Genomic DNA, 72089 nt, shown 5'->3' with positions numbered 1-72089 from the left:
TGAAGCATTTGGGCTGAAGGTAGCTCACCCAAGCGAGCTGGTTACTTCATCATGAAGTTATCTAGGTGGCTAAGGGGCTGAAAAATGCCCCTAAAGTGACCCTTTTGCCCTCCTTTTGAGTAATTTGCACATTTCCTTCCGAAACATCGAAAAATCTTATGGAATGTGCGGCAATTGATGTTAAGCAGCTCAATTCCGCTGGTAAGAATCCAAATGTTTGCAAATGATTGTCCCGAGACGAAATTAGGGTATGGCAGACCCCTTATCCTTTATATGATGGTGTTGGATGAGTCGATGGGGTGTATGCTAGGGCAACATGACGTGTTCGGAAAGAGGGAATGAGTCGTCTATTACCTAAGCAAGAAGTTCACAACATGTGAAATGAACTATTCTTTGCTTGAAAGGACATGTTGTGCTTTGGTGTGGGCAACCCACCGTCTAATGCAATACATGCTGAGCTACACCACTTGGTTGGTGTCCAAAATGTGTTGGATCAGGTGGCCTCGGAATAATTAAGAAGGGGGGGTTGAATTAATTATTAATGTACCTTGACTAATTAAAAATTATTCTTCTTAATGTTACTAGATTCAATTAGGCTTTTACTACAAAGTTAAGAAAGTAAAAAACAGAAATAGAAACTTAACCAAAAGTAAAAGCGATAATTAAAGTGCACAGCGGAAATTAAAGAGTGTAGGGAAGAAGAAGACAAACACAAGAATTTATACTGGTTCGGTAACAACCCGTGCCTACATTCAGTCCCCAAGCAACCTACGGCTCTTGAGATTTCTTTCAACCTTGTAAAAACCTTTACAAGCAAAGATCCACAAGGGATGTACCCTCCCTTGTTCTCTTTGAACAACCAAATGGATGTACCCTCCACTTGAACTGATCCACAAGAAATGTACCCTCTCTTGTTCTCAGTTACAACAACCCAAGTAGATGTATCCTCTACTTGTACCAAAAAGGATATATCCTCCAATGTGTTAAGACAAAGAAGTCTCAGGCGGTTAGTCCTTTGAATCTTTGTAAGGGGAAACAAAAGATATCTCTGGCGGTTAGTCCTTTGAAATCTTTTGTTTATGGGAAAGGGAAGAATCAAAAGAATTCTCAAACTATGTCTTTTTGAATTCTTTGAAAAGGGAGAAGGGAGACACAAAAGAATTCAGGAGGTTAGTCCTTTGTTCTTTTGGAAAAGGGAGAAGAGAGACACAAAAAGAATCCAGGCGATTAGTCCTTATTGAATTCTTCTTAGCAAAGGGAGAAGAGAATGAAAAGATATAGCACACTTTTGTTTTCTGTGAAAGAACAAGGTTTGGAAACCAGAAAACTTAGAAAGCTTTTGGCAAAGGAAGAAGAAGAAGGATAAGTAACAAAGGTTTCAAGATTTCTCAAAAGTTGTTTTTGATAGATGTTCAAATACAAGTCAAGATCTTGCTTTTATAGACTCTTCATGTCTGGTCAAGAAAACCATTGGAAGAGTTATAACCTTTAGAAAAACTTGAAAACCATTGGAAGAGTTACATCTCTTGATATTTATTAAAAACTTGTCATTGGTAATTGATTACCAAAACCATGTAATCGATTACACAAAGCATTTTATGAAAAGATGTGACTCTTCACAATTGAATTTGAATTTCAACGTTCAGATACACTAGTAATCGATTACCAATATATTATAATCAATTACACCATTTAAAAATCAATTGGAACGTTGCAAATTCAGTTAAAAGCTTTTGAAATCAAACTTTGCCACTGGTAATCGATTATAGGAAACTGGTAATCGATTACCAGGGAGTAAAAACTCTGGTAACTTAGAAAATTTTGAGAAAAACTTTTCTTGTAAAACAAAATTGTGCTATGTTTGGTTTTTGAAAAATTCTTTTCAATACTTCCCTTGTGAAGTCATCTTCTCTTGAATCTTGATTCTTCTTGGTGTCATTTCTTGAAACTTGAAATTAATCTTGATTTAATCTTGATCTTGAACTTGTTGACTCAACCTTGAAATCCTTCTCTTGGGCTTTTTGTCATCATCTTTGTCATCATCAGAACTACTTGAATCAACTTGATTCATCATCATGAAGCTTGCTTCTACAAAATGGACCCAATCAAGTACATATTTGAAAAACCCGCTCTCACCGGATGGATCGCTCGGTGGTAGGTTCTACTATCAGAATTTGACATTGTTTATGTCACCCAAAAGGCGATAAAGGGAAACGCCTTGGCAGATTTCCTGGCTCAGCAACCCATCGACGATTATCAGCCTATACATCCAGAGTTCCGGGATGAGGACATCATGGCCTTGTTCAAGGAGGAGGTGGAGGATGAAGATAGGGACAAATGGATTGTGTATTTTGATGGCGTGTCCAACGCACTAGGCCACAGAGTAGGGGAAATTTTGGCTACCCCCGATGATCAATGCATACCCTTCATGGCTAGGTTGGGCTTTGCCTGCACAAATAACATGGCTGAGTACGAGGCGTGTGCCCTCAGGATCCAAGCAGCAATTGACTTCAAGGTCAAATTACTCAAAGTATATGGAGACTCGGCCTTGGTGATCCATCAATTGAGAGGAGAATGGGAGACTAGGGATCATAAGTTGATACCCTACCAAGCCTACATAAAGAAACTGACAGAGTTCTTTGATGACATATCCTTCCACCACATTCCCAGAGAGGAGAATCAAATGGTCGATGCGCTCGCCACTCTAGCATCCATGTTTCAGCTGACCCCGCATGGGGACTTGCCGTACATCGAATTTAGATGTTGCGGCAAGCCCATACATTGTTGCTTGATAGAAGACAACCTTGGTACTTCAACATCAAGCGATACATTGAAGACAAAGAGTACCTGTCATACCCTAATTTCGTCCGAAGACCATTGTTTGATGGCATGCAACCTTCGCTTGACCGCTTCGAGGAACTTGACACCCATCGTTAAGTTATCCATCAAGTTTCGTGACATGTCGGGAGTCGAAAGGAATCTTTATTGCCCAATCCGTAAAGTTCCGTAACATTCCAGAAGCCGAAGAGGGGATGGTTGCGTAATTCATAAAGTTTCATGACATTACGGAAAGAAAACAAGTATCGTTACGTAATTCGTGAGATTCCGTAACGTTACGGAAAAAGAATCAGCAAAAAAAGGGGGCAAAGGGGGTGTATTTAGTAAAATGGGGTGCAAATAGAAATTTTCAAATCTGGGCCCTTCTAGAGGTTTCTGGGCATTTTCTTGCTTAAGGTGGAAGCAACCTAGCTCGCCTGGGCGAGCTGGGTGGCAGCCACCTCCCCCCTTTTGTTAAAAAATAGCTTCCGGAGCTTCTGGGACTCCCGTAATGCTTCCGTAAAATTCCCATAATCCTAAATAAGCATATTTCACTTAATAGGGGTGAGAAGGAAGAGAAAAAAAGAAGAAAATCAAGTCCTATAGGCTTCCGTAAGACTTTCGTAACTTTTCCATAAATTACGAAAGAAGAGTGGTGAACTTATCAAAATGGGGAGTGCAAATAGCAATTTTGAAATTTGAATTGGGCCTTCCAGAGTATTTTTCGGAGCTGGGTTGCTTCCGGAGCCTGGGCGAGCTAGGCGGCAACCTCCTCCCCCTTTTTCCTATAAATAGGCAGAAGGGGGCTGTTCTAAGGGTCCCTGATTCCCCTGGCTATGCATTTCAGCTGTTTTTGGTGAAAAAATTGTTTCCGTGAAGAAAATCCAAGTCGAGGTGCTTCCATAACGCTTCTGAGAGGTTTCCGTAAGCAAAGCCGTGAGGGTTTTCCTTCGTTCTTCGTTCTTCAACGGGTAAGTTTCCAAATCTGAGACTTTTAATTCATTTCTTTTTTTTTTGGCTTTCATCTTTATTTCGTTCAATTTCATTTTCTTTTTCTTCCATTTTTAACGAGCTTTAAACCGATCGTTTAAGTCGTTTTCTCGCCTAATAAATGATGAAATGAATTTTAACTGATTATTTGTGTTGTAATCTCGTTTAATCACTGTTAAAACAAAATCTAACCGATCGTTCACGTTGTAACCTCGGTTAAACCAAAAAAGGGCAAAATAATAATAAAATAATCAAAATATCTTTAAATAAAATAATAAAAAAAATCAATCGGACGTTTTTTCTTTGGAAGTTTCCTTGAATGAATTGACTAATAACCAAAGTGAAACTAAGGCTAAAATCAACTCACAAATCAAGCTTTGTCCACAAAAATCACTGAAAACCGCTTTAGGGTCCAATGCCTTAAACGGTCCTCTTTGCTTTTATCGGTTAACATGGACCGTTCAAAAGCATAAAATCAACATGTAACTTTACCGCATTCGTGAGAACTACGTAGGTCTGATTTCCTCTTCGATGAAGGATACGTAGGAGCAAAAGCTCCACTTTTGTCGACCTCGTGAGATGGTTAGAGGTCCAACGCCTTAGCTTTCTCACCAAGTAAAATGGATCATTTTTAAGGTCCAACGCCTTAAATGACTCCCTTCCAAGTAAAAAGAATCACTTGATTCGCCCCCTTTTGAAAGAACTACGTAGGTCTGATTTCCTCTTCGATGGAGGATACGTAGGAGCAAAAGCCCCGCTTTTGTCGACCTCAAAAATAAAAAGACAAAAAATTTAGGATACATGATTTCACACAACTCTAAATCTAAGGCTGTTGTCCTTTGGGACAAACATGAGAGGTGCTAATACCTTCTCAAGCGTAAACATAACTCCCGAATCTGGAATATTCTTTATGGCCAGTTTCCTTTGGTTTTTCTAACGTTTTCCTTTCAATAAACGTTGGTGGCGACTCCGCGCATTTTCCTCCCATGGAAGACGCACACGTGAGCCTCGCCTCGCTCGCCCGCAAAAGGGTAGGTTGCGACAGCTGGCGACTCCACTGGGGACTTTTTTAAGTGAGTTAGGCCTATTTTTAGGAAAGAGTGGAATTATGAAACTTTGTGTGTGCATTTTTTTAGAACTGTGTAAAAATAATAAATGCTGTCTTTTTCACATTTTTTACACCGCATTTTAAGCACCCACGGGTTTGAGTAAAAAGGGGCCCTACACCCGGGTTCATGGAAATCTAAGGAGTGGAGGTGGATCTATGGTCATGATAGGTCTCCGACTTGGTTGATAATAGTGAAACCTCATCTAGAGCTTTCCCTCTTTATAATGTGTTGTCGCTGGTATTCCATACCGCCGCAATATTATTATCTTGAGTGATGATACCTCTAGAGAACAGCCATGGGATATATGGATCATTGGGAGTAGTTATTAGAGACCCCTAGATATTATCCTATAGGTCCCCAAATAGGGGCATAGAGCAAGCAGGCTTTGTACCATTTGTTTCCATTCATTCTTCTGTGAATATCACATAAATTATAGTTTTGCTATATATCTAGTGATATCTTGTCTCTTTAGAGTAGCACGTCACTTTTTAACGCATATGTTGGGGCGCCGCAATGCCTAAAACGTAGTATTAAAAAGGTGGATCTTTTTCGGACTCTCGTATATGTGAACTACCACTTGTTTTTCTTCTTTTCGTTTCATACATGTGCCTTCCATCATTCATATCGGAGCCTTGATTCACCCCTTTTTAGGTAAATGATGGGAACAAATCAAATCGGAAAAAGATTCTATCAAGTCAAGATTAAGGGCCTAGATGTCACCAGCCTTAAGGAGTTGGGGCGGTTGATGGGACCCCTCCAGATGCAAGCCTTCCGCAAAGCGTACGGAAAGATTTTAGATTTGACCATAGCGGAGGTATTCACGGAAGTTGTTGTATCTCTCACCCAATACTATGACCAGCCATTGAGATGCTTCACGTTTGGGAACTTCCAAATAGTACCGACTGTTGAAGAATTTGAGGGCATTCTAGGATGTCCTCTTGGGGGAAGAAGACCGTATCTTTTCTCCAGGTTTCTTCCCTCCTTGAGCAAGATTGCAGTTGTGGTCAGGGATTCGGCAAGAGAGTTGGATCGTGTAAAGAAAACTTGAAACGGCGTAGTGGGCCTACCGCAGAAGTACTTGGAAGGCAAGGCAAGAGATATGGTGAATCAAGAGGAGTGGGTCCCATTTGCGGGCGTATTAGCTTTGCTAATCTTTGGGGTTGTCCTCTTTCCAAACGAGGACGGTTTGGTGGACCTAGCCGCGATTGATGCTTTCCTTGCATATCACTATAGCAAAGAGAGCCCGGTGGTAGCTATCTTGGCGGACTTATTTGACACATTTGACCGAAGGTGCGAGAAGAGTAGCGCATGGATAGTCTGCTGCTCACCCGCTCTTTGTGTATGGTTGGTTTCGCACCTATTCCAACAAGACATAAGGCACCCATGTCCGCTCCAAAGTCATCGCTCGTGTGTCAAAAAGAGAAGAGTAGATTGGGACCAATACTTGGCTGGGATAGGAGGCAGAACAATCAACTAGTTTCCTCGATGGAAGGAAGGAAAGGAGGGAGTTATCTTCTCATGCTGGGACTACCCAAACATTCCGTTGATAGGGACGAGGGGTGGTATTAACTACAATCCCGCACTTGCTATAAGACAGTTAGGGTACCCCATGAGGGGAGCACCGACGGAAGAGAGCCTCTCTCCTTTCCTTGTGAGAGATTTCGGCGCACAAAGTTTCAAGATTTTACAAAGAGTCCACAAGGCGTGGGAAAGCCCGTTAAGAAAAGATAAAGAACTTAGGGGCATCCGTAATGGCATCATCGGTGGTTATCATGATGGTTGAAAGTTCGTACACGAGGGTTAGATTGGCTCTCCAAGTTGAAAATTATCAACGAGGAGAACTTCGAAGCTTTGGAAGAGGATGAAGAAGTCCGAGCTCTAAAAACAGAACTAGGAAAGGCAAGACTTGCTAAAGAAAAATTCAAGTTAGTCGCTACAGACGTCCGGAAAGAGTGTGCTGAGTTACGAGAAGAAAATGCAGCTACCGCAAGAGCCCTTGAACAAGAAACCAAGAGGGCTCGCAAGGAAGAACATGGCCGAGACAAATTCCGTGGAGCTTTGTGGGGCAGCAACAATGAGCTCAAGCTTCGAAGGGAATAGAGGGACCAATCACTAGTAGATAGCATGGTCTTAAAGGAAGAGTTAACAGCTTGCTCAAGATCCAAGAGGAGTTTGGCCCAACACTTAGAAGCCACGGAGCATAGCATGCTAGTTATAATAGGGCAGTACAAAGAAGAGCTAAACCAATCTTTGGCTCATGAGCAAAAGCTAGTAGAGGACTTCGCACAAGCATACGTCGAGAAGGAGGAAAGAGGGAGGGTGATTGATGCATTGCATCAAGAAGCGACGATGTGGATGGATAGGTTCGCCTTGACCTTAAATGGAAGTCAAGACCTTCCACGACTACTAGCCAAAGCAAGGGCCATGGCCGAAGTGTGTTCAGCCCCAGAGGAAATTCATGGGCTAATCAATTATTGTCAACACATGATAGATTTAATGGCCCATATAATTAGAAACCGCTAGGGTCTGTTGTAACACTTTTGTGAAATCTTGGCTAGATGAAAGCTTTTGTTCCATTTTTATAAAAAGAGAAGTTCTGAAACTCATCACGTTGTCTAAAAAGGGTCTTGAGGTAGATCTAAGTGCTCTGATCATTCATTAGCATAACATATTCATGATTTGGTGGCATGCTCACCACTGTTTGTTTCTTTAGGAAACTCACCATAACTAAAAAAGTGCAAAGGCACCCCTATAACACCCGATCCAAAAGTAAGATGGGTAACGAAGAGGGAGTGCAAGAATAGATGAAGGCCAACATGTCAGCTTTAAAAGATCAGATGGCTTCTATGACGGAAGCCATGCTAAAAATTCAAAAATCAATAGAAGACAATGCTACGGCGGCCACTACCAACACAACTAGGGAAGTGGAACCGGTGTTATAGCCCGCAATGAACTCGGGCCGGGACAGAAGCGCGACGGGTTTCAATCGGAGGTATAGTCCTCAAGCCTACCCTTATGGCTTGCCTCCAGACTTCACTCCCCGTACCGCTCCAGACAATTTGAGCCAAGCCCCTACCTTCGAGGGGAAACTCCCTCCTCATGCCGACTACCCTCTGGAGGAAGATGACGAGGGAGATGCCCATTTGGGCCCTCTACTTCCCCCAAGGGAATTGGCCCCCCATGAGTTTCCCCAGCCAAACATAATCTGCCATGCCACGTCTCAATCCGCACCCATTAGGGAACCCATTCCCCTTTCAAAAGACAAGGGAAAGATCGATCTGCTTGAAGAGAGGTTGAGAGCGGTGGAAGGCATCGGCAACTATCCTTTCTCGGATATAGCCGATCTATGTTTGGTACCCAACATCATCATTCCTCCCAAGTTTAAGGTACCAGATTTTGACAAATACAAAGGGACGACGTGTCCAAAGAGTCATCTTCAGATGTATTGCCGAAGGATGGGGGCATACTCCATGGATGAAAAGTTATTAATGCACTTCTTTCAAGATAACTTAGCCGGAGCGGCAGTGGTGTGGTACACAAATCTGGAAGCCTCTCAAGTCCGGTCGTGGAAAGACTTGGCAACTGCCTTCATTAGACAGTACCAATACAACGCAGATATGGCTCCCGATTGGAACCAACTTCAGAGCATGAGCAAACGGGAACATGAGTCCATCAAGGAATATGCTCAAAGGTGGAGAGACCTAGCAGCCCAAGTCATCCCACCCATGACTGAAAGGAAAATGATCACGATCATGGTAGATACGCTGCCTACGTTCTACTACGAGAAGCTGATAGGATATATGCCGGCCAACTTTGCAGACCTTGTCTTCGCCGGAGAAAGAATCGAGTCCGGGCTGAGGAAAGGCAAGTTTGAATATGCCTCCAACGCTAGCCCCAACAGCAATAGAAGAGCCCCAGTGGTGGGCACACAGAAAAAGGAAGGGGATACCCACGCGGTCACCATCGCCCCAACGTGGATGAAAATGCCCCAAAATGCTCAAAACTCATACCAACACAACCACCTGAACTTCTCGATCCGAGCCGAAAGTTCCCTCCCAACTCAAGTAGAAGGCCCTACCACGACGGAAAAAGTGCCTGCACAACACGCGGCTCGAGCCACACCCTAGCCAGCCAATAATGCGACTCCTGGCACGAGCTATGACAATTCGCGATGCCCCCCGAGAGACCAGTTCTCTCCTATTCCCCCGAGATATGGCCCTCATTATTGGAAAACCATTTGGTGGTGGCCATACCCGGAAATGTCTTCCAGCCACCATACCCCAAGTGGTACAACTCAAATGCCACGTGCGCATACCATAGTGGAGCCCCCGGACACAACATTGATTCTTGCCTGCCATTCAAGTATAAAGTACAACACCTAATAAATGCCGGCTGGCTATCATTTCAAGAAGAGGGCCCCAACGTTAAGACCAATCCGCTATCCAATCATGGAGGAGCTAGCGTAAACGCCATCGAAGAGGATGGGTTGTCAAGTTCAAAGTGATTAGAAGATGTGGCCGCATCCAGAAGATTCATCTACCAGTCGTTGCAAGCAGCATGCATGGTCTCTCGTGGCGGAGGCAAAAGCGACGAATGTCTGTTTCATCTCGGGGAGTTACACGACATGGAAACATGCCCCGCGGTGGAGGAGCTACTTCAACGGCTCATGGACTGGGGGCAGCTCGAAATGTCCAAGAAGGGTAGAGAAGAGCCGCAGATTTGCACGCAGTCGGCAGAAAGGAAAGCTCCCCCAACCCCCAAACCCCTAGTGATATGTTTCACTAGGAATATGACCAGTCCCAGGTCCGAGTACCCTCTAGCAGTGCCCAAGCCAACGCCCTTTTCCTATCAAAGCAATAAGGTCGTCCCATGGAAGTATACCCCTCCCGCTTTTGGAAAAAGGGCTGCAACCGAGGTTGACTCCTTGTCAGCCAAGGTGACCAACATTACCGGCCTTAGTGGCGTAACCCGCAGTGGCCGGGTGTTTGCTCCCCCTCACCCGACGGAATTGCCCTCCAAGGGGAAAGCACCCATAACCCAAGAGTCCGTAGGCGCGGCTACCCCCTCAAAAGAAGTGGATCCCCCGGTAGTAAAGGAAGCTGAAAAGAAGGAAGATCTCCAAGGAAGGGCAGTGACCTTGGAGGAGGCTCATGAGTTCCTTCGTCTCATCCAACAAAGTGAGTTTAACGTGGTTGAGCAATTGAATAAAACTCCAGCAAGGATCTCCTTGCTTGAACTGCTCATGAGCTTCGAGCCTCATCGTGCACTATTAGTAAAGGTCCTCAACGAAGCCCATGTAGCACACGACATCTCAGTCGAGGGCTTTGAAGGCATTGTTAATCACATAAATACCAATAACTAACTCACGTTCACGGAGGAGGAGATTCCAGTTGAGGGGAGAGGGCACAACAAAGCTCTACATGTGTCTGTTAGATGCATGGACCATGTCGTCGCTAAGGTACTCATCGATAATGGTTCAAGTTTAAATGTGATGCCAATGACCACCTTGGAGAAGCTTCTTTTTAATGCATCACATCTAAAACCGAGTTCGATGGTAGTGCGAGCTTTCAACGGTAGTCGGCGAGAGGTGATGGGGGAAATTGATATCCCCATTCAAATAGGCCCTCACACTTGCAATGTGGTTTTCTAAGTGATGGACATAAATCCCGCCTACAGCTGCCTTTTGGGGAGGCCATGGATCCACGCGTTAGGGGTAGTCCCCTCGACGCTTCACCAGAAACTGAAATTTGTAGTTGATGGAATCTTGGTGATAGTGTCGGGCGAAGAGGATATGTTGGTAAGCTGCCCCTCCTCGACACCGTATGTAGAGGCAGCGGACGAATCATTGGAAACAGCATTCCAATCCTTCGAGGTGGTAAGTTGTGCCTTCGTGGAAACAAGTCCATTGCTACCTTGTTTCTCTAATGCGGCCCTGATGGTGGCGCGGGTAATGCTCAGACACAGTTATGAGCCCGGAATGGGTTTGGGCAAGAACAGCCACGGGAATGCCAATGTGGTTGACATTAGGGGCAACCCACACAAATATGGGTTGGGGTATGAGCTCGGGAAACCTGGAAGAAGGAATGCACCGTCAAGACTCCGGGCAGATAGAGCATGGCCCAGCCATATTAGCCAGTGTTTCACAAGTGTCGGGATAATGTTCGAGGAAGAGGTGGCGGCAATAGGAGGAGAAGCTCCACAAGATCCGCCGAGTTTCATGTGATCGTGCCATCCCAATTTCCAACTGGGGAATTGGCACGTGACGAGCCAGTCGGAAGTCTATATCGCTGATTCAATGTAATTGGAGGCTATAGATTCCTTTCTCTTTTGTTTTGTTGAAACCTATCTTATTAATAACAAAGAGATCTTGTTTCATCTATTCTTGCGATTCCACCTTTTCTCATATCATTTTGCATGTTTTGTTTTTTTTTGTCTTGAATGGTATAGATGTGAGGATCGATCCTTTGAGGATTCTAACAACGAGGGCTTGATAATCGATTTTGAACGAGAAGTAAGTCAAACAATAAACGAAGAAGAGGAAGAGGATGTCCTTTCACCAGAGTTGGAGAGGTTGATCGCTCAGGAAGAACACGAAATGAAGCCTCACCAAGAGGAAACCGAACTGATAAACTTAGAGACCGGAGAGGGAAATAAAGAAGTGAAGGTAGGGACCGGTATGACCGCACTTATCCGCCAAGATTTGATAACCCTTCTTGAAGAATATCAAGACATCTTCGCTTGGTCGTACCAAGACATGTCAGGTCTAGACCTCGACATTGTGCAACATAGGTTGCCTTTGAACCCTGGGTGTTCCCCAGTTAAGCAAAAATTATGAAGGATGAGACCCGAAATGTCTTTGAAAATTAAAGAAGAAGTGAGAAAGTAGTTCGATGCGGGTTTCTTAGCTATGGCTCGATACCCTGAGTGGGTAGCCAACATTGTCCCCGTCCCGAAAAAGGATGGCAAATTTCGAATGTGCGTAGACTATCGGGATTTGAACCGAGCCAGTCCTAAAGACAATTTCCCCTTACCGCACATTGATATATTAGTAGATAATACAGCTAAGTTCGCCCTTTTCTCATTCATGTATGGTTTCTCAGGGTATAACCAGATAAAAATGGCACCCGAAGACGTGGAGAAGACCACTTTCGTCACCCTATGGGGAACATTCTGCTACAAAGTGATGTCCTTCGGGCTAAAAAATGTTGGGGCAACCTATCAACGTGCCATGGAAGCCTTATTCCACGACATGATGCATAAAGAGATAGAAGTCTACGTAGATGACATGATTGCCAAATCTCGGACCGAGGACGAACACCTCATCAATCTGCATAAACTGTTTGGAAGGTTGCGAAAATACCAACTGAAACTAAACCCCACTAAGTGCACCTTCGGGGTAAAGTTAGGGAAGTTGTTGGGTTTTATCGTGAGCCAGAAAGGGATAGAAATAGATCCCGAGAAAGTGAAGGCCATTCTTGAAATGCCAGAGCCATGCACGGAGAAGCAGGTTCGAGGTTTCCTAGGCAGGTTGAATTACATTGCGAGATTTATCTTGCAACTCACCCCTACTTGCGAGCCCATCTTCAAACTCTTGCATAAAAACCAGGCGGTCCTGTGGAATAATGACTGCCAAGAGGCCTTTGAAAAAATCAAACAGAGCCTCGCGAATCCCCCGGTGCTCATGCCACCTGTAACAGGAAGACCTCTTTTCCTATACATGACTGTTTTAGACGAGTCTATGGGGTGCGTGTTGGGTCAGCACGATGACTCTGGGAAGAAGGAACAAGCCATTTACTATTTAAGCAAGAAGTTTACTGCTTGTGAGATGAATTACTCAATGTTGGAAAAGACGTGTTGCGCCTTGGTATGGGCATCACATCGTCTTAGGCAGTATATGCTCAGTTATACCGCTTGTCTTATTTCCAAAATGGATCTCGTGAAATATATCTTTGAGAAACAGGCCCTCACGGGACGAATCGCTAGGTGGAAGGTACTACTATCTGAATTCGATATTGTGTATGTCACCCAAAAGGCGATAAAGGGAAGCGCCTTGGCAGATTATTTGGCCCAACAACCCCTCCAAGATTATCGGCCAATGCACCCTGAGTTCCCGGATGAAGACATCATGGCCCTATTCGAAGAGAAGCGGACACACGAGGATATAGACAAATGGATTGTTTGTTTCGATAGGGTATCTAATGCTTTGGGCCATGGAGTAGGGGCAGTCCTTGTATCCCCGGATGATCAATGTATCCCTTTCACGGCAAGGCTGGGTTTCGATTGTACCAACAATATGGCCGAATATGAAGCGTGCGCCCTTGGGATTCAAGCTGCCATTGATTTTGACGTGAAGCTACTCAAAGTGTATGGAGACTTGGCATTGGTAATACGTCAGTAGAAAGGGGGATGGGAAACTAGGGATCAGAAATTGATGCTCCATCAAACTTATATCTTGAAGTTAGCCGAATTCTTTGACAACATTTCTTTCCACCACATACCTCGAGAAGAGAATCAAATGGCCGATGCATTGGCCACCTTGGCATCCATGTTTCAACTTGCCCCACACGGGAATCTGCCATACATTGAATTCAGATGTCGGGGCAAGCCGGCACATTGTTGTGCGATAGAAGAAGAGTAAAATAGGAAACCATGGTATTTCAACATCAAACAGTATGTCGAGAACAAAGAATATCCACCAGGGATTTCTGACAATGACAAGAAAACGTTAAGGAGATTGACTACTGGTTTCTTCGTGAGTGGTACCGTCCTGTACAAACGAAACCATGACATGACTCTCCTGCGATGCGTGGATGCCAAATAGGCGAACCACATGATCGAGGAGGTCCACGAGGGTTCGTTTGGAACGCACGCCAATGGGCATGCTATGGCCAGGAAGATCCTTAGAGCAGGTTATTACTGGCTCACCTTGGAAAGCGATTGTTGCACCCATGTAAGGAAATGTCATAAATGTCAAGCATTCGCAGACAATGTCAATGTTCCGCCACATCCTTTGAATGTCATGTCAGCCCCTTGGCCTTTCTCCATGTGGGGGATAGATGTCATAGGGGCCATCGAACCCAAAGCTTCGAACGGTCATCGCTTCATTCTCATGACGATAGATTATTTCACCAAATGGGTCGAAGCGGCTTCCTACACCAATGTCACGAGGAGCGTGGTGGTCAGATTCATAAAGAAGGAGCTGATTTGTCGGTACGGAGTCCCTAGGAAGATCATTACTGACAATGGCACCAATCTGAATAACAAAATGATGCAGGAAATGTGCGAGGATTTCAAAATCCAGCGTCATAACTCCACCCCCTATCGGCCGAAGATGAATGGGGCTATGGAGGCTACAAACAAAAATATTAAGAAAATTATTCAGAAGATGACAGTGTCATACAAAGATTGGCATGAAATGTTTCCTTTTGCCCTGCATGGGTACCGAACCTCGGTACGAACTTCTACTGGGGCAACACTGTACTCCTTGGTTTATGGGATGGAAGCAGTGCTCCCATTTGAGGTAGAGGTCCCTTCCCAGAGGATACTAGCGGAATCGGGCCTAGAAGAATTAGAGTGGGCTCAAACACGCTACGACCAACCCAACCTTATTGAAGGTAAGCGTTTGATGGCCATGAGCCATGGGCGCCTGTATCAACAAAGGATAAAGAACGCGTTCGACAAGAAGGTGCGCCCGTGCAAGTTCAGTGAGGGGGACCTTGTGTTGAAAAAGGTGTCCCACGCTGTTAAAGACAACCAAGGGAAGTGGACCCCGAATTATGAAGGGCCTTTCGTTGTTAAGAAGGTTTTCTCCTGGGGTGGCCTTGACAACCTTATGGACAACGAGAAACTGCTTTCGCTAGTAAACTCGGATGTCGTCAAAAGATATTATGCCTAGAGCGGCACTAAAATAACCATTTCATTCGCATGTATAGGATGATAGCGCTTGACCAAGAAGGGCCTAATAAAATGAGTATCTGTTCTTTTCCACCACTGATAGCGTTAGTCTTTGTTTTCTTTAAAATGTTTATTTCTTGGATCATAGGGGTGCAACGAGCGTGAATTTAAGGAAATAACCAAAAGTAAGAACATGCGCATGCATTTGCATTTTTTATCTTGTAGGACCTACAGTAATGCTGCATGGAGCATGCAATCCAGGGCATGAAGAGAGGTAAGTATCCCTTTTTTAAAAAAAAAAAAAAAACTAGCTAAGAAAAAGGAGAGTTAGCTCGCCTGGGCGAGCACACCCTGCACGAATTAGATAAAAAGGGGGTTGGGGTGAGTTTTCTTCACCCAAAACTCCCCCCCCCCCCTCACTCAAGAACTTCATTGTTCACGGAAACATCAAGAGAGGTAGCCCCCCAAGCTTCCATTGCGGGGTTTTTGCTTCCCCTTTTGCATTTTGATTCGCTCCCTACAGGTAAGTGCACTTCCTCTTTATTCTTTGGCTCTCCATTGATGTATTTTAGTGGTTTAGTTGCTCAATTTTTGCCAATTTCATGAGACAATGCATGCTTGGATTCATGCTTGTTTGTTTGAATTGGAGGGTTGTGGGGGATGGCCTTAGGCCTAATGTGGGTTCTGAAATTGTTGGGCACATCACATTGCTCCCATTCTTGTTTTCCCTCATACTTAAGGTACGCCCACCAAGTGCTCGGTGAAATGCCTCAATGGAATTTGGGCATGGTTTTGTGAACTTTAGAGTGTAGGATTGACTTGTGGGTATATGGACAGCTTGTAGAGGTTAGAATAAGTGCCAAAATTAAGGACTTAGACCTAGGGTCCAAGCCTTTGGTTTTGAGTGCAAGAGAGCATGATATATGTATGTTGCATATAGATAGCAAAAAGCACCTCACCCAAATATATGTTTAGGTGGCAAGATACCTCGCCAAAAAACCTTGTTGAATTGAAATATAATTTAAGTAGCAAGATACTTGGATACGCATGAAATGTAATTTTTTGGGGTAGCAAAGATTTTGAAATATGTGTGTTTACAAGTTTAGCAAAGGCATGTGTATATGATCTTTGGGTAGCAAAGTACTTCAAGTATATGTGTGTATAAGTTTAGCAAAGAAATGCATGTATGTAATTTGGGTAGCAAGATGCTTTGAATGTGCATGAATATAGTTTTTAGGCAGCGAGGCATCTTGCGTGTATGTATGATCATAAAGTATGTATGTGAGCTTGCCCTAAATTTAAATTGATGTTTGTGTTGGAAGCAGTTGTATGCCATTTTTACTTGGTCAACCTTTAAAATGACACTTCCTTGTAAATTGACTTTCTGAACGTTTGTCTTCGCAGGAAATGGCTCCGAAAAAGCTTTCCATGAAGAGGTCTAGAAAGAAGGCTGCGGGGGAAGGCTCCAGTACAGCCTTGGAATTTGATAGTCACCGGTTTCGGAGCGTCGAGCACCAGCAGCGCTTCGAGGCCATCAAAGGATGGTCGTTCCATAGAGAGAGGCGCGTCCAGCTCAGGGAGGATGAGTATACGGACTTTCAGGAAGAGATAGCTCGTAGATGTTGGACGCCGCTGGTGACTCCCATGGCTAAGTTTGACCCTGAGATAGTCCTGGAGTTCTATGCCAATGCTTGGCCTACAGAGGAGGGAGTGCGAGATATGCGTTCATGGGTGAGGGGTTAGTGGATTCCCTTTGACGCAGATGCCCTCAGTCAGTTCCTGGGTGACCCGCTAGTTTTGGAGGAAGGCCAGCAGTGTGAGTTCAGCCAGAGGAGGAACAAGGCCGACGGGTTCGATGAGGAGGCCATTTCCTAGCTGTTATGCACACCGGGGCAAGATTTCACCCGGACCGCTGCTAGGAGGCGGGTGCGGATCATGCGCACCAGCATGACCACCTTGACCCAGACGTGGATGACACTGCTGCTCAGCAATGTCTTGCCTAGCGATCATAACTCCGATCTCCCTCTGCCTAAGTGCCAGTTGGTGTATGCCATCCTGACACGGATGAGCATCCACGTGGCCCAGGTGATTGCTGACGCCATCTATTTGTTTGCAGGTATGCCACCCACCAGGCACCCTCTAGACCCGGATAAGTCTAACAGGGCCCTGGGGTTTCCGGCGTTGATCACGGGACTCTGCCAGTCATTCGGGGTTCCCGTCACCCCCAGTAAGGTGATCCGACCGCCGATCACCCGGGCCTTCATCAAGAAGTACTGCACGCCTAGGCAGGCACAGGGTGATGCACATCAGGCCGCAAACGCACCGCCACCACCTCATCAGGCCGATCTCGCTGGATCACTAGGCATGGAGCGTTATCTACAGCACTTGGTTTGCCAGCTGGCGGCCAACCACCACGGACAGGTGCAGATACACGAGTGTCTCTACCGTTTCAGCCGCAGTCAGCAGGGGCAGAGTTCCACCCCTTTTGTATGCCCTACCCCGGAGCAGTTTGCGGCTGAGGTCACATGGCCGGGAGACTGGCCCGATGCCCAGGCAGGGGAGGAGCCTGCAGGGTCCCCCGGTAGGATGGATGAACCCCGCATGGACGAGGATATGACTGACCTGTTCGATTTCTTGGAAGGGAGCGGAGCCGCATGACTGTGGGATCACCAGATTCGTATTCTTTTCAGTTTTATGTTTCATCATTTATCTTTTGTATGTTATTTTATTTCTATGACTTGAGGGACTAACGTTTGTTTTTGTTGTTTCAATTGTCATTTGTTTTGTGCATACATTTTGTTTGGATTGTTGCGTTAGTGCTTATTTCGTTATTGTCGATAATATTTGTTGAAATTCCGAAACCGTGTAGAGTTTTCATTTAGGAACGTCATCCTATAATAAAACGAACAAACATCGTGATAACGCCAAGAATAGAAAAAGAAAGAGGCGTTGTGAACAAAATGTCATATTTCTATATAAAGAAAAGAAAAGAATTTTTTTTGTATATAAACAATGTGTGAAAAGATTTTTTTTGTGTATAAACAATGTGTGAAAAGAAATTCTTGTATATGAGCAATAAGTGTATATAAAGGAATTTTTTGTATAAACAACGAGTGTATATTGAAAAAGGAAAAACAAATCTTTGAAAAGGAATAGAGGTTTTATATAGACCATGTCGGTATAGAGAGAAAGAGTTTTTAAATGCGTGTGTATATAGAAAAAAAAAGTTTTTTCCGTGTATAGGAACGTAGGTGTACAGAGAAAAAAATAACTTTTCTCATAGATAACGATGGATGTATAGTTTTTTGCAAACATGCATAAGAAAAAATGAAACAAAAAGAAAAGAGAAAGAAAGACCTCGAAGCTCGGAATGTTATGGTCATAAGGAAGCATAAATCATTCGTAGAGAGCAAACATATCTTTTGGAAACAAGAAATTGACGCTAAGAGTTTATTTTCCAAAATAACCGAGATAAGAATGGATGGATTCGTTGAACCAATGAAAGAACATAATTTGGAAACGTTGGGTCTACTTGCGTAAATCCCAAGCCTTAGTATCATAATGCCATGAACTGGATGCTTGAGTACCCACCTAGCTGTAAGCATGACTAATTTTGCACGTTGTTTCCAAATCATCATTGTTGCGCGCGCCTCGTGGAAATAATATGTGAGTTTAACCCGAAACCGACACCCTGACACATGAATTTGTTTTTCCCCAAATATCAAAATCGGGCACGCGCGATTAAAAGACCATGTTGAGACACAACCTTAAGCTACCTTGAACCTTGGCCCATGAAGAGAATCCTCATCCTTCCCCCCGAAGAAGAGGACAGTCGAATCTCCTAAAGGGAGGGCGAATAACGAATGCTAAAACCCGAATTCCCCAATCAAAGATCGGAAGAAAAAAAGGAAAATGAAGAAATGAAAGAAAATGAAAAGAAGGATCCCAATCAAAGATCAGAAGAAAGTAAAAAGAAAAAAAGATCGGAGGAAAACAGAATAATTCCCGATCAATAAAGGAAACCAAGAAAGAGAACAGAAGGTCTTCGGACCAGATAAATTTTCGGCGAGGTAAATGACCGCCGGCAAAGGGAAAACCCATTTTTGAAGTGATTCTTGCTTTGGGATTGCCATTCAAGGTCGCTCCCAACTGGCGATATCCCACCCCACATAAACAAAGAGGAAAAGACCGAAACACCCATCTTCCTCTCCAAAAAAAACACTACCCTCGAGAAAATCCTATTGATCCATGATCGCGCGTGTAATCTTTTGGTTTGATAGGAAATCATGTGCAAAATAAATTCATGGTGCAGTTATGGTTTGGAATTAGGGTAAAGCACTTACCTGTGTGAGTTTTTATACACTATGAGTGATTTTATTCCCAGTTTCAGTTTGACCCGACGTTTCCCTTGAGTGTTTATTTAAAAGCTAAACGTTGACATCCTACCCTTCATTTTCGGTTACAAGGAAAACTATTTTGGCATAAGCATATTGTTTCTCTAAAATATGGTGCTCTCGTGAATGATTTATTTTTTCTTGCTAAAGCATGTTCGCCTTTTAGGTGAAAGAACCCGGTGGACCATTCGGTCCTAAAATCAAAATCTTATTCAGAGCCTCATGAATTGATTGCCTAGCACTGTTCGTGCATCCTCCACCATCAAATCTTATTTGGAGCCCCATGAATTGATTGCCTAGCGCTGTTCATGCATCCTCCACCATCGAGTCCAGAGCCCCACGAATTGATTGCCTAGCGTTGTTCGTGCATCCTCCACCATCAAATCTTATTCGGAGCCCCATGAATTGATTGCCTAGCGCTGTTCATGCATCCTCCACCATCGAGTCCGGAGCCCCACGAATTGATTACCTAGCGTTGTTCGTGCATCCTCCACCATCAAATCTTATTTAAAGCCCCATGAATTGATTGCCTAGCGCTATTCATGCATCCTCCACCATCGAGTCCGGAGCCCCACGAATTGATTGCCTAGCGCTGTTTGTGCATCCTCCACCATCAAATCTTATTCGGAGCCCCATGAATTGATTGCCTGGCGCTGTTCATGCATCCTCCACCATAGAGTCCGGAGCCCCACGAATTGATTGTCTAGCGCTGTTCGTGCATCCTCCACCATCAAATCTTATTCGGAGCCCCATGAATTAATTGCCTAGCGTTGTTCATGCATCCTCCACCTTAGAGTTCGGAGCCCCACGAATTGATTGCCTAGCGCTGTTCGTGCATCCTCCACCATCAAATCTTATTCGGAGCCCCATGAATTGATTGCCTAGCGTTGTTCATGCAGCCTCCACCATCGAGTCTGGAGCCCCACGAATTGATTGCCTAACGCTGTTCGTGCATCCTCCACCATCGAGTCCGGAGCCCCATGAATTGATTGCCTAGCGTTGTTCATGCATCCTCCATCATTGAGTTTGGAGTCCCACGAATTGATTGCCTAGCTCTATTCGTGCATCCTTCATCATCAAGTCCGGAGCCCCATGAATTGATTGCCTAGTGTTGTTCATGCATCCTCCATCATTGAGTCTGGAGTCCCACGAATTGATTGCCTAGCTCTGTTCATGCATCCTCCTTCATTGAGTCTGGAGTCCCACGAATTGATTGCCTAGCTCTGTTCGTGCATCCTCCATCATCAAGTCCGGAGCCCCATGAATTGATTGTCTAGTGTTGTTCATGCATCCTCCATCATTGAGTCTGGAGCCCCACGAATTGATTGCCTAGCGTTGTTTGTGCATCCCCTATCATTGAGTCCGGAGTCCCATGAATTGATTGCCTAGTGTTGTTCATGCGTCCTCCGTTATCAAGTACGAAGCCCCCGGTAAGGGGAAAATACAGTTTTTGTTATTTTCCCAATCGGTTCCTTCACCAAAAATGTGTGTACGTGTATATTACGTTATTTTTTTGTTTGTTTTTTTTTGTGTTGTGCAAAGAAAAAAGAAGGAGGGACGGGAGTCAATTATTTCAAATCGTTGGAACTATTGTGATTAAGATCAATTAAATTCCCGTGATGGGCAAAGGATGGCCTTCGAGAATCATCATAGATTAATTACGGAAAAGGCTAAGACAGACGAAATCAGTGTCTTATCTTTACTTTCCTCCTATCTCCGGTAAAAGGTAAGTAAAGAGGGGCAACTGTCATACCCTAATTTCGTCCGGGGACCATTGTTTGATGGCATGCAACCTTTGCTTGACCGCTTCGAAGAACTTGAAACCCATCGTTAAGCAATCCGTGAAGTTCCGCGACATGTCGGAAGTCGAAAGGAATCATTATTGCACAATCCGTAAAGTTTCGTAACATTCCAGAAGCCGAAGAGGGGATGGTTGCGTAATCCGTAAAATTTCGTGACACTACGGAAAGAAAACAAGTATCGTTACGTAATTCGTGAGGTTCCGTAACGTTACGAAAAAAGAATCAGCAAAAAAAAGGGGCAAATGGGGGTGCATTTAGTAAAATAGGGGTGCAAAATGCAATTTTCAAATCTGGGCCCTTCTAGAGGTTTCTGGGCATTTTCTTTCTTAAGGTGGAAGCAACCTAGCTCGCCTGGGCGAGCTGGGTGGTAACCACCTCTCTCGTTTTGTTAAAAAATAGCTTCCGAGACTCCCGTAATGCTTTCGTAAAATTCCCATAATCCTAAATAAGCATATTTCACTTTATATGGGTGACAATGAAGAGAAAAAAGAAGAAAATCAAGTCCTATAGGCTTCCGTAAGACTTCCGTAACTTTTCAGTAAATTACGAAAGAAGGGGGTGAACTTATCAAAACAGGGGGTGCTAATAACAATTTTGAAATTTTGAATTGAGCCTTCGAGAGTATTTTTCGAAGCTGGATTGCTTCTAGAGGAAGCAACCTAGCTCGCCTGGGTGAGCTGAGCTCGCCTGGGCGAGCTGGGCGGCAACCTCCTCCCTCTTTTTCCGATAAATAGGCAGAAAGGGACTGTTCTAAGGGTCCCTGATTCCCCTGGCTATGCATTTCAGCTGTTTTGGGTGGAAAAAAATTATTTCCGTGAAGAAAATCCAAGCCGAGGTGCTTCCGTAACGCTTCCGAGAGGTTTCCGTAAGCAAATCCGTGAAGGTTTTCCTCCGTTCTTCGTTCTTCAACGGGTAAGTTTCCAAATCTGAGACTTTTAATTCATTTCTTGTTTTTTGGCTTTCATCTTTATTTCCTTCAATTTCGGTTTCTTTTTCTTCCGTTTTTAACGAGCTTTAAACCGATCGTTTAAGCCGTTTTCTTGCCTAATAAATGATGAAATGAATTTCAACCGATTATTTATGTTGTAATCTCGTTTAATCACTATTAAAACAAAATCTAACTGATTGTTCACGTTGTAACCTCGGTTAAACCAAAAAAGGGAAAAATAATAATAAAATAATCAAAATATCTTTAAATAAAATAATCAAAAAAAAATCGATCGGACGTTTTTTCTTTGGAAGTTTCCTTGAATGAATTGACTAATAACCAAAGTGAAACTAAGGCTAAAATCAACTCACAAATCAAGCTTTGTCCGTAAAAATCACTAAAAACCACTTTAGGGTCCAACGCCTTAAACGGTCCTCTTTGCTTTTATCGGTTAACACGGACCGTTCAAAAGCATAAAATCAACATGTAACTTTACCGCATTCGTGAGAACTACGTAGGTCTGATTTCCTCTTCGATGGAGGATACGTAGGAGCATAAGCCCCGCTTTTGTCGACCTTGTGAGATGGTTAAAGGTCCAACGCCTTAGCTTTCTCACCAAGTAAAATGGATCATTTTTAAGGTCCAACGCCTTAAATGACCCCCTTATAAGTAAAAAGAATCACTTGATTCACCCCCTTTTGAAAGAACTACGTAGGTCTAATTTCCTCTTCGATGGAGGATACATAAGAGCAAAAGCCCCGCTTTTGTCAACCTCAAAAATAAAAAGAGACAAAAAATTTAGGATACATGATTTCGCACAACTTTGAATCTAAGGTTGTTGTCCTTTGGGACAAACGTGAAAGGTGCTAATACCTTCCTCAAGCGTAAACATAACTCCCGAATCTGGAATATTCTTTATGACCAGTTTCCTTTGGTTTTTCTAACGTTTTCCTTTCAATAAACATTGGTGGCGACTCCGCGCATTTTCCTCCCATGGAAGACGCACACATGAGCCTCGCCTTGCTCGCCCGCAAAAGGGTAGGTTGCGACAGTACCCACGGGAGGTTTTCGACAACGACAAGAGAATGTTGCGAAGGTTAGCAGCCGGTTTCTTCTTGAGTGGAAGTATCCTATACAAGAGGAACCATGATATGGTTTTTCTCCAATGTGTGGATGCCAGAGAGGATGAACAGATGCTTGTGGAAGTTCACGAGGGGTCCTTTGGAACACATGCCAACAGACATGCCATGGCCCGGAAGATTCTGAGGGCAGGGTATTACTGGCTCACCATGGAAAATGATTGTTGTATCCATGTGAGAAAGTGCCACAAGTGCCAAGCATTCGCCGACAATGTCAATGCTCTGCCCGTGCCTTTAAACGTTTTGGCATCGCTTCATTTGATTGAGGCTATTGATCCCAAAGCTTCGAATGGGCATCGCTTCATTTTGGTCGCCATTGACTACTTCACCAAATGGGTTAAAGCGGCTTCATACTCCAGTGTGACAAGGAGTGTGGTGGTCAGGTTCATCAAGAAAGAGATAATCTGCCGGTATGGATTGCCCAGGAAGATCATCACTGACAATGCCACCAATTTGAATAATAAAATGATGAAATAAATGTGTGAGGATTTCAAGATCCACAATCATAATTCTATGCCTTACGGGCCCAAGATGAATAGGGCAGTTAAGGCTGCCAACAAGAACATCAAGAAAATAGTTCAGAAAATGACCGTGTCATACAAGGATTGGCACGAGATGCTCCCTTTCGTGCTACATGGTTATCGAATCTCGGTGCGCACATCAATTGGGGAAACTTCATTCTTTTTAGTGTATGGGATGGAGGTTGTGTTGCTGTTTGAAGTAGAGGTCCCCTCTTTGATAATTCTGGCCGAGTCAGGGTTGGAAAAGTCGGAATGGGCCTAAGCACGCTTTGATCAGCTGAATCTTATAGAAGGTAAGAGATTGGTCGCCATGAGCCATGTATGATTATATCAAAGCCAGGTGAAGAATGCTTTCGACAAAAAGGTACACCCATGCAAGTTCAACGAAGGAGATCTCGTCTTGAAGAAAGTATCCCAAGCTCAAAAAGACCATAGGGGAAAATGGGCTCCGAATTACGAAGGACCTTTTGTCGTGAAGAAAGCATTTTCGGGAGGAGCATTGGTACTTGCCAGCATGGACGATGAAGAATTGCATTCGCCCATGAATTCCGATATCGTCAAACAATATTATGCTTAGTACTTGGGGCAGCTAAAGGGTTCAATATAGGGTTGTTCTCCAAAGACTCATTTGGGATCTCCAAAGTCTTCCAATCCTTTGTAAACCATGATCGCAAAATTAATAAACATTGGATTGATGATTTGTGTTTTATTTCCTGTGTTGTGTTTTTACTTCTTGAGAACCTACACTTTCAATTTTGCCCACTAAATCCGGAGCCATTTGGCTCCATCAAAGGGGTGTCGTAAGCGTTTTAGTAAATTAAACATAATAACATTAGTAAATTGAACATGCATGCATGCATATGCATCTTGTCATCCTGCGGATCGAAGGATAAATGGAAATCCATTTTGAGTAGTGATCAATATCACACCAAAATTGGAACAAGGGAAAGTGAAAGGTAATATAGGTATTTTGTGGTTTGTTTCACACTTCCTGCATGATGCCATTTCCTTAATTCGAAAGCTTAGGGGTAGGTGCTAGGCTAGTGATCAACAAATCATCATCCCGCATCCGACTCAAGATGTTAAAGAAGCGCTACTAGGAGGCAGCCTAGTATCTCTAATTCTGTTCTTTAAGATTCATGCTTTTATTTATCTATTTATTGAATTATATTTGAATGCACCTAGTTTATTTGCAACCATAGGAGTTTAAAAATAATAATGAACATAAAAAGGAATAATCAAATTTTTGCAAAGGGATTTTGCAAAAAAAAAAAAAAAGGAGTTAGCTCACCTGGGCGAGCATGTCTGGTAGAGTTTTTTAAATAGGGGAGGGGTGAAGCCATTTCTTCCCCACATTCAAAGAACCCCAAGGCTACGATAGTGCATGAAACCAGCAGCCCTAGATCTTCATTTGCGCCTTTTTTCCTTCATTTTTTGCGTTTTGGTTTTTCCCTACAAGTATTGCTTTTCTACAAATTTTGGCTTCCCATTGCGGTACTTTAGTGCTTTAGTTGCTTTTTTCTTGAAAAAATTCATGAAGCATTTCATATGTGAATCCATGGCTGTTTGTTGAATTAGGGGGCTGTAGGGGATGGCCATAGGCCTATCTTGAGTTCTGATATGTATGGGCATGTCACATTGCTCCCGTTCCTCGTTTTTTCATGTCTAAACATATGTCCACCAAGTGTTCGGTGAAATGCCTCAATGACATTTGCGTGTGGTTTTGTGGAATTTGGCTTGTGGAGCAAATTTGTGCATATATGGTTGTCATTTTAAGTGTGTGGACAGTTTGTAGAAGCTAGAGTAAGGTGCCAAAAACATGACTTAGGCTTAGGAATCTAAGTTTTGTTTGTCTTGGGTGCAAAAAAATATATTAAAATGCATGAATGCGAGAACATGTTTGTGAGGTTTTTAGACTAGCATTCGAATTTGTTGCATCATGGTAAATGCCTTGCACCTAGGTAGTTTGAAAATGCCTTACAAAATGTGTGAATAGGTAGCATGAGAAAAATACCTCTCAATAAAGTGTATATATGTTGGATAGGTAGCATAAAGAATACCTTTCAATAAAGTGTATATATGTTGGATAGGTGGAATAACAGATACCTTTCAATAGTGTGTATGTATGTTGGAAAGGTAGCATAAAAAATGCTCTTAAAAAAATGTGTGTATGTATATGTGTGAATATATGTTATAAAATGCCTTTCACCAAAGATATGTATATACATGTATATAAATGTATATATCATAAAAAATAACCCATCCATCAATGTGTAAGTATTTTCTAAATTACGCATTGACGTTTGTGTTTGGTAGAAAGAAGCGTGCACAATTTTAGTTTGTTTAGCCTTTATTGTGATAATGGATATTCCATGCAAACTAACTTTACAAATGTATCCTCATAGGAAATAGCTCCAAAGAAGCTTCCAGCCAAGAGATCAAGAAAAGATGCCGCTATAAAGGGTTCTAGTACGGCCCCACAGGTGGACATGGAGTTTGATGGGCACAGGTTTTGGAGTGAGGAACACCAGTGACAATTTGAGGCCATTAAAGGCTGGTCATTCCTCAAGGAGAGGTGAGTCCAACTGAGGGACAGAGAGTATGCTGAGTTTCAAGAGGAAATTGCCTGGAGGCAATGGGCTCAGCTTGTATCACCCATGGTTAAGTACGACCCAGAGATAGTCATGGAGTTTTATGCCAACGCTTGGCCCACGGAGGAGGGTGTCAGAGACAAATGCTCCTGGGTGAGGGGCCAATGGATCCCCTTCGATAAGGATGCCATTAACCAGTTTCTGGGGCATCCGTTGGTCTTGGAGGAGGGCCAGCACTGTGAGTATAGCCAGAGGAGGAGCCAAGCCTCAGGTTTCGATGAGGAGACTATCAGCCAATTGTTGTGCGTTCCAGGGCAGGACTTTTCCCGAAGCATAGTGGAGAGATAGGTGCGAATCATGCGCATCAGCATGACCACCCTAACGTAGATTTGGATGCGTTGTTGCTCAGTAACATTCTCCCTAGCGACCATAATTCAGACTTCCCCCTGCCGAAGTGTCAGCTGGTCTACGCCATCCTGACTCAGGTGAGTGTCCATGTTGCCCAGTTGATCTCAGATGCTATCTATCAATTTGTAGGGATCACGCCTCCTAGACATCTAGTGGACCCGGAGAAGTCCAATAGGGCCCTGGGATTTCCTGCTTTGATCACGGGCCTGTGTCGATTCTATGGAGTGTCGATCACTCCCACCAAGCTAATCCAGCCTCCCATCAGCAGAGTCTTCATAAAGAAATACTGCATGCCCAGGCAGGCCCAGCAGCAGGAGGAGGGCCAGCACTAGCCAGTCGCAGATGCGTCGTCATCGCCTCTACAGGAGACACCATCTCTGGAGTCCATCTCCGCTCACCTGTGGAGGATAGAACTCCAGATGCATAGGTACATGCAGCATGTGACTGGCCAGCAGGTGACCAATCACCGGGGTCAGGTGCAGCTGAATGAGACCTTCTACCGATACACTATGCACCAACAGAGCCAAGACACCAGTTCTTTCTCGTGGCCTACCCCTGAGCAATTCGGGTCCATGGTTGCCTAACTTGGGGATGAGCCCGATTTTGAGATAGAGGCAAGACCCACATGGGCCCCTGGGGATGACGATGGAGCTTAGGAGGATGACGACATGGCTAATGTTCTGGATTTCTTCACTTGACGAGGCAGCGTAGCATGGCTGAGATCACCTAAAAAATTGTGATTTCGTCGTTATTTTGTTATTGCTTTCAGTTTTTATCTGTTATCTCATTTCGATAAAACTGTACTTTATGTTATTGCTTTTAGTTTTTATCTGTTCTCTCATTTCGATAAAACTATACTCTATGTTATCGCTTTCAGTTTTTTTGTTATCTCTTTGTGATAAACTTTACCGCTTCTAGTGTATTGTCATACTGTTGCGTTGTTATGGTTTGTCCGAATAAAAAAAACTAAGTAGAAAAAAAATAGGGCCTTGTGTATTGTTTTCATTTACACGCATTTTGTTCCTCAGATTACAAATTCTTTCTAAAAAGAAAAAAAACAAGAAAGAAAACTAAAAAGCCAACAGACTTTTGAAAAAGAATGACCGCCAGTTTTCTTTGGAAAATTCACGGATCAAAACACGGAAAGGTTTTTGAAAAAGAATGAATGTGCAACTAAAGGGTGAGCACAATGAAAGAATTTCCCAAATGCCAAAATAGATTCGGATATTCGCATGATTTGATAAAATAACAATCCTTGAAACACTGGTTCGATCTGAATGGGGAAATAAACCCTAAGCCTTAGTGTTTACATGGCCACAAAGCTTTATGTTTGAGTGTCCACATGGATGTGTGTTATGATCAGTTTTGCATAAATTTCTAATCATCTTCATCATATGCATGTCATGGAAATGATTTGGGGCATTCCCTTTTTCCTAAGCCACCTGTGAAACAAACATCCCGACATACATCATGTCTCACCATTGGCAAACCTTTTGAGCCAAACGTCAAACTTTTTTGCCAGAACCTTGACCTAAGATGGAAATTTCTAACCTTACCCTTGGAAGGGAGAATAGAAAGATCTTTCAAGAGAAGCTCCCTTTACCTTAGGCTACAAGTATGAGTCAAGAGAAAAGAAAAGAAAAAAGAAAAAAAAATAATCAATCAAAGATTGAAGAAAAGAAAAGAAAAGAAAAATAAAAAATCAATCAATCAAAGATTGAAGAAAAGCAAGAGAAAAGAAAAGAAAAAAATCAAATCAAATCAATCGATCAAAGATTGAAGAAAAGCAAGAGAAAAGAAAAGAAAAAGAGAGGTTCTTTGAACCCGACGGTGTCTGAATGATGTGCAGAATTGTTAGAAAGAAAGAAAATAGTAACAACGACTTGGTTAAAATCTGAGAGATGCGTGAAGCAATCCCCTTCTTAGTCACAAATTAAATCTTTGTGTCCACTTTTGTTCCGTGCCGAACCAAAGAGAAGAGGAAACAAAAAAAGAAAGGCTAGAATGACCAAAGCCAAACTTCCCACCAAAATCCAACTTCCTAAAAGTCTTGCTTGATCCATGCTCACATATTATCTTTGATTTGATGGGAAATGACTTACAAAGTCAAAATCATGACATGTCTATGGTTTGGAGTTAGGATGAAACACTCGCCTGTGTGAGATTTTATACACTTTGAGCGGTTTTCCTCTATTTCAATTGGAACCAATGTTTCTTCTAATGCTCTTTTAGAAATGAAATACAAATGTCTCAAATCTCATTGGTGGTTATGAGAAATTCTATCAGCATGTTTTCCTTCCCCAATAGTCACATTGTTTTTTCTTCAAAAAAATATATGTTGCTCTGATCAGTTTGGAGGTTTGTTCTTTGCTAAGCGTGTTTGCGTTTTAGTAAAAGGTTCTCAAGACTATTACAATCTTCTTTGCCTTCTGGAGACAATCAAGTCTGTTGGCATGCAGAGACAATCATGGTCATCTACCTCTTTTTGAAGACTTCAATGTCATTCGACCAAGACTATTACAATCTTCTTTGTCTTCCGGAGACAATCAAGTTTGTTGGCATGCAGAGAAAATCATGGTCATCTGTCTCTTTTCGAAGACTTCAATGTCTTTCGACCAAGACTATTATAGTCTTCTTTGCCTCCCAGAGACAATTAAGTTTGTTGGCATGCAGAGACAGTCATGGTCATCTGCCTCTTTTCGTAGACTTCAATGTCTTTCGACCAAGACTATTACAGTCTTCTTTGCCTTTCGGAGACAATCAAGTTTGTTGGCATGATCATCTGCCTCTTTTCGAAGACTTCAATGTCTTTCGACCAAGACTATTACAGTCTTCTTTGCCTTCCAGAGACAATCAAGTCCGTTGGCATTCGGAGACAATCATGGTAATCCATTTTCGTTGTTGTCAAGACTATTACAGTCTTCTTTGCCTTCTAGAGACAATCAAGTCTGTTGGCATGAGGAGACAATCATGGTCATCCGCTTTCGTTGTTTTCAAGACTATTACATTCTTTTTTGCCTTCCGGAGACAATCAAGTCCGTTGGCATGCGGAGACAATCATGGTCATCCGCTTTCGCTGTTGTCAAGACTATTACAGTCTTCTTTTCCTTCCAGAGACAATCAAGTTCGTTGGCATGCAGAGACAATCATGGTCATCTGCTTTCATTGTTTTCAAGACTATTACAATCTTCTTTAACTTAAAGGTCTTTTGTTGATATACCTGATGTCTCTTATGCTCTTTCTTTTTGACAGGTTTCATTGATTGGGCTTTCACTAGTGGTCGGTGGGATGGTGAGATCGCTCGAATGAAATTAGTGTCTTTATCTTTACTTCCCTTTTATCTCCAATAAAAGATAAGTAAAGAAGGGCAATTGTCATACCCTAATTTCGTCCAGGGACGATCGTTTGCCAACATTTGGATTCTCGCCAGTCAAATTGAGCTGCTTAAAACTAATTGCCGCACAATCCATAGGGTTTTGTGATGTTTCAGAAGGAAATATGTAAAATATTAAAAAAAAAAAGGCAAAAGGGTCACTTTTGGGGCATTTTTCAATCCCTGGGCCCACTAGGAAGCTTAGGGATGAAGTAACCTAGCTCGCTTGGGTGAGCTAGGTTACTTCTGGAGGAAGCAAGCAGCTCGCCTGGGCAAGCTGTTGTGCAACCTCCACCCCTCATTTCCTATAAAGGTCATCTGCCTCATATATTGAGAGATTTTCACTTAAATTAGTGAGAAGAAGGAGAAAGAAGAAGAAAAAACAAAGCCAAGGCGCTTCCATAACATTTTTGTAACATTTTCGTGATCGATTTTGTGATTGTTCTTCGTCCGTTCGTCATCGTTCTTCGTTCATAAACAGGTTAGTTTTTATTTTTGAAGTTGTTAATTCATTCTATGCACCCTTAGGGGTCCACTCTTGCTTTTCGCATCTTCATCTTCATTCTTCTACCATCAGTAATTTTATTTCATTGCAAAGCAAGTTTCGGCCGATTAATTGTGCCATAATCTCCTTTTTACCATTGTAAAGCGAGTTTCCACCTATTAATTGTGTCATAATCTCACATAATCAATGTTAAAATAAAGATTCAACCGATTGTTTGTGTCGTAACCTTGGTTAATCATTGAAAAAATGAAGTTTCAACCGATCATTTACTTTGCAAGTCCTCTTTTTAATAAAGTTTGAAAGTAACCAAGTGAAACCAAAGCTAAAATCAACACCTAAATCAAGCTTTTATCCACAAAAATCGCTTGAATCTGTTCAAGGTCCAACACCTTAACGGTCTCTTTTACTTTTATTGGTTAAAAATGAACCTTTTAAAGGTCTAAAACCAACCCTATGTGTAACTTTCTTGCTTTTAAAGAACTATGTAGGTCTGAGTTCTTCATCGCAATTGAGGATACGTAAGAGCAAGAGCCCCGCTCTTGTCAACCCCAAAAAGATAAAAAAAAAACATAAAAAAGGGAAAATAAAATAAAGTTTGAAGTCATGATTTTACACATTTGATTAAAGGTTGTTGTCCCTTGAGGCGGACACGTGGGGTGTTAATACCTTCCCCGCACGTAAACAACTCCCGAACCTTTTATTCTTAAAATTCGTAGACCCGTTTTGGGTTTTCTAACGTTTTCCTTAAATAAACGTTGGTGGCGACTCCGCGCATTTTTCTTCCTTGGAAGACGCACCTGTGAGCCTCCCATCACCCTCCCGTCAAAGGGTAGGTTGCGACAGATGTAGAAGTCAATCACAGTCGCAATTCGGTAGTACATCGGCCTCATTTTTCTCTTATTTCTTCTTCTTCTCTCTGATTTCTCTCAATTTCTCTCAATGCTGGACCTTGGAACCCTTCTCTCAACCTCTCTCATGCCTATTTATAGCAAAAAATGGCATTAGGGGTCACGGAAGCTCGCCCAGGCGAGTTGTGGCTTCAACCTGAAGTAATTTTTCCCACCTAGGCAAGCTCAACTCACCCAAGCGAGCTGGTTACTTCACCCCTAAGCTATTTGGGGGCCCAGGCGAGCCAGGGTTCAGAAAAAGGCTTAAAATGACCATTTTGCCCTCCCTTTCGATATTTTTCGTATTCTTGATCAAAACATTGAATGATCATCTGTTTCGCACTGTAACTGGTGTTCAACACCATAAGTCGACTAACAAGGATCAAAAGATCAACAAACGATAGTCCCCGAACGAAATTAGGGTATGACACATCTTATATAAAAAAAAAGAAAAAAAATTGATGAGATATTTTGCCAACTTAGAAATAGAAATAAAAATTTAATGACATGTATTCTGCACTATTTATTATTTAAATAGTTTTTGAAGCAAAATTTTGGAAAAAGGATTCAAAGTGTTAAAAAAATCCAGACCATTGCTAACTCGAGATTAGCCTTCATTTTTCCAAATGGATCAATCACTCACAACCAAACATGTGTTTGTTTTCAAAGTCCCACTCCAACACCAATGCGAGTTCTTACTGACTGTTCTTTTGATACACTCAAGAGTAGAATGCACAACACCATTCAACTAACCAACGATCAATTAGTAGATGAAATCTACTACTGACAACCATTCATAGATGCAGGTCAGCAATTTTTTTTTTCAATCTCTACAGTTGAAAAATGATGATGATATTTACACAATGTTAATGTGCAATGAGCAATACTCATGTGTTGGTCCTATAGAATTATTATGTACCATCAATAGAACATCATATGGTATACTCAACCTACTTCAAGCCACTATCACTCCTACTCATGATGCAATTATGTATTACAACCACAAGTGGAACATACCACACCAAGGTGGGTTTTTGGGTTACTCCTTCACTGGAACAAATCCAATAAGATTTGACATTCCTTTAGGATGTAGCATGGACAAACTCAAGGATTTAATAGAGCAAGTTACACCTATGGGGGTTCCCCCTTATGAAATTCACGAATCACAATTGGTTAGACGATTATTCTTTCGACAACCAGGTCATGCTAAGTATTCGAAAAATTTAATCGAATATGAAATAACATTATTGAAAAATGACAAAGACGTGCTAAAGGTGTTAATACAATTCAACTACGGGAAACGATTATGCCCAATATAAACGTTAGCAATTTTTAACAAACCGGTAATCCAAATGGAAGAAGACATGTCTCCAGCACAACTTCTTTTAGACTATCATAGTTTCGTCATATTTGTGTTGCAATTATATTTTTAGTACGTTTCGTTATTCTCGTTTATCAACTCAATCACCGTATTGTTTAATTTTATGTGTATCAATTATTTATTCACCATGGTTTTTTAATTTGTTTCAATACTATTAACTAATTTTTTCATTTTTTAATCAACATACATAACAAAACAAAAATTTCAACGACACATAAATTTAGCTAAAAAAATATATACATCGTAACTAAAAATTTATAATATAATTTTCAAAAAAAAATTATTTTCCTTTATCTATAGATATCTCTTAAAAATTTATAAAAAAATTATAAAAATTATTTTAATAAAAAAATTGGAGAAAATAATTATTTTAAAAAATTTTAATTTTTTAATAAATCAAATATATTATTAGAATATTTCAATAAATTTTATTACTAAAAGTTTTAATTTTAAATAACAAAATATTATTTTAAAAATATTATAAGTTTTAATTTTTTAATAAAAAAATAATATTTTAATAATATTAAAATTTTTAATTTTTTAACTAAAGAAAATATATTACTAGACAAAATTCAGATTTAAAGAAAATATTCACCTACAAAATGTCCTATATAAATTAAATAATACAAGTAATTATATTTAATAATATTATTTTCTTATTAAAAAATTATTCTTAAAATCAATTATAAATATATTTATATAATATAATATTGGTATAATTTTAATAATTGAAATTAAAATAAAAATTTAAACATACAAATTAATTTAAAAAAAAAAAAAGACAGTACGGGAGTCAGGGTGGCCAAACCCAACTTCCCATTGCAACACGCAAATGGTGTATATTGGGAAATTTTCCCAAAACATATGTATTTTAGAAAACGATAGGAGAGAGAAGGTGTATTTTGAAAGAAAAAAAAATCGCCAAAATGTATCTAGTAATTTCAGCCAATATGAAAAAGTTTACATATACAAGAAGAAAAATTTAAATCAAAAGCACTATAGTAGGAGTGGAAAAGAAAATACTAATTACCAAATTATTTTGCAATTTTATACTATCAACTAATAAAAAATCATTGTTAATATAACTTTTAAGATAATTTTATAAAAATAAATAATTTTACCATATATGATAATTTATAATTAAATGATAACTTTAAATTATTTTACATGATATATATATATATATATATATATATATATATATATATATATATATATATATATATATATATATATATATATATATATATCAAGGAAATTAAAGAGTCGACCAATTTTAAGACTCATGCTAATAGAATTGTTAACAATGAAGATTGAAAATATAAAAGCCTTGAATTTGGCGCAAATATGAAATAAAAAATTTCTTTAGTAGATTGTGTATAACCTGATAAAGATTTTAAATAAAGAAATATAATTTTAATGATAAGATGGTTTTTTCCACATAATTATATTTCTTCAAATGCTAAATATTTGGATCCTCCTTCTTTTAGTATCATACATTCGAAAAATTCTATCCCTAATTCTAAATGAAACAAAGTTGAGTAATATATATTTTTATTAACTTTGGTCCAAAAGTGTTATGATGACAACACAAATATTTTGTTAAGGGATAAAGACATTTCATTCGTGGATATACTAAAATTGTTAGTACCTTTACCTGTTGCGTATGAATCTCGTTACAAGGAGTCAAGTGCAACAAACAATTGTCTTATAATTAGACCAAAATAAAAACACAACAAATAATGTTGAGGAGTAACAAACCTATATTCAAGGATATATATGTATTAGTCAAATATAAGAGAATACAACTTGCAACACTATTTTTTAAGAAACAAAAATAGTCAAACCATGTCAAAATTAAAATGACAGTTACGTGCCAAGAGGAAGAGTTGGTTTATGAGACAATATATAATGCATAGTTCCGATTGATATTCAACTGTCAATCATGAAGATCTTCATTATCTTTAGTATCACCTTCACATGTGGTATTTTTGGAAATGTTAATTCAAATGTCAATCCTCTCCCGTATGAAGCTATTTTCAATTTTGGTGACTCTATAAGTGATACAGGAAATGCTGCTGCCTATCACCATGTTCCCAAGGATGGTAAAAGCCCTTACGGCTCAACATACTTCAAACATCCATCGGGACGTTTGTCAAATGGACGATTGATCATAGATTTTATAAGTATATGCCGCTATTTTTTAGTCAACTTAATGAAATTTCTTTGGAAGGAATAAAACACAAAATATATTGTTGATTGAAGAAAATACTAACCTATGATTTTTTTTTAAATTATAGCTGAGGCATATGGGTTGCCAATGTTGCCCGCCTATCTAGATCTCACCAAAGGTCAAGACATTAGGCATGGAGTAAATTTTGCATTTGCTGGTGCTGGTGCACTTGATATGAACTATTTCACAAACAATAGACTCAAGGCACCAGCAACAAATAATTCATTAAGTGTTCAACTTGATTGGTTTAAGAAGCTCAAACCTTCCCTGTGCAAAAATAAAAAAGGTTTCTACAAAAACACTTTTAGTACTATTTAGTGTGTGTGTTTGTGTGTGTGTGTAAAATTTGCTCAGTATGACTTACAATTTTTATTCTCTTTTATGACAGAGTGCAATAACTACTTCAAAAAATCATTGTTTATAGTAGGAGAAATTGGTGGAAATGATATTAATGCGCCTATCTCGTATAACAATATTTCTAAACTTCGTGAAATAGTTCCCCCAATGATTGAAGAAATTACCAAGGCCACCATTGTATGTGATATCACTCTTAAGTATTGAAATGTCGGCTTCAACTTTTGGTTCAAAATATGATTTAGTAGTTCAATATTGATAATAAATTCAATTTTGTTTTTGTTTCCTTTTATTTGTCAGGCATTAATAGAAGAAGGAGCTGTAGAGGTAGTGGTGCCAGGAAACTTTCCAATTGGGTGTAATTCTGGTGTCTTGACAGTGGTGAATAGTGGCAACAAAGATGACTATGATCAATTTGGGTGCTTAGCAGCTTACAATGTTTTCATTAAATATTATAATTGGCGGCTTAATCAAGCCATAGAGGCACTAAGACAACAAAAAAACCATGTTAAGATAATATATTTTGATTATTATGGTGATGCCAGACGTTTATTTCAAGCACCACAAAAATATGGTATGTTGTGCTTTTATATATTGGATTAAGCAATTTTATTATGATTTGTTCTTATCTTATGCTTCATTTATGTACATTAATGTTGCAGGCTTTTCATCTAGTAAGAATGAGACTTTCAGAGCATGTTGTGGAACAGGCGAGCCTTACAATGTTGATGAACATGCACCTTGCGGAAGTTTGACTTCAACAATTTGCTCTGATCCTTCAAAACATATAAATTGGGATGGAGCTCACTTTACTGAAGAAGCTTATAAACTAATAGCAAAGGGGCTAGTTGAGGGTCCTTTTGCAAGCCCTTCTCTTAAATCTCCTCTTTTTAAGATAGTATAAATTGAATTGACGCAAGCATTAAAGCAAAATTTGTTTTGATAAATTCAAAATTAGCATCTCTTTTTTATTTAATTTTTTTGTACACAATAACATTGTTAAAGAGTATGGCTACAACAAAAATCTTGTGTTGTTACTAACAATTGATCTTCTAATTCTCAATAAAAATTCCTAATTATATTGCGCAAATATAATTTGTATGTTTCGTTGTCATACAGGATGACATACAAGAGTAATGTCACATAAAAAATAAGTTAGAATAAAAAAGTAGCAACAACTGCACTCTTAAATACATTCTATATTATTGTTTAAATTTTATCAAAAATTACATAATCACAAGAGAACTGTATTAAATAAGATTTGTTATCAACAGTATTTCTTTCATTTTCAATAAATTTCAACCAATAAAATGTTAAAAAGAGTGTGTAAAAGTGTGTTTTACTAACATTTTCTATAATAACTCTTTGATCAAATCAGTTTGGGCCATGTTAAACAAAACCCTTCCCAATAAGCATCCATGCATGTGTAGGGTGTTGCTAGGCGCACCCAACAATATTGCTGAGGCACCTTGCAATTTATGTGAAGTGGCAAAAATGCCCTTCACTTAAATTTTAAAAACCCTCCCTCTTCTACAGATTTTGCACGTCGCCTCTACTGTTTTTCTTCTTCCTTCCTTGAAGCGTTATCTTCTTCCTTCGTTGTTGGTTGGTATGTGTCGCGTTGCCACTGTTCGGTGCTTCCATTGCCAGATTTTAGGACCACCATGTCGTTTCCACCGTCGAGGTAAGGTTGCTTCTTTGCTTTTATGGTTGCTTCGTGTTTCAATATAACACATACAGAATAGGTAATCTGTATGAGTTATACGAATTAACTAATCCGTATAACTCATACGGATTAGCTAATCCGTATGGGTTTTTTTTAAAATTATTAAATTATTTATTTTTTAATATTAAATGTTTTTTATTTACAAAAAGTATTATTTTCAGTTTTGTTTTTAAACAGTTTATTTATAAATATATTAATTTTTTAAAATAGTATTTTTTTAATTGTAAATATAATAATTTTATTTTTGTTTTAAATAGATATTGATTATTTTTAAGTAAAAATAGTTTATTTTGATTTATGTTTTGAAATAGTTATTTTATTAATTGTAAATATATTAATTTTATTTTTTTTTAAAATAGATATTGTTTGTTTTTAAATGAAAATAGATTCTTTTGAATTACGCTTATAAATAGATATTGTATTTTTTAAAATTTTAAATATATTATTTGGAATGTTGTTTTCAAATAGTTCATATATTTTAATAAAAAAAATAGATTCTTTTCATCTTTTTTAAAAAAGATATTGTTGTATGTTTTTAAATAGTTATTATTTTTAATTGTAAATATATTAATTTTATTTTTATTTTTAAATAGCTATTTTTTTAAATAAAAATATTTTATGTTGAATTATTTATTTAAATAGTTATTTTTTTAATTGTAAATATATTAATTTATTTTTGTTTTTAAATAGCTATTGTTTCTTTCTTAAATAAAAATAGTTTATTTTTAATTATGTTTTTAAATAGTGATTTTTTGTTAAAATTATAAATATATTAATTTTTTTGTTTTTTATGTAATTAATTAATTATAGTGCTTATTTAAGTTTGTTTTTAATAAAGAAGTTAATTCACTATATAAAATTAATTAAAAATATAATTATTTAATATATATATATATATATATATATATAAATAAAAATTTTTTATTTATGAATGATTGTATTATAATTGATTGAAGTGTTGTTTTAATTTTGACATAAATTTGTATGTATGTGCAAATTTATAGATTATGGTTAGTGGAGTTACTTGAAATCAGTGGAGATGAAGCTAGAGCTGAGACAATACATTGTCATGGGGCATATGTACGCCTATCATGGCTACGAGAGATTTATCATAGCAAATGTGAGGTCAGACATTGGACTGTAGCAGCTTGAGCTTATTTGCTGCATTTGTTAGGTTGCAATCTTTTTGCTAATAAGAGTGCAACACATGTGCATGTGGTGTTCTTTAACGTCTTCTGAGAGACCTCAGTCAAAGTAGAAACTACGCATGGGGAGCTGCCGCCCTAGTGTATATGTATGGTAATTTGAATGATGCTTGTAAGAGCGATGGTAGACAACTTGCTGGATATATCACACTATTATAGGTAATTGCCATTTATTGTTATTTAATTTTTTTAAAATATTTTTTAAATATGTTCATTTGATATTTTTTTTTTGTTCTGATGAAATTTGTGTAGTGTTGGATTATGAATATTTTCCATATATTGTTGAGGCTTTTACGGATCAAGACTATGATGAAAGGTCACCACGTGCATGCCACTGGACCTCTATGAAGGCCTCTACAAAGGCATTACCAGCATCGACATATCGGAAGCGTCTAAATCAACTGAAGACTGTTGATGTTTGTTGGATGCCTTATGTGACACCCTGAAATGTTATTAATTATAAATCGATGTTTGATTGTGTTTAGCTTGTTGTTTGAAAATATGTTTGACTTGAATGATTTGAAATATGACTTGAATTAGTCATGTGTGAAGTTCTTGATGTGGATGTTGAGTTATGTGGAGTTTTGTTGAGCAAAGTTGAAATTATGAGATTTTAGATTTTTTCCTAAACCTAGTTCAGTAAAATCACGATCCCAGATTCGTTAACCATTGGATCGCCATCCAATTTTTTTTGGAGCTTCCTAAGACATGTTTCCACACTCTGACCATTGGGATTTTGAAAATAACAACTCTTGGTCTCTCTCTGAGGGCAAATGGCACGCTTTGCGCAATTCCAACCGAGAGGAAGTTGCCCTCAGCGCCCATAGGTGCGCTAAGCCTGCCCTAGTGCAGAGGGGGTTGCGCTAAGCGTAAGAAGTGGACTTCGGCTTAGCACAACAGTCTCGCTAAGAGAAATTTGCAGGTTATAAATACGCCCTCAGCGTGAAAAACATAATTTTTCACTCTCCTCTTCTCCAAAAACGCCACCCAAACCCTAAAACCTCATTTTTCACCACCCAAGACCATCGGTGACCATCGTAAGCCGCCGTTGCTTGCCGTTGGACCCCCATACCAAGAGAAACACTTTAATCAGAGCGGAATCCTCATAATCCTCCTCAAAGATTCGATGGAGAAAATCCCTCAATCCTCTATTTCAAAGTTTCTCTGAGGTAATCTTGACTTCTAAACCTTCTCCTAGCTAGTTTGAGTTACTCTTAGTGTCTCTTATGTGTTGGGTACTGTAATAGGGTGTTTTTACCCTTCCTTTGAAAAATCCTAGAGAATGAGACATTGTAAAAGTTATCTTTTTATAACATTGAGGTTATTTTTGCGCCATTCACTGAACCCTGGTCACATTGGTGTGATCAAAATTTCAAAATGATGTTTCCATTTGTAGAATCCGAAACACCCTTCAGCCCTTTATTTTTTGACAGAGGTATTTGACCCCGAATGTTGCCTTTGACCTTGTTTTTGAAATCCATACTAAATTCCTTTCGTTTTGGCGTAATAGAGACTTGTGTTGGACCGACAAGCGTGAACGAGAGAAAGACATCTAAGTGACGCAAAGAGGAACCGACGGGGAGCTCACGATAGGTGAGGGGAGTTTATTATAAATTTACTATTTCTACACCATGGTTAGGGTCAAGGAACCTAGCTATGAGAATATATGCATGTCCCTGTTGCATGCTGAATTTTTTTTCTAGAAAACCATGTTTTCGACGAATGGGATGCGATATATATATACAGTTGATGAATAAAATTATTGTCCTTATTTGACTTGTGTTGTTTGAAAACCTGGGGAGTGTGAATTTTAGGCATGAAAGATATATGTACATGCGGAATGTGACTTACTGTTGATGTTGATATGGAATGAGGTTGTTGTTGTTGATAACATCATTGAGACAAGATGATGTTTATGTTAAGAATGATATTGAAATGAAATGTTGATGATGTTGGAAATGCATGTTGTGTATGTTCGTTGGGGGTGCATTGACCTTGTCAAATGTCCCTGGTGGGAGAAAATAGAGTGGTTAAAGAGTTTAAACATCTCTGAGGGGATGTTTAGGATCTTTAATTCATCCATGGTCTTTGTACTTGATGGTGCTCACGTTCATACGTTGTATGTTGTGTATGTTCATGGGGGGTGCATTGACCTTGTCGGATGTCCCTGGTGGGGGAAAATATAGTGGTTAAAGAGTTTAAGCCTCTCTGAGGGGATGGCTTAGGATCTTTAACTCATCCATGGTCATTGTACTTGATGGTGCCCATGTTTCATGCCTCATGTGACACGGGAAATAGTATAAACTATGGCAGTATGTACTTTGTACTAGGGGGTGCATCACCTGGTAGGCAACTCCCTTGTGGCCCAAGCTGATCACCGAGGGGGGGAGTTACGGTGCACGACTAGGTGGCCTCGACAATTACAGCATAGTTTCCCTAAGTGATGTGTCGTGTGGACACGCTTAGGGTATTTCCTTGGTTGATAGTACGTACCACATTGCATTTGAGAGTTGAGATTAGGTGCATGCATCATTCTGAGCAATGTTGATTGGATCCATGGATGGATGATGAATAATTGTTGAATATGGATGATGAATAATTGTTGAATGTGGGTGTTGAATAATGAATGTTGTGTAAGCTCATGATGTTTGCCTATGTTGTCTTGCTAATTGTGATTATTTGGATTTAGCATTGGTTCTTTTTATAATGAACTTACCCTTGCAATTTTGTATCGTTTGGTTGATATCTGTGATGATCACGAACCTTGTTCGTGGGAGTAGAATGACAGCAGTAGGGTGCAGGAAGTGAGATTCTGTTGAGGAGCCGCCGAGCCGACGTGATGACGTTGGGATTATTTTGGAGAGAGTTGTGTTTTGTTAATCAACTCCTCCATAGTTGGTTCCATGATTCTTTTGTTGAATTAAAGATGTAAATCACATATTTGAATTATATGTATGAACAAGTTTAATTTCCATTATGTGAATGATGTGTACTGAGTTACTATACTAATATATATGTATCCACTTAAGTAATGTGTGTTGTTTAGTGAATGTATGTCGAGACAAAAATTACTTTCATTTTTTTATATAAGCAAATTAACGGAGTTTTCATTTAAAATTTGAAATAATCGCGATTTAGAATGGTGATATCATAGTGACGAGGCAGGTCGTTACACCTTATGGTAACCACCATGCAGTTAGAGAGTTTGACCTCATTTCATGCTATTTTGGACCTATCCGATGGGGTCCTGTTGTCATCATACACCGACCAGAGAGGGTTGTGCGACAGTATGGGAATGTTCAGATGATTCCTCCACACTCTTTGGGTTCAAGATTATGCTTGGAAGATATCGACGACAGATGGATGCATTTCTCTGACTACCTTGCACCGGTGAGCCAGATTTGTGTTGTTCTTGGACAATGTGCACCGGACTACATGGACTGGTTAGACATGATTTTGAATCCATTCATGAGGCCAACACAGCTCAGGGATCCAGCCATACATCCACTTATCATGTAAGATGATACATATGTCGAACCAGATATGCCTCAGTACCTGGTGGCGACACCAGCTATAGAGGAAGCACCTGCACATACACCTCCAGAAGCGAAGCAGCCTAGACATGCAGTGGTAACATATATAATTGATAACTGCGAAATTTGAGTTAATTTGATAGTCAATTTTGGCTAAGAATGATTGTAATTTCTTTACTTTACTGTTGTTTTAAATGAAATAATAAAGAAATTAATATCTTTGAAGTTTTTTATTAGCAAAAGTTAAAAGAAGAAGATTTCAAGTGCTTTGGAGAAAAATTGATGCAATAATTGGAAGAAAAAGCCTTGAAGAAAAATTGGAAGAATTGGAAAGCCCGCTTAGCGTGCAAGATAGGCCCATTGCGCACTCTCATTCAGCGTGCAACACACGCTTAGCACGAAAAAGGCCCATGAAGAAGCCCAAAGGCATGCTTAGCGTGAAAAGTCCGCGCTAAGTGCGAGGTCTCGTGAAAATTAAGCTACCTTAGGCCTATAAAAGGAGTAGGAAGCAGAAGGGAAAGACACAACCCACACACGAGGTCTATCCCTTAGGGGAAACCCTCTCTCTTTAGTCATTCCCCTTTTCTTGTTATTAGTCATCCATCATCTTCTTTCATCCACATCAACCCCCTATAGAGTAAAAGTCTCTCATGACAATGAGAGGCTAAACCCCCCCTAGTTAGGGTCTGACAGACCTAAAAAGCCAACAGATGTATTGTAATGTTTCATATCTATCAATGCAATCAGGTGTTTTCTTTTCTATTATCCTTTGTTATTTTAATTTCATATATCATTCATTCTTGCATCACCTTTAGGGGTTAGTCGCTCGGGAAAGGGTAATCCTTAATAGAAATACAAGGAAGGTCTTACGTGCATCAGTTTTAGAGATTAGTCGCTCGTGAGAGTGTAATTTCTAATAGAACTCAAAGGAAGGGGTATCTTAATAAAAATCATTGCCAGACATAGAGTGATTCCATTATGCCCATGCATCAAAGCAAACATCTAGAATTAGAACTTCATGCATTTTATCTATTAAATCTTTACAAAGACATTTGGGAGATAGATAGGTAACATGGGCTTGTCATCGTGAGACATCAGGGGAAAGTATTCTAATAGATGTGGGTAGCAAAAATTCACCAAATTGATAGAGAAAAATCTAAAATCATACATCTTAGGCAAATAAGGCATGTTAGGCCCTAACATAATTGCATTTTGATATCATCTTTTAATTATCTTTGTTTTCTTCGTGTTTATTATTCTCTTTTTTTTTCATTTAAATTATTATTTATTTTTCTTGATATCTTTCTTTTTTTTTCTTTGCCTTACTCCAAATTTCACATTTACAATTCTTTGTCTCTGTCTTCTTCTCTTTCTCTTCATTGCTTAATAATTGGGGTTGCATCACTTAAGTACAACCAAAGTCCCTGTGGATTTGACACTTGGACTTCCATTTTAATCTTTACTACTTGTGATAAAATTGGTACACTTGTCAATCTGTTAACAATAATCATGTTATTATTAATTTCATTTAATTTAATTATGCAATATGGTTATACCTTATCCTTTGTTGTGAATGTCATAGAAGGCTTGTCAAGCAATTGCAAAAAGGTTGGAGTGGTTGCTCAATCTAAGCATAGTGACTAAAGGCACAGAAACATATGATGTAATGTAAGACTACCTAAGGATCGCTAGGGGTGTCACTATGGATCGCAATGTATATGTGTGGTCGCGACGAAGGCGGCGCACGGGTCACGCATGAAGACATTTACAATTTTTTAGGAAAATTTGTAGACTATGTTTATCATTTTATTTTATTTGACAACATTTTTGTTTTAGCAATTTTATTTGAATTTTTTGTTATATTACTATTGACAAAAATAAATTATTTAACCCTAAAGCATAACACTAAACCTTGGTTTTCACGTCACAATTAACTCTAACAATGCACGTAAGACTAAACCCTAAGTATTATAGTGACCCTAGATAATTAACTTTTACGTAAGGTATAATACATAATTACATGAATTTCCAGTGAAACAATTATATATTAATGTAGTACATTACAATGTCATCGGTACCTAAATGTTCACTCTTCACTTAAATCAACATAGTCTCTTTTCAACATCATCAAATTTTTGTACTGCTGCATTCTACTAATATATGGAGTTGGTCACTGCTTTGCCTGAGGATGACAATTCCTAGACCATAACAAAGCTAGAGGCAATAAGGGACAACAGTCTCTTAAATAAACCTGTTACACATGCACAAACAATTTCAAGTTATGATAACACAATTAATTTCATAAATTTAAAAATAAAATTACGATGAGTGTACCTGAACAAAATGATTGTCAAAGACGTGACCAATACATATTATGCAATGCACAGAAGAATTTGTTGGTGATTGACTTCTAAGAGGAAAAAATGTCATGCTTTGTTGCAGAGACAATGATACAAGGATAACATTATACCTTGATGCAATGACATATCTCATGTCGGTTATATCCATCCACTTACCCATAGTAACCTGCATGAACCAGTTATACAGATTACATTTATTTAAACTAAATTTTAAATTTAAAAAAAAAACATAATTTACATACCATGGTTAATCCATCAACAAGTAGGGACCTTTTTAATTCCTCAAATTTGTCTATGCCACCAAAGAGGTTGATATACTCACCAAACCATTTGACAAGTTCTTTAAGCAAATGGTTGCGCTCCAACGACCATGAATCTTCACTCATACCTAGTAACGCAACAATTGCATGATATCCACAGTTACCGTCAGCTTTCACATCAACAATGTTTTGAATGGAATCGTGAATGAACTGATGAAATTGATCCAACATCAGCATAGTCCTTCCTGGAACTGCCTGGTCAGAAGATGATGCACTACGTTTGACTGAAGAATTACTATTTTGCACAGAATGTAAAGCATTAACATACTCCCAGTAAGACGGATCACGCTTTGTTGATCTTTGATGTTTGGTCATCGGTTTCTTCTTAGCACCTTTGGTGTTGACTTTTTCTGGAGGAGGACACATAGAGTTTAGATCAGAGTAGGCAATTTCCTAGAGTTTACTCTTTAGAGGAACTTTGCCACAAACATCAGCTCTTCAAATTGTTTGGATATGGTTTCCATCTTTTCAGTTATGGTTACTTGGGGCTCAGATAACCCTTGGTCTGAAAAACTTAGCCTCCGCCAAAACATATAGATTGTCTCAAGTGATATAGTACCAAGAACATATTTGGATAACTCACATTCACATGGAAGACCATAGTAGTTCTCATGACACATACACAATGAGAAGGGTTTTTTTCAGCATAATGTACACGCTCAAACTCAGCAGCAATCTGATTTAAAGCATACCTTGATGCCATGCCAAGTAGCTTCTTGTATAAGGTAACTTTAAAAAACATGACCAACCACATGTGTACTTGTCTCAAAGGATGCATTAATTTCAGTGTGTTGTAGTGTGATCATGTTGTTCATGGCATCCCAAACACTACATAAGTCTCCAAGGCTATTCTGTAATAGTCTTTTTAAAGCCCAATGAGCATATTCAGCCCTACATTTAAAATACACAAAAAACAATAAACAAATACAATAATTAAAATCCATTAATTCCTTAACCCTAATAAAAAAAATATAAACATTTCCATACTTGTTTGTTGTTGTGTTTCTTAAGTGCATCACCTTATTCGTTCAAGCTTTAACAAATTTTTCTGTGTGGGGAATTATCCATGTTCCGTTGACATAGTCAACAAACATTGGCCATGGTGAACAAGCAATTTCAAACTTCTTAAGGTAATCATCGAACTGATGCTCAGAACGACAATCAACCAAACTCCCCCAGGCATCAATGACATAATCCCATGCATTTTTTTGACCAATTAAGGAATTACATTTTGCCTTGACTTTCTTGTCGATGTGAAACCTACACAACAAGTTGGTACAGTCAAGGAATACAGTTTTCACTGCATTCATCAATGCTAGGTCTCTCTCGGTAACAATAGCTCCAGGGAGGGCATCACGTCTTAAAAAAATACCTTGAAATTGTTCTAGAGTCCATATCACATTATTTACATGTTCTCCCTCCAAATAGGCAAAACCAACAGAGAATGTCATCCCCGTTGGTGTCACACCAACAAAGTCAAGTAACGGGAGCATGTACATGTTTGTTTTGTAAGTACTATCTATCAAAAATACCAAATTATAAGCATTGCATAACTTCATTGCATCATGATGACACCAGAAGATATCATGTACAACATCTTCATCCTTTAATCTATGCTAATGAATATACTGATCATGTTCAAGAAGCTTCATTAGATATTGCATTTCAGTATCACTGCCTCTTATGGAAGAACAGTATGCACTTCTTGCATTGTATATTTGTTTGATTGTTGTACAACTATTGGCATTGTGCTCCTTCAGCGTTAGCAGAATATTTATTGGTTTTACCATTGACTTTGTCATATCAGTAATAATTATCTTTTCATCCTTAGTCAATCGACTAGGGTATGAATGTCCAACTAATGACTTTGTCATTTCATGATTGTGACTCTCACACATTAACTTCACCATCCATTCTTGGCCTCCAACCACTGGTTTCCCATGAAGCTTAAAGGGACACCCATATTTTCGACTGTCAATATCTCTTCTGACAAAATCTTTCTTCCTAGACCTATACTGACCACACTCCTTTCACAACCAATTAACACAAATGAAGTTTTTCCTATGTTATGGATTCTTTAATTCGTATGTTACATAAACAAAAAAATTAACGGTGATGTACCTTTGACATATCTCCGTTAACAATCAAACCAACCACTGCAACAATCACCACCGACGTACCTCCATAAAACTTTCACCTCGAACGAAGCGGCAATGTGCACCTCTCACAACAATGAAAAACAAGAGGGAACAGAGAAAACGAAGAAGGAATGAATGTGTAAGTGTAAAAAAAGCAACTTAAAAGGAAGAAAAGAAAATAAAAGGACATTTTTAAAATTAAATTAAATTATTGGGTGCACAAACAATAAAGTTGGTGCACCTAGCAACACCCGCATGTGTATTATAGACCACGGACCACATTTGTGACCTACAGAGAACAACCTCCCATTTACCACCCACATCCCACGCATGATAAAGTCCCTAAACAAATTTCCAATCAATTTTCCAAACCCAACCTGTGACCACAGTGCCAAAAGGTATTGAGTAATTTCAGCTAATGATTATTTTGTTAGAATTTCAGCCAATGATTATGAATTTTTTTAAACCAATAGTCCTATAGTTTGACAAGCAGAAAAAAATCAATTGCATTACTATTTGAAGTCATAATATAGATAGTAGATAGTGGTCCGTGGTCTATAATACAAATGCATAATATATAAGATTCACGTGATAATAAAGAAAAAATAAAAGGATAGAGATGGTGAGTTTAAATTCTCACTAACAAAAATTATAAAACGTTTCTGATAAAAAAAATATCATAATTTGATATGAATATTTTGTAACAAATATATATATATATATATATATATATATATATATATATGAAATTTTCTCAATATGACTTACAATTTTTATTCTCTTTTATGACCGTCCAATAACTACTTCATAAAATCATTATTGGTAGTTGGACAAATTGGTGGAAATAATATTAATGCGCTTATAGCAATATTTCAAAACTTCATAAAATAATTCCCCAATGATTGAAGAAATTACCAAGACCACTATTGTATGTGATTATCACTTTTAAGTATTGAAATGTTGCCTTCAATTTTTGATTAAAAATATGATGAGTAGTTCAAGATTGATTAGAAACTCGATTTTGTTTTTGTTTCTTTTTATTTTTTTTAGGCATTAATAGAAAGAGCTATAGAGGTAGTGCTCCCAATAAACTTTCCAATTGGGTGTAATTCTGGTGTCTTGAGAGTAGTAAATAGTGGTAACAGATCATTATGATCAATTTGGGTACTTAGCAGCTTACAATACTTTCATCCAGTAATATAATGTGCAGTTGAATCAAGCCATAGAGACCCTAAGACAACATAACAACCATCTTAAGATAATTTATTTTGATTATTGCGGTAACACCAAACTTTTTTTTTTCAAGCACCATAACAATATGGTATGTTGTGCTTTTATTTTCTTATATTGGATAAACATTTTTATTATGATTTGTTCTTATCTTATGTTTCATTTATGTACATTAGTGATGCAGTCTTTTCATCGGGTAAGAATGAAACATTCAAAGCATGTTGTAAAATGGGTGAACCTTACAATGTTGATGAACATGCAACTTGTAAAAGTTTGACTTCAACAATTTGCTCCGATCCATCAAGACATATAAGCTGGGATGGGATGGATCTCACTTTAATGAAGTAGCTTATAGGCTAATAGCAAACGGACAAGTTGAGGGTCCTTTTGCAAACCCTTCTCTTAAATCTCTTGATTTTAAGATAGCATAAATTAAATTGACACAAGCATTAAAACAAGATTTTCAAGTTTTTTTTGTACACGATAACATTGTTAAAGAGTGGCTACAACAAGCATCTTATCTTGTTGCTAGCAATTGTTCTTCTAATTCTCAATTAAAAATTTGTTACTAATTTTATTGCACAAATATAATTTGTATGTTTCAATGTCATTCGGAAGACCTACAAGAGTAATGCCACAAAAAAATTAGAATAAAAACGACCGACAACACTCTATCAAACATATTTTTTTATTATTAATTAAAATTTATTGTAAATTACATAATAATAATAATAAGAGAAGTGCATCTTATAAAAAAAAAAATAAGAGAAGTGCATTAAATAAGATTTGCTAACAACAATTTTTTTTATTTTCAATTAATAAAGTATTAAAAATGGACTTAACTATTCTTTTAGTTCTTGAATTTGGATGTGTTTTTTTTAGTTCCTAAATTTAGAAAAATTATTTCTTATAATTCTTGGCGTGATAAATTAATACTTTATGAAGATTTTTAAACACTTTGGAATAGTGTTTAAATGCAAATTCAAGTGACTAAAATAATAATTAATTTAAGACAGGTAAAATTCATCAAAAAGTGTCAATATACTATATCAGGAACTAAAAAAATATAATTTTCAAAATTTAGGAACTAAAAAACATTTTTAAATTTCAGAAACTAAAAAATACATACCTCATTAATTTTTTAGTCACTGAATTTTTAAAAATCATTTTTTAATCCTAATATAATAAATTGATATTTTGTGATGATTTTTAAACACAAGTTTTTAGTACTTTGTGACCATTTTTAAATGTAAATTCAAGTGATTAAAAAATAATAATTAATTTAAGATAGTTAAAATTCATCACAAAGTGACATTTATCATGACTGGGACTAAAAAATGCAATTTTCAAAATTTAAGAACCAAAAAAAGTACTTTTAAATTTACTAAAAAAATACATATCCCAAATTCAGTACTGAAAAAGTAATTAAGCCAAAAAAAAATATATGTTAAGAGTATGTCTTGCTAGCATGCAATTTTCTATAATAATATCCCAAATTCAGTACTGAAAAAGTAATTAAGCCAAAAAAAATATGTTAAGAGTATTATAGACCACGGACCATCTCTGATCTAAAGAGAACAACCTCCCATTTATCACATAAAACCATGCATGATCAAATCCCTAAACACAAACTTCATATCAATTTTCCAAACCCAACCCGTGACCACAGTACCAAAAGGTATCGAGTAATTTGAGCCAACGATTATTTTGTTACAATTCCAGCCAATGATTATGAATTTTTTAAAAACCAATAGTCCTATAGTTTGAATTGCAGAAAAAAAAAATAGCATTATTATTTGAAGTCATAATATAGATTGCGGATAGTGGTTCATGATCTATCATACACATGGATGGGATGTGGGTGGTTAAGATGAGGTTCTCTATAGGTCACAGATGCTTACTTGTAGCAGCCCAGGTAGAGGTGATTCACAAGAGAAAGGCAAATGGAAGAGAATATGAATGAGATAATAAGGGGTAAGTTAAGGAATTAAAACGAGTAAAAAATCATAATCATAATATATAAGTTTGGGTTGGTGACGAAGAGAGAAAAGAAAGAAAGAGAAATTGTGAGTTCGAATCTCCCACTAACAAAAATTATCAGAGTAACAATTAACAATTGTCGATAAAAAAAATTATAATATGAGCTGAACATTTTGTTGCTAGGTATTAGAAGGTAAACAAATGCAGCATCATCCATGCTCCAACAATTTTAGTAACCATTGTAATAAAAGGCTATTGTTCCATTCTCTCTTGTTTTATTGTTCCACAGCTCAATTAGACCTTTATCTGTTGAAAAAGTAGAGGAAATGAATGTTGAAGAACTATAATAGTTTAAACCCTTTTTTAGACCATCTCCTCATTCAAGTTCAGGTGACATGCCATGAAAATCAAAATCTTACTACGATCAACTCAGGCTCAGACAATTAATTGCCATCTATTCCAATTAGAACACAAAATCCAACAAGGAAAAACGGAACCAATTCAACCTATTCGGTGTGTGCATCTCAAAGCCCTCAACCAATGCCATGTAGAAGGCAACAAATTTCTGTGATTATTCCAATTTCCACATATCCTAAATCGCGCTAAATCAAAATCCATCGTAAGTCAGCTCTCTTAACACTTACACAAACCACAAATTAAACACATGGAAAGGTTTTAAATATCGGTGGCAGTCACTTTGCGATTTCATCGCATTTGTTGATAACTGTTTGTTGATATGGTGGCAAATCACAGACAAATACAACCAATGTGGTCCCAATTGTGGTTGCAAACACTTAAAAAGGACCAAATCACGGTCCCGGACCATTTTATCAAAAACTTACATGTGCAAAACTCATCATAGATTATAATAGGCACGACACAACCAAATCCTAAACATCCTAGACGGTGTTACAGCGCAGGAATCAAACTATGCTACTAGTTCCATTACTCCAAACAATTCTAACCATATCACGCAACAAGAATTATAAGCAAAACAAAACAAATTCCATTAACAACTTTAACGAGTCCAACAATCCAAAACTAATGTAAAACCAAACTTCAACGCATAACAAATTAGTGCTCTAGTAAACAACACGGCCAAAACTCTCAAAGGCGGCAACTAGTACCTCCTTCCGGCGCCGCGGCCGAAGCCGAGCGGTGCCTGGACAGCAACAGGATCCACCTGAACAACCCCGGGAACCTCGGACATTCCGAGGGCGGCGAGCATGTCGAGCGTCTCCTTGTCGACCTCGATCTGGTCGGTTCTGATGGCGGAGACATCGGGGACGAAGTCCATGCGGCGCTCGCGCTCCTCCTCCTGCAGCTTGAGGGAGATTCCACGTACGGGACCCTTCTGGATCCGCTTCATGAGGTGGGTGGAGAATCCCGCGATCTTGTTGCGGAGCCTCTTGGAGGGAATGATGGCCACCTCTTCCAGAACCTTCTTGTTCGTGTGGAAGTCCAGCGTCATGCGAGAGTAGTACCTCTCGATCACTTGCCGCGAGGACTTCTTCACTGTCTTTGTGCGAACACGCCCCATTCTCAATCAAAGTGTGTGTTCGTTTGTGGATGGGTGGAGGAGAAGCAAACGCAGCAGAGAGGTTAAGGGTGAGGCGAGGGAGGGAAACTAGGGTTTTGTAGAAGTGTTGTGTAAGGGGTTGGGCCTGTTTTGTAATGGGGTGAGCCCGTGTTAGACCTCAACTGGTGTTCTGGACATTGCTATTGGCTTCCCCTACTTTCTATTTAAACCCTCTAACTTTTTTATTTTTATATTTTTTAATCAAAATACTCTGGTGAAAATAAGTTTTCGCTCTGTTAATTATTATTTTCTGGGTGAACCGGGGTATATTTCGGTTGAAAGTCAAGGATTAATCTGCTGAGAGACTGAGATTGATTTAACGGATTGATTTCTCTTAATAGATATTTTTCAAGCGCATGGGTCAAGGATTGAATCCACGACCACATACAAGGGACAGTTTTCTATACACACCATGTTGGTTATTGAACATAAACTAATACAACGGAAACTTGTCATATTCTGGTGCCCCTAAATTTTCTTTACACGCCCCTAAACTAATGCCGCACTTCCCAGCTCCAATTACTTTTAGTACCCCCTTTCTCATGTTATGCTATGGATCCAAATCCTATTTATTGGAAGCTGACTTGATGTCATCGTATGAAGTTCCTCTACAAAAGGTTGATTTTGATGGGGACACGGTCCATCTTCTATCCTTAGATTCTTTATTAGTATTGATATTTATGTATTTGACTTTTGATAATAATAGATAAATATCTCATTTAGGTAGGTTCTAAAATAGTTATAAATATTTCAATCAAGGGAATCAATGATGAAATCCATTTATTTTATAGAATATTTATATATAGATAGATAATATATCTTCTGAATAATATAAATAAAATTAATTGGATGTCCGACTCGAGCCTATATGACATGACCAACAAATAAAAATGAGAATTGTTGTTTTACCTCTTTTAACTATAAAATGATAGGAATAGGAATAGGGTAGATTCTTTCACCTATCAAAAACATTTCAGTCGGGGTTGAGAGACATTTAGCTTTAGGGGATATGCAGAGTGGCAAACCTCACTGCCTTGTTTCCACACCATATCTTGTTTGCAACAATCTGGCACAACAAAGAGAGAAAACTGTTGGAATTCGTAGACAAAAACCAAATCTGAAAATTTTTAAAAATAATAAATACAATGATGATTAAAAATGATTATTATTCATAGATAAAAACAGTTAAAATTTATCATACTGATGACATCAGTTTTTTTTTTCTAGGTCAAATACATTCACATTGGTAAGAGAATTTTGCATACAATTAACTATGTCAGTCTAATTAAACTAAAATGATCAAATTTGTGCATTTTAAAAAATTTGAATATCAAGTTGAATCTCTTAAAAACTTGAGAATCAAATTGATTCTCTTTTTAAATAATTTTGGGGACCAAATTGATATTTAAGTCAAATAAAAATAAGAATTGAAAATAAGTAGGCAGGTGTTTTACAGCAAGCCGAAAGGCCCAAAGTTCAGAGATTTATTTGCAAAAATAATTTCTGGTTTTAGGTTTTAAGATTGATTGAAGATTGAATGGTGGTGTGGTCGTATCCGCCGACGGCGAGGCAAATGGCGGTGACCGGTGGCGCATTTGTCATCGGCGGTTTGCTCTTCGGCGTAGGAGCTTATTTCTCGTTTGTTAACGTGGCTCCTGGACAAGAGCGCCTTAAGTCTCGTAGGAAAACAATGAGGAATTGCATCAAGAAGCGATTCAGAAATTTGTGATCCAAGTTTCTGCACTTTATTGGCGTTTGTGGTTTTTGTTTGTTTGGTAAGGAAAATTGTTGAAAGGCTCTTTTGTTTTTGTTATTACTTATTACTGTCTCGTTTTTTTCATTTTGCTCAATTCTGTTCCATTCGTATCGAAATTCTGCTAGTGTAGTAAAAAAAATTGTGTAGTTGAATGAATATTGTAAATAAGAGAAATTTTGAGCAATCAATTAGCGTAATTGAAATTTGAGGGATTAAAATTGCATAATCCTAATTATTTGAGAGACTGAAAATACAGGCTATTACTGATTTTAGAAAGGTTTTTGTTCTTCAACGGCATATTATTCATGGTAATAAGTGCAGATGCACATATGAACAATTAAATTAGCATAATAATACTATAGTAGTACTGAAATTTTAACATATGGCTTAACTTAATTTGTCTAACTTACCTGATCATTTTTTCTTGTCTCGGTTTAAAGACACAACACCACAGAGACAATATACATTTAATACATAAAATGAATAATTAGTGTTAGAATGAAATTTCAAGCTTTCAAGCCTTGTTAAATCTACCTCCCCTAACCTTCGTCTACCATTAGATGACAAAATCCTAACTCTCATCTACAAACAATGATTTAGCTAATGGTGGGGTTCAAGAAAACCAAGGAAATTTAGTAGTAAGAGTATCAGGATCTTCACGAATTTTGTGAGCCATAACTTTGGTTCCAGCATCATGTATAGGGGGTAGGGTGCACCTCCTACTAAGGTTATCAAACTTGAAAGTTTACGCAAATTTATGAGAGTTTCATAAACTCGACTTGTAAACTGTAAGAATTTACTTCGTATAAAATAATAACAAAATATTTATAAATAATATACTAATTAAATGTTTCAATAATATAATAAAGTAAAATAATAAATCATAAAGTTCAGAATATTTAAATAATCAAGTGTAGTAATAATACATCACTACTAGACAATAACTTGTAGAGGTTATAGTAGTGATAGATTATTCTCATCGAGGATTTGATATTATTAGAGAACAAGAGTTTGATATTATTAACGGTGAGAATTTTGTATTTGAGAATAATACATTAAATGAAGGTATGTTGAATGCTAAACAGATATAAAACAATAAAAAAATTACTTACATTTTGATCTAACTTTTTTAACTTGTTAATTCGGTGATAAACTCGAGAGTCTACCAAATTTACTTAAAGTTTATAGAACTTACCCTGAATCTATTAAAAAAGAGTTTACTCAAGAGAGTCAATTCGTAGAGAACAAATAGACTCGTAAACTCGTAAGAATTAAAAAGTTAACTCAAGAGTTTGATAACCATGTCTCCAATATATAAAAGTCACTGTTGATATTTTTGCTTTAACTTTTTTCAATGAGTACTCTTAGCAAGTTGTCTCTTTGGTGCTCAACCATTGTCTCCAGTTTGATTAAGTCGTGCGGTTTATGTCTTCAATCCCATCATTAGTATTGCAACATAAATAGGATTGCAATTTTTTCTACCCTTTTTATTACTATATTTAAAGGATCTTCTCATACCAGCAAATTGCAAGTAGCTTCCCAGAGGTGATCACTATTGGAAAAAAAATCAAAATAATAAAAAGGGAAATATTTATAGAGGTAGATTTAACAAGTGGGGTATTTTAATTTGGAAAAAAAGGTTATAAAAAGAAAGGTATGTCTAGCAATTTTGGGAGGTAAATTTAACAATTGGCGTACCTCTTAGTAACTTAAAACCCGCATTGCCACTGTTTTATACGGTAAAATCCACCTATCGTGCCTTGAATGAATTAAGGATTAGGACTTATTAAGTTGATGTGTTTAAAAGGTTATGGCAAATTATAATCCTACAAAAGATTACTTTCATGATTTGGAGAGTTTTGAAAGATAGGTTACTTACAAAGGTAAACCTACACAAAAGGCAAGTCACTCTTCAAGGTGGTATAGCATGTGCTTTTTGTAATCTAATGTATGAGGATGTCTCTCATGTACTTTTCTCATGTAAAACTGCACAAATCATTTGGTGGAAATGGTACTAATTGTTGGGCTTGAGCACAATGTCCCCTGCAAAAGCTATTGACCACTTTTGGCATATGCCACAACTCCTTAACGATTTTATTGTATACAAAACCTTGAAGAAAGAAAAAAACACAATCCTAAAATCCATATGTCATGGACCCATGTGGGTCCCACAAGCTTAGGATATTAATTAGAGGGAGCATGAGATTCCAAATCATCTCTAATTTCATCTTAATCAAGCTTATAATGAGTGTAGACTATTAAACTATCACTAACTAGTCTCTAGGAGCGGGTCGTATCTACATTAATTTGGGCTTAAGGCAAATTTTATAAAAATAAATAGTAAAATATAAATTTCAAATTTTTAAATTAATTTTTTAGTTATTTTAGCGGCAAAATCATTTATCAATATTTTATAATCCAACAATTCTAATATTTCACTCTCAATAGATAAAATAGTTAATTCATTCGATTTATCTTATAACATTATTGATCTTAAATAAGATTTAAGTAATTTTAATTTTGAAAAACTTCTTTCGGTTGTGGCAACCATTATCGGTATTATTAATAATATTCTATAAGCAATGCATGTATTTGGAAAAGACTCTAACCCTTTTATATAATTTAATTTTTCCATTGGTGTGTTAACTTCATCTTTTAATATTTCTCTCAATACTTTTCTGAAAATAAATCTAGATCATCAATATCTGAATATTCATCACATCTTAAATTCTTTTCAAGATTAATACAATATTTTTTCAAATCATCTTCTCTTAAAGTTTTAAATTTTTTAAATGCAAAAAAAAATCAAAAATAATTTCATATTGTAGAAATTGTTCAAATCGAATCTCAATGAAAAAAAGGAATTGATCTACTATGTATAAAAAAAATATTCTATACGAAAAGAATATTCAGCAGACTGTTTGATTTCATCATTAAGATCCTTTAAATGATCCATGACAACATCTATATGCATATCTTTTGATTGCAAAATCTTACAAATAAAATTAACAAAGGCAAACAAAATATCATATCAAATATGCATTCCTAATAGAAATTAAAAATTTTCAATCTCATAAGTTGCTAAACACATGACTTCACTTTTCATTTTAGGATTTTCACAACATTTTGATAATTGAAAAAAGCATCTTTGTTTGTTGAGATTGAATTAATTTATCAACTTTTCTCTTTTTCTTTAATTTTTCAAAATCAGATTCAAATTTTTTATTTGTCATTTTATAAAGTATAAGAATAAAATAAAATCAAAAAAGCAAAGTAAAATTTATAAACAGAAATATTATAAAATAAATATAAGGAAATAATAAAATAATAGAACCTGAAAATGGAGACAATTACACGTTGATTTTCCACTGTAACCGTTCAACTCAAGTCTTGAAAAATAAAATGATAGAAAGATGATGATAAGGAGAGAAAAGATCAAGAGAAGAGAATGATGTAATAACATTTTTTTGTTATAATGTATATATAGAAAAAATAAGTAACATTTACATTTTTTACTCCAATGCTAACAACGGACAAAATATTGCTTCAGCAAAAAAAAGGACAAAATATTGAAATTATAATTAATGTCATCATTAAATGTTATAATTTACAAACAAAAAAATCTCTATCAACCCAATTAAAATTAATTATAAGTCTTTTCCATGTTCACACACAATCAAATTCTAAATATATCATTAATATTTAAGATTTGTTCAAGAGAAAAAAATTACTACCTAAGTAGGATACTAATAATTTCCTAGATAGTTGGCCTAAAACAATTATCTCATTTGCCTTACAGTCCACACAACCCAGTCTAGGAGTCTTAAGTAAAGTGTGCTAGCTTATTAGTAGCTTAAACAAGGTTATTTAAATTCCTTAATTACTTAAGTCTAAGTCACTTTAATAATTTAATTAAGTCGAGACTCATTAGAGCGTTAACTATGCTTATTAGAGCTTAATTCTATGTTTTAGAATAAAGTTCCACTTCTTTAATAAAATGTTATTAATGAGTTAACCTCAATCCACTCCTTTGAATTTGATTGCCAGAGTTGACTTCACTAGTGAAAAGCGCGGATTCTACATCGGTGGAAATCCACATTCAAAGACGGTGCATAGACGATGTAGAATGTACAGTCGTTGATAGGCTAACGTTTCAACAACGTTCAACAACAAAACGATGTAGAAAGTCATAATATTCTAAATCGGTGTCAGCATAATGACCGATGTTGAAAGCTTCGGATCAAAATCGGTGGTGCTTTCAGGCACGACGTTGAACGCGTGCATTCAACATCGTTTGTTTGGACGCGCTCGATGTTGAAACCGCAAAAATTTACATCTGTGGACTTCCAGGAACGTCTTTGTATGTTAGTATTTCAACATCGGTGCTCACGTGAACACCGATGTTGAAACTGTGCATTCTACATCGCTGCATTTCCAAGAACGTCTTTGAAAGTTAGCATTTCAACATCGGTGCTGGCATCAGCACCGATGTTGAAACCACGCTTTCTACATCGCTGGAAATAGAGGAACGTCTTTGTATGGTAGTATTTCAACATCGATGCTGATGTCAGCACCGATGTTGAAACCGCACTTTCTACATCGCTGGATCTGTAGGAACATCTTTGAAAGTTAGTATTTCAACATCGGTGCTGACGTCAGCATCGATGTTGAATGGGGGTCAACCTGCAATTAAAAATTAGTTATTTTTTAATGTATATTTGAAAATTTGAGTACCCAATGATTGATGACCAAAGTAACAAACAATATTGAATACCCAATGACAGAAAATAAAAAAGGGTCCAAGTATTCTAATGACAAAATAAAAGAATAGTGCATGGTTACATGATAAATTGCTAATTAAGTACAAATAACTAAAATGGAGAAATTTGAGCACCTCTTATGACAGAAAACATATGAAACAAATTCCAGCATGGTATGTCTAACTCACAAAATTCAAAATAATAGAGAAACCATAAGTCATCTTCAAGCCTAAAATAATACTGCTCAGTATTCAGCAGTAAAGCAACAATACTCAATCTGATTTTTCATAAAAGAAGCAGCAAATAGAGAGGCTACAAACATCAAATTGCTAAATGCAAGTACATTAATAATACAGAATACACATAATAATTCTTAAAAAAAATAAAAAGAATACACATTAACAGAAGATAATGGAAAATAAAATATATCCATATGACATAGTCAGGTGTACTTTTATCAAAAAATCCCAAGTCATAGCCTAATTCATTCCAATTCAGCCTAAATTGACATAATTTCACAATAAAAATAGCAGAAGAAATAGGCTAAATTGGTTTCCATGTATCTTATTCTTTGCTAGAAGTGATTGAGTAAAGCATGCTTTGAACTTTTGAAACATTTATTTATTATTGTCTGCAAAATAATTGATGACATGTTCCTTATATACACAGGTCTAATTGTGCAGATGAAATTGTGCACAGGTCTAATTGTGTCTAATTGATGACATGTTCCTTATATATGATTATACTCCACTTATTGATTGCTACAGTGATGAAAAAGAAATTGTACAAAAAAAATCTTGTTAATTAATGATAGAATTCCAGAGCCTCCACTCCTTAGTTCCTGACTCTGTCCACATGATTAATGATTTTACTGATAAAGGGTCTTTGATATCAAATAATTCTCCTTTCCTGCTGCGTGCTCTTCTTTTTATTGTTGAGCTCATTAACAAACTAGAAAGGCTTAAACTTGGTTCACAGATTTCAAAAGTATAATATATGGAGATTCCGATTGAGTAATGATACATGCCTTAACAACTTACAAGGATAACGAGTTTTTATAATAGTATTTTCTAGTATAATTTAATTTTCTTTTTTATCTCTCTATTTTCTAGTATAATTCTATTTTATGTGATGACAATAAGAAGGGGAAAAGAAGGACATTAAAGCAGAAAAGATTGAGAAATAGACTAATTCTATGCAGTGAACATATTCTGATTATTTTGACTAACGGATTGATGAAATCAGTTTGTGTATCTAGAAAAGAAAGGTACAAGTGTACAACTAGTGGCATAGAACATATCAGTATCCAGTCTATTATGCTCAGATATAATATAGCTCAGTTAAAGCTTCTGAATCTTGTACTTGTGGTCTAGCCAATAATAAAATAAGAAAAAAAGGTCCCATGAGTTCTATGAGGAGAGGGGGAGGGGGGCAATGCTTTCCATTTGTATTCATACCCATGTGCATGAACTTAAAAAAAAATCATTTCAGGTAGCTAAGTTTGCCATACAAGCAAGAATCTTGTATTTTTGGAATTGTGAGTATATGCATAAGGTATAGAGAATGTACCTGAAATCCCATAGCTAGTCCTCATTCCATTAGAAAAAACTTAGTTCAATATATCCGTGGGAATATGGCAAGAGTTCCTCCACCTCAATTCTGTTCCGAGAACAGCTCATACTCTTCTTCAGTCTTCCATGACTTGACTTAACCTCAGCCCAAAATATTTACATTGACATAAGTTGACACAATTCATCAAAATCATATCATAGTTGCCTGAATTTAGCATTTATGGGGTTGGGGTGATTCTGCTAAATTCCTATTGCTTTGGTTGGGTGACAGAAGATGATCTTACCAAGCAGGTGTTCGCCTTTTCTCCTTTGGGTGCATATCATCTCCTGCATACCTATCTGAATTAGTTGAATACTTGTATGTTGGAGGGAAATAAACCTTCCCTTCATTCCATCCCACAAATGCACGGCCTCTCTTCTGCTCTATTCTCAACTGCCATGAATGCCAATATAGATAGATATTAACATTGATTGTTTCTGTTTGACAGCAATCCAGTTGAAGTTAAAAGATAGAAAATTAGAAATTAAAAGAAAAGAGTTATATAGGCGTACATGGTCATTCTCCAACAATGCTCTCCAGTTTTGCATCTCAACAAGTGCCTTAGCAAAACGGTAGGAGAGGGCAATCCGATAATTCAAGTCTCCAAGCCATATAATTCGACTAAAATAAATGGATCCAAAATTAGAACATGTAATGCAAAACAGGAAAATGCAAGGAGGGCCTCAAATTACATAAACATGTTAAGAGTATTAGTTATACTAAGATGTATGCAAGTAAATTCATACTCATGCTCGAGGATTGTCTCGGGAGACTTCTCATTGTCAGCATCATGTACACGTAGAAACCTTGTCTTCTTAAGAATCTCCATCACATCAGAATTTCTTCTTAATTCATCACCCTCCTTTTGTCCTGAGGTTAAGTGGCTACAAATGAAGCAAAAGCTTGTTTCATGTAGAGACATGCTAATTGAGATGGATCCCTGAAAATGAAAGCAGAGTAACTCTCTTATGTAAACCAATTTCAAGTAATCAGCAATTCTGCCATGAATATATCAAAGCAAAAGTAAGGGCAATGGTGAGCAATTTAAAATTTACCTTATTTCCAAGATAGCCCATCAATCCTCTGCCAACACAGGATACTTTCATGTTTCGCACATGATCTTTCAATTCACTTCTCACCCATATGGTTAGAAATATTCCTACCATTTGCTTACTTGCAAGAAGGCAGTACCTGGAACGCCCTGGCATTCCATATCCATCTTCAGTAGAGGCAGGTCCACCATAAGACAGTGGTGAGACTGTGCTTGGCGAGTCTCCAAGGCCATTGTCATCATCAGATGAACCCCATCTTGAATAGTCACTGGGTCTGGAGTAGTCACTTGCCCTGGAATAGTCATGAGAAATTGAGATACATATGCATGTGACTGCTGAAAACATGATAATATATTCATCAAAAGGTATTAGATATTAGATATATATTATAACAAGTCTATTCTTTAGAAGAGGCATAAGTGATTACCTCTGGGTCCTTTGAAGAGAATCATACTTTGCCTTTAGCTTTGACACCTCTTGGTACCAGCTCTGATTGCCAAAACAAAAAATTAATAAATATTCACTAACAAGATCAAATTAATTGACTACTGTTATATATAGAGATGTATCATATCATTAAGACTTACATTTATATATATATATATATATATATATATATATATATATATATATATATATATATATATATATATATATATATACTATATTGTTGTAGACAGGGCTATCTTTTTGCATTAATTCTATCTAAGAAAAATAATTCACTACTAACTTGAGTTAGAGAACACAAGCGTACCTGAGTTTCACATTCAACGTGTTCCTCTTGAGGAGTAAAAGAGCTACGATGGTATCGCTTAATAGTTTTGGTAGTCCTGCAAATTAAGGGAAACTGATTGGTCAATATTAGTACAAAGCAAATTACGTAGTTGTGTAAATGTTGACACTTGATGTTTTACATAAGAGATTAAAATGGTAAACATGAACAAGATCCCCACAATCTCAAGTAGTCCATCACTCAACATGAACATGAACTCATCAGCAAACCTCATTAATATACCTATATAGTTTGCTAAAACCCTAAAAAATTACATTACAGCAGTGTATATATATATAATTTCCTGAAAATATGAGACCAAAATTCCTTCTCTTATTCATTTGATTTATGGGGTTATCTCTTTGGCTTATACTACTGTGAAATTATGACTCCAAGCTAAATTCCAATTATCAGACACTTCTATTAATTTTATTATTTGTGTTTTCCATCTATCTTAGCTCCTTAAGATAGAAATTGCTCAAGGCTACAAACTTTCATCTTTCGCCAAAACTTCATAAATAACTATTATATTCAAATAAATTAATATGTGAAGTTATGAAAATGAAATCATATGCAGAATTCTCTCACTGTATTGGTTTCTCTTTAAAGAAAGTCTTCTCATTATAATGTAAAAATTGATGAACAGCATGCCTACATGAACCATGTACTCACACTGCATAGTTGGTAATATGGGGATAGTCTATCTAGTTTTAGCCTTTTTATTTTCTCCTCACTGCCCTTAAATTGTCCAAAGAAATAAGTAATACAATGGGAGATTATCTCCTCAGGCTAAGGATAGAGAAACTGTTATAAATTTTTAATTATATTTTGGCTTACTCAGTAATTTTGGCTTCACATGTTTCCTAAAATGGTGCTGTCTTAGAATTTTAAAATATGAAATTTTATTGTTCCGAATCTGAAAGATAAATACCATACTAGTGGTCATAATGTTGACTGGCAAGCACCATACAAGTTTTGTATTATTTATTCACTTCTCAGATGTGTATTATAGCATTCATTTGCACAATTTCTTGTGCAGGATTTGCTTAATCAAAAGATCACTCCAAATATATATGTCTTTAACAGTCTCATGAATGTGAATTCCCATGATCTTAACTACACGTTAAATCTATATCAAAATATGCAGGTAATCATGCTGCCCTCGAATATCTCGAATATCATTGTCACGTATACACACACACCCAAAGAAAGAAAGGAAAAAATTCGAGAACAAAGATATGCACATGCATATCTTAATAGAGATTATGAAAACTTCATTTGTCCTTACAGTTCCTGTTTTCTCACAATAATTTTTCATGTATTAAATAAACCACATCTAGCAAATTATGTCTATATTATGTTCATTTGGTATCCCTTAAAAAATGAGAAAAGAAAACTAATTAGATTTTCTTCTGCATAACTTCACATATTAATTGACAGCATATGATTTCATTTTCAAAGTAGAGTACGAAGTATGGACAAATAAAGGCTACATGATGGCACGATCAAGCACCTGGAATAAATTTAATCATTTGGCCCTTATAATTTTTGCTGCAAACAGAAACTCATTAAAGTAATTGATAACATAAGCATATGGAGGTCCAGTTTAAAGCAGGACAAGTTTTTGCTATAAAAGGAACAAACATATAACATGTTTCTCTTTTGTTGATTGTGATCTCGTTCCCATCTCAATTCTCACCATTTTTTTTTTTCTGTTTTCTTTCTTTATCTAGTGCCTTCAATTTCAATACCCTCAAGTAGTGACCTCGTTTGTTATTTTACATGCTCATACATTAGATAAAAAAAATGAATCAATTATCATTCTTTAACACATTCTTTAAATCAAATGAATTGATTCCCAGGCTTCCCAGGCTGTAAAAGGAACAAACATATATCATGTTATGAACTAGCATCAGAGTAAGAGTAAATGGACATTTAACTTTGATTATTGGTTATTCAGCAATGAACTAGTAACCACTTCAAAAGTAGAGCCTACCTAGCTTCTTCAACTCTGCTTATTCTTTATACAACTTTGGTTACTGGTTATTCTTTAAAAGATTTACCTCTGCTTTTCTTTGGTTACTGGTTATTCAACACTAATTTAGGCATTACTTTTTTTGCAAAACACTGAACCTTGCTTATTGTATAATAGAAAGCTTAATCAGAATATTATGACTACTTATTCACCTAGGCATAGAAACAGTAAAGCCATAAAAAGCCAAAGAAAAGTATAGCCTTACTTATTCACCTACCTAGCTTCTACTTCTACCAAAGCAATAGTAAAAACACTAACAACATACAAACACTGTATCAGCAAGACCAAGATTGATCAATGAAATACTCAGGGGAGTGAAATACCAACTTACTATTTGGTTGTAAAGGTTTATCTTCACCAGAAAAGTCATTCCCGTGGAATTAGCACTAGCAAACAGTATTTACCTCTGCATCACTTCATTTCTCCTACTTGCCTAAAAATAACACAAAGTAGTTTGTGTTATTTTCACTTCAAAACAGTTCGAATATAAAATAATCAGCTTCACGAACATCCAATTTTCATAATTTCAACAAACATCACACAAAGTACTTTGTTTGCTTGTTTGTCTATTTTGAAAAAAAATAATGAAAAGCGAAAATAGGTAAAACCGTAAAAGAGGGACCAAAAAGAAATCTTACAACAAACCTAATTTGGTCGCGCGAGAGTGGTGAGTCACGACAGGCTACGGGTGCGCCGCCATGGACGGTGGGAGCTGAGTGATGATGCGAACTCGGGAAGGGAGACCTCAGTGACTGAGGAAGGTCTTCAGAGGTTTTTTTTTAGGCTAGATAGGGCGCGCGAGAGTCTTGTTCGAGGCTAGCTATGACTGAGGAAGGTCTTCAGAGGTATAGTGACGAAGGCTAGGATTCGACGCACGTGAGTGTTGCTTGTAGCACGTGAGTATAATGTTGCGCCAACCACGTCGTGCACTCAAACATGAACGTTGTCGAAGATATGATTCATGAATTCAAAGACGGGTTTCTACATCACCGTCTTTGTTTGTTATCTTTATAATTACCGAATTGTCACCGCTTATTATACAACATCGTTTTAGGCGGACCGAAGTTGTTAGTGTGTTGTAAAAACCAAGATTTTAAGTAGTGTTTGTTTAAATTTTGTTGATAAATTGAATTTTAATTAACTATTTTCTTTAATTCTAGAATACTACCGGCTTCTAGCTGGGTTTGTTCATTTTAAATATTTTTTTCTTATTTTTTTATAGTTAAAACACTATATACCAATGCAAGCATTTATTATACTTTTTTAGGGTGTTACACTAGTTAAGATAAATAACAACTAATATACATGCCCAATATTCTAAGTTTGTCTTTTGGCTTAAGAAATATTTAATTTTAATTAAAATATATATTTAAGAGAATTGATAATAACCATAATTCGAGGTAAAGATATATAGTATGATAGTGTGAATTTTTAAATAATAAAATTAAGCATGAGAAGATTGGATCAAAACTAGGAAAAACAATTATTATTAAAATTCTAGCAACATGCACTCTAACACACTTTTTATTGATTGAAATTTATTAAAAATCACAAAAAAAATTATGACAAATAAATATTATTCAATGTGCTTCTCTTATAATTTTGTAATTTTTGATAAATTTTAATTAATAGTAGAGAATGTGTTGGAGAGTGTTGCTATCACTATTTTTTCATGTCGCATTACACTTGCATATGTCTTTCAATACGACATCGAAACAAACAAATTTTATTAATGTAATATAATTAGGAATAAATTTTTCATTGAAAATTAGAAGAACAATTGTTTGCAACAACAACACAAGGTGCTTATTGTAGCCATACTCCTTAACGATGTTATTGTATACAAACACTTGAAGAAAAAAACACAATCCTACTTTTGAATTTTTCAAAATAAATCTTGCTTTAATGCTTGCATCAATTTCAATCTATCTTGAAAAAAGGAGATTTAAGAGAAAGACTTGCAAAACTAAAGGACCCTCAATTTGCCCCTTTGCTATTAGCCTATAAGCTACTTCAGTAAAGTGAGCTCCATCCCAGTTGGTATGTTTTGAAGGGTCAAAGCAAACTGTTGATGTCAAAGTTTGACAAGGTGTATGTAAATCAACATTGTAAGGTTTGCTTGTTCCACAACATGCTATAAAAGTCACATCCTTACCAAAAGAAAAGCCCGCATCATAGATGTACATAAATAAAACATAAGATGAGAACAAATCGTAATAAAATTGCTAATCCAATATAAGAAAATAAAAGCACAACATTTCATATTGTTGTGGTACTTGAAAAAAAAACATTTGGTGTTATTGCAATAATCAAAATAAATTATCTTAACATGGTTGTTTTGTTATCTTAGGGTCTCTATGGCTTGATTCAAGTGCCCATTATAGTACTCGATGAAAGTATTGTAAGCTACTAAGCACCCATATTGATCATAGTCATCTTTGTTACCACTATTCACTATTGTCAAGACACCAAAATTACACCCAATTGGGAAGTTTCCTAGGACAACTACCTCTATAGCTCCTTCTTCTATTAATGTCGGGCAAATAAAAGGAAAGAAACAAAAAATTGAGTTTCTAATTAATCAAATTTTTAATCAAAAGTTGAAGGCAACATTTCAATACTTAAAAGTGATATATGGTGGCCTTGATAATTTCTTCAATAATTGGGGGAACTATTTCACGAAGTTTTGAAATATTCTTATATGAGATAAGTGCATTAGTATCATTTCCACCAATTTCTACGACTAAAAACAATGATTTTTTGAAGTAGTTATCGCACTTTGTCTTAAAAGAGAATAAAAAATGTAAGTTTGAAGCAGAAAAAATTCACATATATATATAAACATTATTAAAGAAAAATTTGTAAAAACCTTCTTTATATTTGCACAGGGAAGGTTTGAGTTTCTTAAACCAACCAAGTTGAACACTTACTGAAATATTCGTTGCTAGTGCCATGCATCTATTTTGTTTGAAATAGTTCATATCAAGTGCACCCACCGGCAAATGCAAAATTTACTCCATGCCTAATGTCTTGGCCTTTGGTGAGATCTAGATAGGCCGACAACATTGGCAACCCATATGCCTCAGCTACAATTGAAAAAACCATAGGTTATTATTTTCTTTGATCAACAATATATTGTGTTTTCTTCCTTCCAAGAAAATTTTAACTAAGCCACCTTAAAATTAAGGGCATATACCTATAAAATTTATGATCAATCGTCCATCCGGCAGACGTCGAGATGAATGTTTGAAGTATGTTGAACCATAAGGACTATTACCATTCTTGAGAATATGGTGATAAGCAGTAGCATTTCCTGTATCACTTATAGAGTCACCAAAATTGAAAATAGCTTCATAGGGAGAGGATTGACATATAACATTTCCAAAAACACCACATGCGAAGGTGACACTAAAGATAATGAAGATCTTCATAACATGCACTTGAATATCAATTGAAACTTACAATAATTTGGTCTGTACATTTTGGAAAATAAAATATTCCATCATTTTTGGAATTGAGAAGCAAAATATTGAATGATTACTAATGGGTGGTAATGACTACTAATGAGTGGTAATGACAACTAAATGCATTCTTGATGGTAGAATGTCTATATATAGCACATGTATTTGATCCCTGAACTTATCTCTTCTAATTTTGTCTGATACACCATCTACAAAGAGACTGAGAGCCACTAGATCGTTGAAGGTTTTTTGATATATATTTATTTTTTCATATCTTATATCCTATTTTGTTTACCTTTACAATATATGGAGTTTTGATTTATTTTATGCATGAATATATCCTGGAAAAAAATTTATTCTATGCATATGTATATGAAATCAAATGCATAATATTATGTTTCAATTATGAAATTATATATGAGAATTTTATTCATCATTATATTATATTTTGATCTTGAAATGCATAATATGATTTATTCTCATATGATTAAGTTTTATATCTAAGTAATCTTTATAATTTTGATTAATTATGGATTAATCACAACATCTATAATTTGATTAAAATTATTTATTTAGTTGTTTGAAAATCATATAAGGAATTAGACATAATATTGTGATTAATTATACTTTATATAATGAATTTTATCCCATAGAAATTTTTATTATATTTGTATAATTAATTGGGATAAAATGACATATTATTTTTCATGGTTTACGCACAAGGATCATGAGGTATGTACAATTTGTCAATTTTATCATAAAGTAAATATTTGTGATAGAAAATTTAATTATTTTCATGTTGTACCCGTAAAGCATAAATTATTCTATCATAAAGTTTAATTGTTTCTTATTGAATTAAAAATTTAGCCCACAAGCAATTTTTATGTCACAAGATTTAATTTTCTAGTATGTTTACATTGGTAAAACATACAATTAAGATTAATATGCCTCAAATTTTGACATAAGCCTTTGGATTTTGGAGCTTCTCAAACTCTTAGTTTTCAAATATTCAATGTGATATTCTCAAACTCAAAGGAGATAACTATAAGATATGAAATGAGAGAATTCTTCTACAATTGGGTGGATGGACATAGACTATGCTATAAGGAAAGACGAACCACCTGTAATCACTGATAAAAGTAGCCCAGCTGCTGTTGCACTATATGAGCAGTGGGAGCGATCCAACTAGCTCAGCGTGATATTCATTAATACCAAAATCTCGGCCGGGATACCTAGTTCTGTTGACCAGCATGAAAAGGTCTGAGACTTGCTTAAGCCCATTGATGACTAGTTCATCACTTCAGATAAGGCTTTAGCAAGCACCCTGATCATGAAGTTCTCCTTTCTCCAATTCACCAATGTGAAAGGTCTGCGTGAGTACATAATGCAAATGCGAGGCATTTCAGCTCAACTTAAGAAACTGGAGGTTGATATGTTTGAGTCCTTCTTGGTGCACTTCATTTTGAACACCCTTCTGCAAGAATATGGGTCGTTTAAGATTTCCTACATATAAGGACAAATGGTCTATCAATGAATTAATCACTATGTGTGTTCAAGAAGAAGAAAGGCTTGTAATGGAGATGGGTGAGAGTGCATTGCTGATAACTTCTTGTGGGAAGAACAAAGCAGCTTAGTCTCAAGCTAATCAGAAGGGGAATGGTAAAATACCACCTCAAGCTGATATTAAGAAGGTGACAAAGTGTTTCTTTTGTAAGAAGAAGGGACACATGAAGAAGGATTGTCCCAGATTCCAAAAATGGCTTGAGAAGAAAGGTAAATCAATCTCATTAGTATGTTATGAATCTAATATGATTAGTGTTAATATTAACACCTAGTGGATTGATTCCGGATCTACTATTCATATTTCAAATTCTTTACAGGGTATGCAAAACCTAAGGAAACCAGTGGGAAGTGAGCAAAGCATTTTATCAAGAAATAAGTTAGGCTCACCTGTGGAGGCTATTGGAACTTGCATTTTAACTTTAAGTAGTGAAATTATTTTGAAATTAGAAATGACCTTTTATGTACCAAGTTTTTCTCGAAACTTGATTTTTGTTTCCAGACTCATACCTTTTGGATATTCCTTTAATTTTAAAGACACATCATTTGAGTTATTTTATAATTTTGAATGTGTTGGGAATGATATCTTGTCTGATGGTCTTTATCTTCTTGGTTTACAAAATTATGTCACTTATAGTTCAATGCATGTTCAAATTGGTATTAAAAGGTGTAATATTAATGATAATTCCTCTATGTTATGGCACCAGAGATTAGGGCATATCTTCATTGAGAGGATTAAAAGGTTAGTGAAAGATGGGGTACTCAATACTCTAGATTTTGCTAACTTTAAGACTTGTGTGGACTGCATTAAGGGTAAGCATACCAACATGTCTAAGAAAGGTGCTAACAGGGGTTCAAGCATATTAGAACTAATTCATACTGATATTTGTTGTCCAGATATGGATGCACGTGGTCATAAATATTTTTATCACCTTTATAGATGATTATTCATGATATATGAATGTTTATTTGCTTTATAACAAAATTTAAGCATTGGATGCCGTCAAAGTCTTTAAGGTTAAAGTTGAGAACCAATGTGGCAAGCAAAAAAAAAATAGTGAGATCAGATAGAGGTGAAGAATATTATGATAGATATACTGAGAATGGACAAGCACTTGGTCCATTTGCAAGGTTTCTTCAAGAACATGGGAGTGTTGCCTAGTACACTATGTCTGGTTCTCCAAATCAGAATGGTGTGATAGAAAGAAGGAATTGAACATTAATGGACATGGTACGGAATATGCTTAACAACTCCAATCTTCCTAAATCCTTGTGGGCTGAAGCACTAAAGACGACAATGTATATATTAAACCGTGTTCCAACCAAGGTTGTCCCAAAGACACCTTTTGAGTTGTTTAAAGGTTAGAAACCGAGTTTGAAACATATGCGCGTTTGTGGTTGTCCATGTGAGGCGAGAATATATAACTCAAAAGAGAAGAATCTTGACCCGAGGACTATTAGTGGGTATTTCATTGGATATGTTAAAAGGTCTAAAGGTTATAAGTTTTACTATCGATATCATACTACTAGGGTTGTGGAATCAATAAATACCAAGTTTCTTGAAAATGACTTGATCAATAGGAGTGATCAATTGAAGGACTTAGGTTCTAAAATTGATTATATAGAGTCTCAACCTTCCACATCAAGTGAAAGATTGGTTGTAATTCATACCCCTCAAGTTCAAAGGGATGATGAACAACACATGACTAGCATTCCACAACCTGTTGTTGATAATCTAGTAGATCAAGTTGATCATCAAATTCCTGAAAATGATGAACAACCAGCTGAACAACATAATCCCAAGAAAATGTTATGCAGCATTAAAGAGGTCTACTAAAGTAAGAAAATCAGCTATTCCTAGTGATTATATTGTATATTTACAAGAATTTGACTATAATATTGGAGCTGAAAATGATCCCGAAACTTTTGATCAAGCCATGAGTTGTATGATGCCATGAAGGATGAGACGAATTCCATGCAGAGTAACAAAGTTTCAAACCTTGTAGAGTTGCCTAATAGGGTAAAGGTCATTGGTTGTAAATGGGTCTTTAAGACCAAAGGGATTCATTAGGCAACATTGAGAGATACAAGGCAAGACTCGTTGCTAAGGGATTTACTCAAAAAGAAGGAATAGACTACACAGAGAATTTTTCTCCTGTATCTAAGAAATATTCTCTTCGTATTATCTTGGTATTAATTGTTCATTTTGACCTTGAGTTGCAACAAATGGATGTGAAAAGATCCTTTTTTAATGGTGATTTAGAGGAGGAGGTTTTTATGAAACAACCTAAAAGATTTTCCTCTAGTAGTGGTGAGCATTTGGTTTGCAAGCTTAATAAATCTATATATGGTTTAAAACAAGCCTCCCGTCAGTGGTACCTTAAGTTTCATGGGATAATTTCTTCATTTGGTTTTCATGAAAACCACATGGATGAATGCATATACCACAAGGTCAATGGGATTGAAATATGTTTTCTTGTTTTATATGTAGATGATATTTTACTTGCAGCCAATGATCGAGGTTTGCTACATGAGGTGAAACAATTTCTCTCTAAGAATTTTGACATGAAGGATATGGGTGATGCATCTTATATCATCGGCATTAAGATTCATAGAGATAGACCTCAAGGTATTTTAGGTCTATCACATGAAACCTATATTAACAAAATTTTAGAGAAATTTTGGATGAAAGATTGTTCACCAAGTGTTGCTCCCATTGTGAAGGGTTATAGGTTTGATTTGAACCAATGCCCAAAGAATGACTTTGAGAGAAAATAGATGAAAAACATTCCTTATGCTTCAATTGTTGGAAGCCTCATGTATGCTCAAGTGTGCACAAGGCCTGACATTGCTTTTGCAATTGGAATGTTAGGAAGATATCAGAGTAATCCAGGTACTGACTACTACAGAGCTACAAAGAAAGTGATGAGGTACCTTCAGCAGACCAAAGATTACATGCTTATGTATAGAAAGACAAACAATCTAGATGTGATTGGTTATTCAGACTCAGACTTTGTTGGTTGTGTTGACTCTCGCAAATCAACATCTGGGTACATTTTCATGATGGATGGTGGAGCTATTTCGTGGAGGAGTGTTAAGAAGACTTTGACTACTACTTCTACCATGGAAGTTGAGTTTGTCTCTTGTTTTGAGGCTATATCACATGGTATATGGCTTAAGAGTTTCATTTATGGGCTGAAGATAGTTGATACTATTTCAAGGCCTTTGAGAATCTTCTGCGATAACTCAGCTGTTGTCTTTATGGCTAAGAATAAGAAAAGTGAAAGTTGAAGTAAGCACATCAACATTAAGTACTTAGCCATTAGAGAAAGAGTAAAAGACAAGAAAGTAGTCATTGAGCATATAGGCACTGAGTTAATGATCGTTGATCCTTTGACTAAGGGCATGCCACCGTTTAAATTCAAGGATCATGTAGAAAGAATGAGACTTGGTTCCACTTTATGATTGTATACATACGGGTTAGAGTTGAAACTTTTATATTGTGATATTTTCTCATATTCAGGTACACATTGATTTATTTGAGAAAAATTATTTTTTGGACCAAGAATAAACATTGGATTTATTCATTAAGTTTTATTACCACTTTAAGTATACTACTTAGGAAATTGAGCATATTGTAATACATGAATGATATTACTCGTTATAAGAGGAACTATCACTATGA

At 37.0% G+C, this 72089-nt stretch overlaps 4 protein-coding genes and 1 pseudogene across 4 annotated transcripts; 1 reads left to right on the top strand and 4 right to left on the bottom strand.

The window, feature by feature from the left end:
• The first annotated feature begins 34684 nt into the window (after positions 1 to 34684).
• LOC100798119 (GDSL esterase/lipase At5g45910) lies at positions 34685 to 41776 on the top strand. The gene is made up of 8 exons (XM_003537036.1): positions 34685 to 34925; positions 35040 to 35258; positions 35361 to 35506; positions 35627 to 35900; positions 35989 to 36224; positions 36863 to 37010; positions 38510 to 38673; positions 41396 to 41776. The coding sequence occupies exons 1-8, from the start codon at positions 34685 to 34687 to the stop codon at positions 41774 to 41776; spliced, it is 1809 nt and encodes a 602-aa protein (XP_003537084.1).
• Positions 41777 to 41805: 29 nt separating this feature from the next.
• LOC102659887 (uncharacterized) lies at positions 41806 to 44836 on the bottom strand. Its single transcript, XM_006589792.1, has 3 exons — positions 44393 to 44836; positions 44307 to 44316; positions 41806 to 41873 (listed from the first exon to the last, which is right to left on the bottom strand). The coding sequence occupies exons 1-3, from the start codon at positions 44834 to 44836 to the stop codon at positions 41806 to 41808; spliced, it is 522 nt and encodes a 173-aa protein (XP_006589855.1).
• Positions 44837 to 50804: 5968 nt separating this feature from the next.
• LOC100785402 (40S ribosomal protein S17) lies at positions 50805 to 51531 on the bottom strand. The gene has a single exon (XM_003535755.5). It carries the CDS (start codon positions 51356 to 51358, stop codon positions 50939 to 50941), a length of 420 nt encoding a protein of 139 aa, XP_003535803.1. The 5' UTR covers positions 51359 to 51531; the 3' UTR covers positions 50805 to 50938.
• A 6447-nt stretch (positions 51532 to 57978) lies between these two features.
• LOC100797048 (type IV inositol polyphosphate 5-phosphatase 7) lies at positions 57979 to 61583 on the bottom strand. The gene is made up of 7 exons (XM_014762609.3): positions 61513 to 61583; positions 61331 to 61406; positions 61004 to 61065; positions 60580 to 60868; positions 60271 to 60464; positions 60037 to 60145; positions 57979 to 59917 (listed from the first exon to the last, which is right to left on the bottom strand). The coding sequence occupies exons 1-7, from the start codon at positions 61581 to 61583 to the stop codon at positions 59765 to 59767; spliced, it is 954 nt and encodes a 317-aa protein (XP_014618095.2). The 3' UTR covers positions 57979 to 59764.
• A 3720-nt stretch (positions 61584 to 65303) lies between these two features.
• LOC100796516 (GDSL esterase/lipase At5g45910-like) lies at positions 65304 to 66814 on the bottom strand (annotated as a pseudogene).
• Between the last annotated feature and the right edge of the window lie 5275 nt (positions 66815 to 72089).

Source organism: Glycine max, chromosome 10, assembly GCF_000004515.6.
Source record: "Glycine max cultivar Williams 82 chromosome 10, Glycine_max_v4.0, whole genome shotgun sequence".
Classification (NCBI taxonomy): Eukaryota; Viridiplantae; Streptophyta; class Magnoliopsida; order Fabales; family Fabaceae; genus Glycine; species Glycine max.
This window is presented reverse-complemented; position numbering and strand designations above follow the sequence as displayed.

Excerpts from the sequence above, each read along its gene's own strand:
- LOC100798119 (XM_003537036.1), top strand. The coding sequence starts at position 34,685 with ATGAAGATCTTCATTATCTTTAGTATCACCTTCACATGTGGTATTTTT. Across the intron at positions 35,901-35,988 it reads TCAAGCACCACAAAAATATG|GCTTTTCATCTAGTAAGAAT; the intron begins GTATGTTGTGCT and ends TTAATGTTGCAG. Across the intron at positions 38,674-41,395 it reads ATCAACTGAAGACTGTTGAT|AATGGTGATATCATAGTGAC; the intron begins GTTTGTTGGATG and ends ATCGCGATTTAG.
- LOC102659887 (XM_006589792.1), bottom strand. The coding sequence starts at position 44,836 with ATGTGTCCTCCTCCAGAAAAAGTCAACACCAAAGGTGCTAAGAAGAAA.
- LOC100785402 (XM_003535755.5), bottom strand. The coding sequence starts at position 51,358 with ATGGGGCGTGTTCGCACAAAGACAGTGAAGAAGTCCTCGCGGCAAGTG.
- LOC100797048 (XM_014762609.3), bottom strand. The coding sequence starts at position 61,583 with ATGAGGTTTGCTGATGAGTTCATGTTCATGTTGAGTGATGGACTACTT. Across the intron at positions 61,407-61,512 it reads ATTGTGGGGATCTTGTTCAT|GACTACCAAAACTATTAAGC; the intron begins GTTTACCATTTT and ends CTTAATTTGCAG. Across the intron at positions 61,066-61,330 it reads ACGTTGAATGTGAAACTCAG|AGCTGGTACCAAGAGGTGTC; the intron begins GTACGCTTGTGT and ends TTTGGCAATCAG.